This window comes from Vigna radiata, chromosome 1 (assembly GCF_000741045.1).
Source record: "Vigna radiata var. radiata cultivar VC1973A chromosome 1, Vradiata_ver6, whole genome shotgun sequence".
Lineage (NCBI taxonomy): Eukaryota > Viridiplantae > Streptophyta > Magnoliopsida > Fabales > Fabaceae > Vigna > Vigna radiata.
Genome location: NC_028351.1, coordinates 23033919 through 23097301, shown reverse-complemented (window position 1 = coordinate 23097301; position 63383 = coordinate 23033919). Strand labels below are relative to the sequence as shown.

Genomic DNA, 63383 nt, shown 5'->3' with positions numbered 1-63383 from the left:
TCTCTTGATTCCTCAAAGAAAATGCAAGAACTACCTATAGACCAGCAATTTGAGATAGAGAACATGTTTTAGGACCTTAATGAAGCTAGAATTTCGGAAGAAAAGTAAGATGAATCACATGCAGCAAAATTGTTGCATGATCACAGTTTTAGAAACGCTAAGAGAAAAGGGGAAACGCTTACCAAACAAAAACACCAATTTGATTGGTGGAATCGAAGCGTACAACACCAGGATTACCTAATGTTCTCCTGATTTTGAAACAGATGACTCAATGAAGAAGAAATTTAGAGAGAAGACAGAGAGAGTTTGAAGAACAGGACTTTAGAGAAATATAACATTTATGCTTAATGAACCAAAATACTCTGAAAAAAGTTTTTTTAGTTTTAAACTGAAACTCTGGTTTATTAATACAATACACACTTATCAGCCCCTATTTAATCTTATTTATTTATTTTTTTCAGGTTATTACAAAATTGTATAAATTTTATACGAATTCACGAACACTCACTAGCATGAAATGATATGATTTTAATTATATATACCATGGATTGATATAAAACCTTCGACTGAGGCAGTTTAAATAGCTCACGGTATTATTAAAACAACTGTCATTAATTAGTGACAGTAAGTAAAATTATTAAAATTGACATGTACAATCTTAAGATTTGTCCAAAATATAATTAAGCTTATATATGCAACGAGTTACTTTTTTTCAGAGGCTTGAGTTACTTGATATTACAATGGTGAACCAGTTGACAACGATAAACCAATCACGACAAAAATTATATATATTTTTTAAATTGTTTTAAAACAAAAACCAATGTGCTATTAGGTTGTTTAGCCCGTGAATTTGGTTTCCAATCGATTAAATTAATGATACCATTACTAGATATATAATGTTTCCAATTAATTATTTTTCTTCTATAAAAAAATATATGTGACCATTTTGGAAGTTTAAACCAAAAATGAGTGAGAATCTTACACACGATATAGATAGTTAATATAGTGGGCAAAAATTGAAAAAAAAAAACATTTTCAAAGAAAATTATAAAATTATAATATGGAAACTATCAAAAAAATATGCATATTATGGCACGTATATATTGGCCAAATATAAAAAACAAAAAAGTACTCAAAAACATGTAGATGGTCTCCAAATATTTATTTATCTATTTATCAATATATACAGAATAAATAGACTTATTATTATAACGTTGCTTTGACAGCTCAAAAGAGACCCATGCATGGCACTGAAGAAATCCTAATAGAAAACCAACACTCTAATTAAATTTGTGAACTTTAGTTATGAATAGGTGGATCTTTTCTTGGTGCTGCATAATCCACCGAAACCAGATCTTCTTCGTCGTTTTTAAGTTTCTGTTCTTTCTCAAGATTTTCATGACCAAGATGAGTAGCATGAACTCCAAAAGGGTTTGTTCTTAGACCTTTTGCATGCACTATATGAAGATAAACAAGATTAGGTTAGAGAAGCCTTGATCATATATATAATAGAGAAGTAAATAAGAGAAAAAAATAAATTATATATACCTCCATTAGATGATGATGAAAAGTAGAATATAAGCATGAATGCTATTAGAAGGAAAAGTTTTGATGATAAAGGTTTCATGTTTGTCTTGAAATAGCTTCTCTAACTCAAAACTTAATTATATATAGAGTATATAGATTTATGCTTTGGATAAGCTTTGGTACATCTTGCATATATGACAGACACCAATATATTACAAAGTTCTCAATCCAAGAAATTAATAGTGTTGTCTTTATAGGGTTGGGAACTGGCCACTCTATTATTATATGCCACCAAAAACTGTGTACGTATTACTTGCAACAATTTATAACACGTGTTATTAAATGATATCTCAGTCCCAAAAGCCAGAAATAAATGAATTTTACTATTAAAGAAAAGTTTTAACTATGATAGAATAAAACACTATATATATTGTGTTTGTAAACTGTTTTAAAATGCACATATCAATAAAGTTAATTTTTAGTATATAAATAAAAATAATCTTTTTATTGTTTATTCTGTCAATTACAATTCCGATGATATCAACTACAATAAAGACGGTTAACCATCAAGTCGATGATAAATAGCAAGATCGAATGATCAATCAAATGTTCCGACTATAAGTTCTTAAAGCTCGAACGATAATCTAATAGACAGACAACAACTCATCAAACTGAGCAGGACAACAAGACAACTTGAGTCAATATATCTGATATTAGGACTAGTAAAGTAGAAATTTAGGTTGGTCGTTAGTGTAAAAGAAAGTATTGATGATCGGCCTTCTTAATCCTGACGTTGAAGTATCTAGTTTTAAAAGCTTTGTACGAGGTCACCTATAAAGAAAACAACCACTTCATGTACTCAGATATCAAAGATACTCGTCTTTTTTTAATGTTTGGATTCTCACGCACTTCGTGGGATGTCCAGTTGTAGCTAGGAATGACCGAGAGATTTAACTCGTCCTCGTCATTTGAAACATCGACTCTATTTCGACAACCAAATCCTTCTTAACACCTTAAGAAAGATTGGCTTTATTCTTTGTACACTAGTAGGCATGTTGTCAATCGAGTCTAAGCTCCACTTGATTAATCTTTGAATAGGTGAAGACACCAACAACGACATCGATGATGAAGATGCATCATCCGTGTATGCCATGCCATCCCCTCCAGAAGACTGCTCAAATAGATGAAGAAAGATGAACAATAGACATTATTACCTCTAATTCAAAAACGATTGGTTTAGCTGATAGCATATTGGAAAAACGGTGAAAATGACGAACCAAGCTCACCCTTATTTGTAGCAACGTACACCTTAACCATTCTTTACTCGTAGCCATTAGATCTGTTCATATTCAATGGTTTAGAGGGGCCCAACATTTCGTATTTTGGTAGACACGAATATCAAGACGCTATGTTTCCTCCCAATGGACTTAATTTGGGACGAACGACTACAAGGATAGGTAGTACAACACCAAACAAACACTTAAACCCCTTCCAAAAAACAAAGAATATATATATATATATATATATATATATATATATATATATATATATATATATATATATATCAAATATTCTTTGGGCCATATGTACTATATGATCATCCGATCAAACACAACCTGGACAATCAACCATCAAGTCAGTGTCAAATCCAAGCTTGGATCATCAACCAAATGCTTGACTACAAGTTGCTAAGCCCAGACGATAATCTATAAGATTGAATGGTGCAAGCAGGATGACAAGACAATTTAGGTGGATATAGGACAAACCGAGCGACAATTCATCAAACCAAACGATCTGAACAGTACCAAATTAGATTAACCCCAAAACCAATTAACTAAGGTTGATCTTAATAGAAAATCTATAAATAAAGGATTAAGGTAAAAAGGTAGGTTATACATTAATTACAACATTCATTGTTATTTGTCTAAGTTAATTTAACTTTGACATGAAAAAACCTTCTATAGGTATCATCCGAGTAGTTTGGATGCACAAATGACTCCTCACTAATAGAACTTAGATTTGAATCACATATCGAAGACTAGATAGTTAATACCCCATACTCAAAACAATCTTCTCTTTATATTTTTTCCTAAAATAAGTTAAAATTTTACTTCCTATTAATAAAGTTGAAACCTATAACAAAATTTATTGACCTTATTGTAACATTTGTTATCTTTAATAAAAAGGATTTATATAAAAGCACTTCTTAATTGACAGCGTGGTAAAAAAAAAAGTCTTTTTGAAGCCCTTTGGAAGTGAATCTGTTGTAAAACCTAGTTTTTGAGATGTGAGATGCATTCACAATGGGATTATTCAATTTGAATGAATTATGGGTTACCATGATCCAAGCATGGACAATGAGTACGAGACTTATAAAATTGTTTAAAATACATATTTATTGATTTAAGATTATGTATGGAAATTAAAAGGTGGTGACATTTATCATAATATTAGGTTCATGTCCTATAACTTGATTATTTTCTGTTCAATGCATTGCAAACTTTTAAAAGTTTGGTAAATAAAAATCGTAAAATATTTTTGAACATGAATAATCAGAAAATACAATTAGATAAAATGTTCTTCTCAAAAAATTGGGGATTTTAAAACCTACTTATGCAACCTACAAAGAACAATTTCAGATTAAATCCAAATGGAAAACAACAACTTTATTCAATATAAATGCATTCTTTGGAAGTGAAATCGGATTCATTTTATGTATCATTGCACAACATCAACCGAAATTCGTCTTCTTTGGAAGTTTTCGATATTTAATTTTTTAATATTTTATTTATTTAAAATTTGTGTGTAAATTTTTTATGTGATACATGTTTATATTTACCTACAAATTTATATATCATTATATACAGAAAAATCCCTCCATTACATACCAAAATATCAGTATATAATTTTATTTTACATATGAATATTGATTCATAGATAATATCTGTATGTAAATTTTAGTTTATCTATGGATTTAATTATATATTATATATTGTCAGTAATTATCAATTTTTTATAATGAATTGTTTAGTAAGTGAAAAAAATAATCACTTGAACTAAACAATGACTAGTTTGGATGAATTTAAAAGGTTTAAGAGTATTCAAAATAAATTTGAAGTTTTTAAAAATAAAATATGCAATTTAAAATTTAAAATTTGTGAACAAATTTAATTTCAATGTATAGATATTAATAACATAATATTAGTTTCAATTTTTAAAATTGGTTGATTCATAAATTCTATTGTCAACTTAACCGTTGCATATTAAATATGATCTATTTTGATTGTTATTTTTTAATATAGTTTAATATAGCTTATTAGTCCATCTAATTTTATCAGCTCATGTTTTAATTTGGTATTTTAACTTTTTCTAAATATTTCAATTATATAGTATTAATCTGGAAGAGGAAACGGGAAGCGCCCATGGCCTAATGGATAAGGCGCCTGACTTCTAATCAGGCGATTGTGGGTTCGAGTCCCACTGGGCGTGTTTTTTTTAATTTTGAACTTTTCAATTTTACGTTTCCCTTTTTTTAATTTCTGTATTTTATGATTTTTGAAATGAAACATTAGTCTAATTATTAATTTCATATAATTTTTTTTTGGTTTAATTAAACTTTATAACTAATATTTTTATTTAAGTTATCATAAAAAATATTAATTAAGTAAATTATAAAAAATAAAATATTTAAAACTAAATATTAAAGGAAAATTACATACATTTTAAATAAGAGAAAAAAAAAACTAGATAGAAATAGATATTTGATGTAAAATATCTAAGATATTTTAAAGTTTAATCTAAAACATCTTAGAGTTCACAACATCTTCACAAGATCCTTTTGTAATTAAAAAAGAAACTTTACACTAAAGAAAAATTCTCCACATATTAAATATTTAAATTATTTAACATGTACAATAAAATTTTTAAGATTATCTTTCTTTTTGTCCAAACATTTAACTTATCAAATATACATAAACACAATGTGATATGCACTCCCTTGCTGCACAAATGGACACTTATATGTTATGATCGTATAAAAACATTTTTATACTTTGATGTAAGCACTTAATCAAAACCATTTAGTATCTTTTTGAAATTTACTCTAAGAATATTTACTAATAAAATTAATTTTTTATTACAACATAATTTCAAAACAATATATAATAATAATATATTTAATTACCTTATTTTCATATAATAAAAAGATAACATGAATAAAAATAGTAATATATATATATATATATATATATATATATATATATATATATATATATAATTGTAAGACAGAATAAAAAAGAATGCAATGATATGAAATTGATTAAAATCATTTTAAAATGAATTTAAAATTGATTAAAATCACTTAAATTTCAAATGTTTTAGTTGGTTTTGTTTTAAACGATTAAAACATCATTAAAATCATTTAAAGGTTAAACTTTAACATATTATGTTAGTGTAATATCTAATCATTTGATGTTACAGTGGTTATTCTAACAAAGTACAAAATATAAAGAAGTTGTGTCCAATACATGTTGTATAATACATGTATAGAAATAGTATATTGTGTAAGTATTTCTCCTAATAGACGATAAAATACTAAACATTTTTTTTTTCAATTTGGTTTGATAAGAGTTGAAGCTAATGTAAACATAACAAAAAATATTATAGAAGCTTAATTTTGTGTTACAGAGAATGTCTTCATAATTTGTTGTGAAGAATATTTGTGTCAAAGACAATTGCATTAAAAAATCTCTTTAAAAACGAGTTAAAATTGTTTTGTATGCCAACTATCCTAACATAAGCATATTTCAATAATGTTATAGCTATGTGCCCAGTAAAGTGCGCATATTTAGAGTAAAAGGTTATGCAACTTAGGAAGACAAGTACATTAGCTATTAAGGATGTTGTGTGAAGATCAAAAGTGCAATTAATGTTGCATAAAGTAATTTAATGTTTTTTAACTATCAAGCTCAACAAACATACAAGAAAAAGATATTTAAAATTAATAGAAAGATACTTTAAAAAAAGATCGCAATTGTAAGAATAGTTAGGTCTTATTTCTCCAACCAAAGAGAGGGAGTTGAATTGGTTCTTATTGAAAATATATTCTTTTATTAATATTTGGAAAATCTATAATACATTCTTGAACACACAAGAGAATAGAGAATATATTGCAGCAAAAGAGTCCAGGGATAAAAAACAAACACAAATATTTTTATACTAGTTCGGCCTAATGCCTACATCCAGTCTCTTTCAATTAACCTGAGATTGAAAGTCCTTTCACTATAAAGATTGAGTTATACATCAAAACTTACAAAGACCCTTTATCAATGTAATCTCCTCTCCAACTCCAAATCTAATATAGGAACAAATACAATACAGAAAGAATAATCATCTTTCTACATAACCCCTTTGAGACCCATATCAAAGATAAAAGAACCACATGTTATCTTCTTGGCTATACGCAACAGCGAAACCATAATCTATGGATTGTAAAAACAATATTGATCTAGAAAGAAAATACCTCAGAGTTATCAACCAATGAAAGTACAAAGCAATCCTTCAAGAATCCTTCAAATCTGCCAAACTTTCGTTTCTTGATTCTTGGAGAAACAACACACCTGCAAAATCTTATCTCGACTCTCTTATGTCAGATATTAAAGATCAAATGCCCAAAGTTTTCAATGCAGAGTGTTATGCTCGAACATATAGATTTTCTCAAGTTTGACACATTTTAATCGGTTACAAAATTAATGTATTAGTTAAGCTTTTGACAGTGCTATATCAGAATTACATCAAAACAGAAAATATAACCATTATGGCAGTTAAGACTTAACATAAAAACAATTTTCAATGTGTACCAGATTTAACCGATTAAGGAAATTGTGTAATCAGTTAAGTATTACACTTCAGCCATTTTTGAAAACTTTTTCTTCTAAAAACACATTACTGCACTCAGCAAACAGGTATTAACAAAGGCACGAGTTTTAATCGATTATGCATATAATATAATCGATTAAAACTTGTAGTTTGTCACAGTTAAGCATTAGCTGATATATGATAAATCTAATTGATTGCATAAAACATTTCAGTTGTTGTGCAAAAAACATATAGAAACATTTCTGTTGTTGTCCTCATAAAAAACAAAACACACAAGGGATTGAGTTTAGATTTTACATTGCTCCCCTATCAACGACAATAATGACTACTTTATTCAAATGTCTACTTAAATACATACTTCAAAGAAGAACACTTTGTCAAGATATTTATATGGACGGAAAAAAAAAAGCTTGGTAAGAATACAATTTGTGTTCAACCTCTAACAAACTAGTAAAGAGTGTTTAACCTTGTAAACATTGAAAGACACAACTCCCATCTGACGAGACAAATAATTGGTTTACTGATCACAAAGAAATTTTATTTACCTTGAATTGAAAGTGACTTGTTGTTTGCAAAATATTCATGTTATATCAGAAGTGTATTTTTTTATTGAAATAATACTTAGAGTTTTTAGTTATAAATGATTAAGTGTGAAATCATACTTATGATTTAACTAGTAGTAATTACGTTCAAAAACAATACTTGTAGGATGTTAGCCAAAATTTGTTACGAGTAATATTTCTTCTCTTAATATATTATGTTACATTATATTTTGTTTGTATTATCCAAAAGAGGAAACCATCCATGAAAGATAATTTTGAAAACTCATTAATAGAAGGTTTAATCATTCAGGAAGTCCCTATTTTCGCATGGAATCTCAATTTAGTCCCGTTCTTTTTGGATTTCTCAATTGGGTCCAAATATTCTAAAAATTGCAACAATTGGGTCCTTTCCGTTAAATTGAGGCTGACGACGTTAAGTATGTGTGTGTGACGTGGAGGCTGCAGTTAGTTTCTTATATCTATGTGGCTAACTGAAGTAGAAACATTTTAATTAACGTGGATAAATCAATTTTTTAAATAAAAAAGGAAAGTTTTAAACCAAAATTGGGATTGAGATTCTTATTTTATCGAATTAGGGATTCACATTGGAAGCTGAGTTATTCTAGGGTTCATTCAAATTTCAATCCATTTCATAAATTGGAGAATCATTTTGGGATTTAGGGTTTAATCCATTGACCTTGACAGAGTGTGCAGTTGTCGTCGTCGGAGTTGATGTTTTCATCTTATTCTTCTTAATCTGAACCTGTACGACACCATGTTGGTGATTCGAATGTCAATTTCACGGCAATGCGAGAGTATGAAACTTCGCCTGAGAGGGTTCCCGGTAACGAGCAGAAGAAGAGTATGTATATCTTAAATGATAATTCTATTCCATTTCAAAAATTAAAAAACAAAATAAACATTAGAAAAAAAAAAAGATGTAGATATTTCGCAAGCATTGTTTGCGCTGTGCAGCCATACCCACTTCTCTAGAGTCTCAAAGCTTCGCACCCTTGACAGACCCAAAGTAGACCAAAGTTATCCTTCCCAAGAAGAAGCCCATGAAATGGTCCACTGGGATGGCTCCTGGGGAGTACGGGTCGTCCTCCCACCACCACCAAGCTTTGCAAGTACTGGGGTGGCGATGATGAAGACCCTTTGGCCTCTGATGACTATATGTGGAACAAAGAGTTTATGGGTCGCTTCAAAAAGTTTATTCAAGATCCTCATGCTCTACCCCCTCCTGCAAAGGTCTGAACTTTGGGTCAATTTGCGCTCTCACTCACCCAGTGTCCATCTAGGTTGCTGGTATTTTAAATTCTGATGTGTATTGATGTTTGTTTTTGTTGGAAACTTTGATTGATGTTGGACAGTTGTTTGTGGGAGCACTGTCCTTGTGGTTATGGTGATTGCTTTTTCTTTTGGCCTGAGAGGTTTTCGGCAACGAGCAGAAGAAGATAGTAACTGGAGGTTTAGATGGGAATACTCAAGTTCCTTTTTTTTTTAAAGAAGATTGAGCAGAAGGGAGTTGAAGGGAGTTGAAGGGTGTGATTTAACAAAAGGGTATTAGGTTTTTGATGAAAGTTTTGATTGTCTCAGCCACGTCAAACTGACTCCAGTGCCACCTCAAACACACACTGACGTCGTTAGATCTAATTTAACGGAAAGGATCAAATTGCTTGAATTTTTAGAAAATTGGGACCAATTGAGAAATCTAAAAAAAACGGGACTAAATTGAGATTCCACACAAAAATAGGGACTTACTGAATGATTAAACCTTAATAGAATATGTCATGCAAACTATTGTTTGACTACGTAGTATTAGATAATTTGCTATGAAAAAAATTTAAAAAAGATTTTTAAACACATTTTGTATTTCTCTTGTTTTGTAAACATTAAAATTATGATTGCTTGATTTTTAAAATATCATATCTTACTCTATTGTTTGTGAAGAGAGATACAATAGAGTAACTTAGTTCACTAATTGAGAAAATTTCTTTTACATTTCTTTTACTATTGAGAAATTTTCTTACTTCTTTCTTGGGATTCAAATATTTGGTTCACTAATTTTATTATATAATCATATTTATTTGAATTTATGGCAAGTATTTTCTTGTATGGTTTGTTTTTTTTCTTGGTTGGAAGCTTTATTAAGGTTATCAAGTCAATTTTTCACAAAATGTTGATATAAGGTCTTGTAAGAGTCAATATATTAGTTATATGGCATTTTTTTTCTTGTTTTCTATGTGCTTGTAAAAACTAGAAAGATTAGTGAGTTTATTTTATCGTAGTGATTGACCAATTGGATATAATTATTTTTTTAAGAGTAAACTAGTATAAATTTTATGCTTATTTGTCTTTGTCTTCATCTCTTACTTGTCATATAATTTATCACTGCATATTACATGTATTTTGTCTATCGAAAAACATTTGAATTGCTTTTTAGGAGTGCATATGTTGGTCTAGAGCATTCCTAATCAGTTAATTCATAAAAGATCGCCTTCAAATATTAATAATAGTTCGATTTACTCCTTTTTTTTCTAGAAAATAATATACTATTTTAAAGAGACACCTAGGCACAAACAAAATATGTATTTTCATTTAACGTATATAAAATTAATTACTACATATTTTAATTCACTTTTAATGTCAACAAAATGATAAAGACTATTAATTTATTTCATACCAACAAGTATTATAAAAATCAGGAAATTAAAATACCCGGTTATCTTAAATTTAACCAGGAGATACGAAATCAAATTCTAACTTTGTAACACAATCTATTAAAACTCGTGATACACTATAATAAGCTCTTATTATTTTAATTAAATCATTTATGTTTTCTGGTACAAATGTATATAATAACATACCATATATTATTATTGGATGAAAAAACAAATTTCGTAATTAAAAAAAACTGAAATGACAATATTCATTGGAACTAAAAAAAAACAATGGAAACTGAAAATAAGTAATTTAAATAAAAAAAAAAAAAACTGAAATAAAAATGTTCAAGAAATTTAAAATTATATAAAGTTTCACTATTGATCATCGAATCAGCGCCTATGGCCTAATGGATAAGGCGCCTGACTTCTAATCAGGCGATTGTGGGTTCGAGTCCCACTGGGCGTGTTGCTTGAAATTTTTTCTCTCTTATCTGATTTTCTTTATGTATTTTTTCCAATTATAATCACATTTCTTCTTTATTTTCATTTATAATCTTATTATTTTTCTTTATGTATAGCTCCTTAAAAACAATGCATTAGCATGCAGGAGTTTAACACTAAACATTACACTGGATTGATATGCAAACCCGAAAAATAACATCAATATTTTTTCACTGCTTTTGTATTCATTTTGAGTGATTGGTCAATCCCTATATTAATATTGTGTTTCTATTAAATAGGATATGTGTGACTGGGATCAGCTGTTTTGCATCCAAGCTTCATACCAAACATCCTAAACAATCTTAAAAACTTAAAATATATATACAATATTTTCCTTCTAATTTTTTTTTAGAAAATTTAAGTTTACCAGCTAGGTCAAAGTTAATAAATTTTATTTTCTGATCTTTAAAATAAAATACATATAATAATTTTGATATAACAGTGAAGGAACTCAATTACTTTACAGATATGATTGCAGTGTGCATAAGAGGAATTACTTTATCTGCATGCTCTGGTAAAGGGGAGGAATACATGAAAAGTCAGTTTTGGGAGAACTAATTACGTTAGTCAAGTTTTGAAAATGTAAAATCGATTATGAGAAAAGTGATTAGGAAAGTAAGTTTGCAAAAGAGGTTGTTAAAATGCTATAGATGAAATTACTTTACTCAAATGATATTCTAAATTAGTTAAATAAATTAAAAAAAGAACTTCTCTAGCACACTCACAATCAACAATGTTACGTATTTACTATACTTAAGTATAAATCTAAAACCTGTTTTTGTGATTTCATGAGTTTTATAAATTCATCATATTTAATGAACTAAATAAACGTAACTATTGTGTAAATTCATTAAATAAAGTTTTAAAATATATATATATATATATATATATATATATATATATATATATATATATATATATATATATATATATATATATTCAAATAATTAGGTTCAAATCTTTACTATTGCTAAAACATTTTTTATAAACCTTCATATCAATTAACATTTTATAATTAATTTTAAGGATACTCATAATTAATAAAAAAATCGCGAAAAATAGTGTTTTTGTTGTCGAGATGATATTTGTAAAATCATTGTGTAGTATTTTGTTCCAGATGAATTTTAAAAATTTATCTTGTTATGTGTGTTGTCAAATATAACATTACCCAATTAAAAATTAATATAATTAAAATTCACAATTCTTTTTTTTATTTTGGATGAAGGACTCAAGATTAAGCACGAACTGAACTGTCTTGACAAAATATTCCGAATAGTATCACTTTTATGCCTAATCGGGTGCGACCTGTAAGTTAGCACTCCGACATTCAAATAAGCAAAGTTACAACAATATCAAGCTAAGAATGAATAGATTAAGATCCCTTTACCTGGTTGCTTATTCCTATATTTATAGGCATTGAACATGAGTCAAGGACCATAACTACTTGTAACCACTGGCCCATAATCTCGCAAGATTCGTCCACTAAGCGTAACCGTTGTTAACGTGTCCATGTAACTCGTTGGAACTTTCGGACTTCACTTACCTTTACTTCTTCCATTTTAATCCGAACAGGACGCACCCGATCATGATACCGTTCTACCCGATCGAGTTTTATTACCATGTATCCATTATTTGCTTAACTCCTTCTTTCCTTGATTAACAAGATTTCTACCTCCAATGTAAGTTAACCGACCTTTATACTGTACATAAGCCCCCCAAGCCCCAAGCGTTGGATTAAGTGAAGGGGTTTAACCTTTTCACCGTGAAAGGCAATAATTGGAAGATCATGCGTTCCTGATCTCACGATTAACTTGACATCAACGGCTCAAATTAATTGACCTAACATTTAAAATAGAATATGAAAAGACATTAATTTAAAACCTTCAGATCTTGTTGTGTTAAACGGTTACAATGGATCCTCGAAACCACTTTATGTGGCTATAAATAGCTGTAGGGTCCCTCTTCATTTGCGACAACTGCTAATCTTCTGCAACTTCTAATCCGAACTCCTTCGCCTGCGACCCGATCAATCATTTCAAGGTAATGTCTCTCTCTTCCCACTCATCCAATATGTCTAGAGACGAGGGTCGAGGCTATGATGACGATGGGGGTGGGCACATCGTCATCGTCCGGTTCCTCCTCCGCAACCTCATCCCGTTCGTCCGGTACCGAGGTGGCTTTTAACTATGACAACTCCCGAATGTGGACTTCTATACTTCCTCCTCCTATAGTACAAGGGTACGATTGGGCTCCTCATGAGGTTAAGAACTATCTCCCGTACTTTATATCTACCGCGTCTGTTAGAGAAAGTTGATATCTTAGCTACCCTTAGGGATATAGATGATTATACATTTGTGGTTTGCCAAACGAATGAGCGGGCGTGCCATGGTCGAGAGGGTTATGTTGCTGATTTCTTTTATGTGTATATAACTTTGTTTCGAGATTTAGGAGTTAGACTTCCATTTTTTGAGTTTCAAATGGGTGTTCTGAGAGAATTGAACATCTGCCCTGCCCAGCTACACCCGAACGGGTGGGCTTTCATGCAAGCTTTTAGCGTGCTTTGTACAGGGTTAGTACTGACCCCCACCCCTGCTTCCTTGCTCTACTTCTTTCGCGTCTTACCCAATCGCAACTGGTCTTGGGTATCTCTAATTCCTGTAAAAGACAAATAGTTATTCACCTCCTTCAATTCCTCCTACAAAGATTTTAAGTCAAACTTCTGTAAGATAGCCATCCAAGAGTCTGGGCGACCAAAATATTTTTTCGATGACGGTCGGCCTAAGTTTCCGCTTTACTGGACTGAGAATCACAACCGCATAGACTCCTGGTGAAAGACAGAAATGATCGAGGCCGAGTTGGATGTTATAAGTCAAATTGATCTGTTGCTTAGAAAGACCTCGTCCTGTAAGCTTATAGACCTGCTTGGGACTGACACTTTACGCGCCAGAGTGTTCGGTAAGGTTTTTTCCTTTTTTCATTAACCGACCGGTAAGCATTAACTTGTCTAAATTGTCTTCTGTGTTGCAGACTTCTTTGGAGGCATGGAACAACACGAATCTTTTGCCCGTTTGATGGCCCGCAAAAAGAAGTTGGCTAAGGCCGTAGAGGGCACCTCAGCTTCCGCTCCAGCAATAGGGTCCGCCTCTCTCACCCCACTAACTAATATTCTTGAAGCTGCAACAGATGTGAAACTGCACAATCCGGAAATTATAAAAGCTAAACCAAAAAGAAAAGCTTCAAAAAAAACTCCTTCTCCTCCGAAGAGACAAAAAACTAGTGGTCCCCTTCTGACCGGTCCACTAGATCCTCATGTGCATGTAGCCGATCGTCTACAGTTCAATCTGACTCCCGACGAAGGACACCTTTTAAAGGCATGACACCTAGTGAGTCCTTGAACATGGCTTACGAGCTGATCGCTCGAGCAAGTGTATGTTTGAATTACACTGCCGGAACTACCAAGCCGTTACTGGTAGCCGAACTAGAAGCTGTTACCCAGAGTTTAAATGAAATGAAAAAGGAAAATACCACTCTCACCAATCGCATAGAAGAACTGACCAAAGCTGCTGAAGACGATTGGGTTAAGGCTGAAAATGTGTTGACCAAATCCCAAAAAGAGGTAGCTTCGTTGCATTTGTCAATCGACACTCTGCAGCTGGATCTTCAAAAAGCCGCGTCCCAGAATGAAGAACTTCTGAAGGATAAAAATGTCGTACTTAACAAACGGGATAACTTGCTGAAGGAAAAATTTGCTTTGGTAGATCAAGTGTGCCAAGAACGTGAGCTTGGATTCAACCAAGGGATTGGGTAGTGTCATTATTTTTTCAAAACTCCCTTAGAACATCATGAGTTTGATATCATGAACATTTACATGAACGATGCTCTTGTAGAACTTTGCGATCAAGTCGCCCTTGCTACTGAAGAATCTCCTATCATTCCGCCGAGCACCACTGAGGCAGCTACTAACGTCTCCACCGACCCCACCAGGGAGCTTCGATTTCAACTTTTGTGGTTGCTTACGTTTTGTACTATGAACTTCTTTTAAGTCTACTATCGTAAGGTTGTATACGATGTTTGAACATTTATTTGCTTTTACCGTCCGTTCATAATTGCGCTTTCTGCTTCCAACTTTACATATGCAATACTTCGATCTTTAGCAGTAGCATCAATCTGCATTTAACAACATAATTTTGTTCAACGCATTACCCCATTAGGAGTCAATTATCTGACTTTTTGAATTTAGTGAAGTTACTTATCTAACTTTAACACGTTTTTTCTCCCTTCTTCATACCCGATCAGGAGTCAATTATTTGACTTCCTGTATTTGGCGACGTTAATTATCTAACTTCAACGCATATATCCTCCCTTCGTCATACCCGATCAGGAGTCAATTATCTGACTTACTGTATTTGGTGAAGTTAATTATCTAACTTCAACGCGTTCTTCCTCCTTCCATCCTACCCGATCAGGAGTCAATTATCTGACTTCCACGCATATATCCTCCCTTCGTCATACTCGATCAGAAGTCAATTATCTGACTTCCGGTATTTGGTGAAGTTAATTATCTAACTTCAACGCATATATCCTCCCTTCGTCATACCCGATCAAGAGTCAATTATCTGACAACCTGTATTTGGTGAAGTTAATTATCCAACTTCAACGCATTCTTCCTCCTTCCGTCCTACCCGATCAGGAGTTAATTATCTGACTTCCTGTATTTAGCTTGCTGTACTTTGAACAGTTATCAAATCATTAAACGGATAACAAAAATGCTTTTTATTTTGCAATGCCAGAAAAAATTATACAATGTTCAACTAAAATAAAATTTCAAGTGAGAAATGTTCCATGTGTTTGGGATGACCTTTCCATCTAAGGATTCTAACCGATACGCCCCATTATTCAAGCTCTCCTTTATCTTGAACGGGGCCTTCCCAATTGGCCGAAAGTTTCCCATGTGCGGAATCCCTTCGAGCTTCTGCTGTTTTTCGCCATACCAAGTCGCCTTCCACGAATTGTCTTAGTTTAACCTTAGTATTATACCGTCGGGCTATTAGCCTTTTTTGAGCCTCCACTCGAACGACAACCGTCGTTGTGTCTACTACATATTCCACCATGCAACTCTCTCATAACATACTCTGATTCCTCCTTTGACAAAGATTTTAACATTGGTGTGACATACCCTCGTCGGTAGAGTTCCTCCCCCACAATAACGTATCTTGCAATCTGCTTAGCCTCCTTAGGACGAAGGGCAATGCCTTCCCCTTGCTTCTTAATAAGCAACATAATTGCTCTCCTCCAGTCATCCTGTTCGGCTATACAACTTACTTGCATACAATCAATTGTGCGCCTGAACACAATTTGGCAGACCAGGGAGGATAACTGGCCTTTTTCTTTCCCGGTCGTCAATTTAGAGAGTTTATCCGCCCTCCGATTTTCTTCCCTCGGTATATATTTTAAGTCTACGGACTTGAACTGGGTGATCAGTTGCTTAACTTTGTGGAAATATTGTAATAACTGGTCATCCTTGATCTGGAATGTTCCGTTCATATGCCCTTCTACCAACTGTGAATCCGTTTTGCATTGAAGACATTCTACCCCCAAGTCTCGCGCTAACTCCAGACCTGCTATTAAAGCTTCGTATTCTGCCTGATTATTATTGACTTTGAATCAGAAAACCTGGCTTGCTCCACCACAATATCGTCTGGTCCTTCTAAGACTATTCCTGCACCTCCACCCTGATGACCGGATGATCCATCCACGAAAAGTACCCAAGGATGACTGGTCTGATCCTCCATGGGCAATTCTGCCACAAAATCTGCTAAGTGCTGCCCTTTGATGGATCCTCTCAGCTCATACTTTAGACCGAACTCGGAGAGTTCCACCGACCATCCAATCATTCCCCTGCCAGATCAGGTTTTCGCAGGATCTTAGCAATAGGGTAATTCGTACGGACTACAACCTGATTTCCTTGTAAGTAAGGTCTGAGCCTTCGCGTAGCATTCAGTAAGGCTAAAACTACCTTTTTCCAGCCGCTGATATCTGGTTTCAACTTCCTTCAATGTTCTACTAACAAAGTATATTGGCCTAAACTCTGGAGTTTCTTGCACCAGCGCTGCACTAATCGCTTCTTTGCTGACCGCCAAAAATAACTGCAACTCGCAGCCATAATCCGGTAGTCTCATTACGGGAGGATTAGTGAGAATTTGCTTCACCTCTTCAAATGCTGCTTCACACTGTTCGTTCCACTCCCCCTCGGTATGTTTCTTCATTATTCTTAAGATAGGTTTAATACGTTCGGCTAATTTGGGTATGAATCTGGATAACGATGTTAGCCGTCCCACTAATCTCTGTACCTCCTTCAAGTTTCTTGGGCTTCTCATTTCCAGAACGGCTCGACATTTGTCTGGGTTGGCCGTTATACCCCGCAAAGTCAGCATAAACCCCAAGAATTTACCTGTTGATACCCCAAACGTACACTTAAGAGGATTGAGCCTCATTCCAAATTTCCTCACTTGACCGAGAACCTCCTCTAAATCCCGTAGATGATCTTCAACCGATCGGCTCCGCACAACCATATCGTCAACATAAACTTCCATGCACTTTCCTATTTGGTTTTGGAAGACCTTATCCATCAGTCGTTGACAAGTCGCTCCTGCACTTTTCAAACCGAACGACATGACGTCGTAACAGTAGTTGGACTGCTCCGTTATAAAGTCCGTTTTCTCTTGGTCTGGTTGGTACATGGGAATCTGGTTGTACCCAGAGTATGCATCCAAGAAGCTTAATATCTTATACCCAGAGACTCCATCAACTAATCCATCTATGCTCGGGAGAGGATATGTGTCCTTTGGGCATGCTTTGTTAAGGTAAGTGAAATCGGTACACATCCTCCATTTCTCGTTCGGTTCTTTCACCATAACGACGTTAGACAACCAAGTACTGTACTTCACTTCCTTAATAAAGCCCACTTCTAACAGCTTTTTCACTTATTCATCCACCGCTCTTCTCTTCTCCTCGCCCAACCTCCACTTTTTCTGTGCTACCGGTCGGGCCTCCTTAAACAATGACAACTTATGAGATATCACGTCGGGATGGATACCTGGCATATCCGAAGCTGTCCACGCAAATAGATCTCTATTCTTCAGCAGAATACTCTCAATTGCTTCAGCCTGATCCGGTGTTAGGTTACGCCCTATAGTGGTGGATTGTTCTTCTTTTTCCCCTATAGCCAGCGGACGTACCTCTCCCAACGGCTCTACCCGTTCTTCCATATGTGTTCTGGGATCTAATTCCATCATAGCGACCTCCGACTTTTTGTGTGAGAATTCAGATGCTCTCGGCTTCAGCTTCAAACCGCGACGTAACATTCACGAGCCATTTTTTGATTGGCTCGGACAGTGTGCACTACCCCATCATCCGTGGGATATTTTAGAGTTAGGTGTGGAGTTGAGATAATGGCCCCAAATGCGTTCAGGCATGGTCTTCCCATTATATGAAGTATCGGCTTCTACCAACAAAAATCGAACCTTCATTTCCCTGACACTCTTATCCGGCCCCAAACTAGTTCTCAGATCGACATACCTTGTATCCACCCTTTCTCCTACGAACCCTACTATTTGTTCATTGAAGGGCATAATGGCATCCTCCGAAATTTCCATTTGCCTAAATGTTTTCCAATACAGTATATTAGCCGAACTCCCCTGATCCACCAAAACCTTTCCGACCTGGTATCGAGCGATCATAACTGTTATGACCATCGGATCATCTTGTTCCAGATCGGGAGCGTGAAAATCTTGATCTGAGAAGGTGATGGCGGACATAGATCTCTTTTGTATTCTCGTTCGACTAACGCTATGCAAATTTCTTAAGTGTCTTTTTCTGGCAGCCGATGTTGAACCACCTCCCGCAAATCCTCCAGAGATCGTATTGATTACACCTCTGACCGTGCGGTCTCAACTTCTACTTCTACTTCGATCGTTCCTTTGTTGGTTTATTCTCTTGGGAGGATCTTGTCGTGTAAAGGACCGCCCGGTCCCACTCGAAGGTCCTCCCCTTTGGCTTTGAACAAACCTCTACAAATGTCCCGCTTGGACTAAAGTTTCCAATTTATCTTTTAATGTGACACAGTCCTCCGTTGTGTGCCCTTTGTTCTGATGGTACCGACAATACTTACTCTCGTCAGCCCCTAAGGGTGTGGGCATCTGAACTACGGTCATTAGGTCAGCTCCTAGAGCTTCTTCCAATACCTTTGCTCGGGGTGCATTTAATGGGGTATGATGGATGTATTGTTGAACTCTAGTTTGATCCCTACTTCGATGACCACCACTTCTATCGTTTCTCCCGAATGACTGTCCAGCGCCTCTATATCTGCCCGTTCGGGCCATCGAATCGATTTCCTCTCTCCCTCGTTGATGAGCTCTTCCCTCCTCTATTCGAATAAAACTTGCCAACTTGTTCTGCAACTCATCCATACTCTGAGGTTCTTCTGCATGCAAGTAATCACAAAATGGGCCCGGCCTTAACGCTGTTGTTAGCGCACTCACAATTAATCTTTGATCTGCATTCCTTACTTGCCGAGCAGTACGATTAAATCTGTCCATGAACATTTTGAGGGACTCATCCCGTCCTTGTCTCATTCTTACTAAAGCTGTGTATGTTACTCCGGGAGTCTTGCTTGAGGCGTACTGTTGGGTAAATAGTTGCCTTAGTATGGCAAAACTTTCAATCGTGCCCGGTGGGAGGGAATGAAACCAATTTAATGCCTCTTCCTTCAGTGAAGGGAGAAAACTCTACACCACATCAGCTCGTCCAATGAATACACAGCCATGGCGTCCACAAAAGACTGCAAATGTTTGACTGGGTCAGATGAACCTCCATATTTCTCCATTTAAGGGAGCATTTTGTTTTCTGGTATGATTGCTCTCATTACCCTATGCGTGAAAGGATGGAGCCCTTCGGCCTGATCATCCGGTATAAGATTTCGCTCCCCTGCTCCGTTCCGCCGTTCTCTGTTATTGTCATCGAATTTGTCGAAATTTTCGTGTCCTCCGTGTCCACCTCTACCTCTTCCTCTTCCTCCACTTCCTCCCTCGACGTTCACGAATTGAGCAGACGGTCCCCCCCCCCTCCATTGGCCCGTTCTGCCCTCATTGCCGCCATTTCCACCCTCATCTCCTGCATCTGTCGCTGTAAATCTTGTAACAGCTGCAAGGGAAACTCTCCTGCCATCGTGATCGTACTCGGGTTGAAATAAGAATCTCGGGCCCCATGGTGGGCGCCAAAATGTTTCGGATGAAGGACCCAAGATTAAGCGCGAACCGAACTGTCATGACGAAATATTCTGAATAGTATCACTCTTACGCCTGATCAGGTGCGACCTGCAAGTTAGCACTCCGACGCTCAAGTCAGCAAAGTTACAACAATATCAAGGTAAGAATGAATAGATTTAGATCCCTTTACCTGGTTTCTTATTCCTATATTTATAGGCATTGAACATGAGTCAAGGGCCATAACTACTTGTAACCACTGGCCCATAATCTCGCAAGATTCGCCCACTAAGCGCAATCGTTGTTAACGTGTCCATGTAACTCGCCGGAACTTTCGGACGCCTTCACTTACCTTTACTTCTTCCATTTTAATCCGAACAAGACGCCACCTAACCCGACCATGATGCCACTCTACCCGATCATGATACCGTTCTACCCGATCGGGTTTTATTATCCTGTATCCATTATTTGCTTAACTCCTTATTTCCTTGATTAACAAGATTTCTACCTCCAATGTAAGTTAACCGACCTCTATATTGTACATTTTTGATCTGGAACACTTGTTTACTTTTTTAGTCAACTAGATTTCAATTAAAACAAAATCCAAACCCAAAGCTAAAGATATTTTACAATAATATCGATTTTAACTACACAAAGAAGTCTTTCGAAGTTCCCAAGAAAATATTCAAATGTTATAGTTAATATAAAAATAAATCCAACAATGTAATAATTATCTTTTGATTGCTGTTTATTTTATATTATTCTTATTACTTTGTTGTAATGTTTAGAGATTAATCTATATCATTCTTGTACTAGGGACCACTGTTCGGTCGTGAGAAATAGAGTCGGACGGTCTACTGGTCAAGACATCTAAATGGAGGCAGTCAGTTGTCTCGCAAGACGACCGACCAGACTGAGTAAGAGAAGCCGGACGGTAAGATGCGGACGGTCTTCATGGTCAAGGTAAGGCTAAGGTAATTAGGATAACTACATGCTTAAAGTGATTGGGCTGTAATTGAGCCTTGATTAGGATAACCTTAATATCAGGCCTATATCCAACACTATAAATACATGTTAGAGGTACCAGGTAAGTAGGTTCATTTATTACGCATTTACTTCTGAATCCAGAGATCCGATCGGATAATCTAACTAACTTAAGCATCAGAGTACCTTTGGCAAGTACCCTCCGGACGCATCGAACACAGGAGAAAGGAGAAAGAGGACTGGTGGAGGACACATTCCGAGGATAGCGGACGGCCTGAAGAGAAGAAATTGTGTAGGTTTGGTGATTCGCCGTCACACCGAAACAATTCTTAATTTTAATTTAATAATTACGTAAACATAATAATTAATTTTAAATATTTGTTACCATCGGATTGATTACGTAATTATCATGAAACCATCTCGATATATAAATTTGTGTTGATCTAAATTATTTCGTTGTGCATTTATTTTTTTATTGAAGATTCAATGAACAAGAGGGGTCAAATTCTTTTGTGTGTGTCATATGCAGAATTATGATGTCTGGCTTTGGTGTGATAAAACAATGTATAAGGTTAAACTCCTTTCTCGAGCACCGACCAGCTTTTATGAAAAGCAAAACCAGGTTATTATATACTTGCATGCTCTTACTTTCTGCATGAAAAAAAAAAATTAAAGTTCACACTTTAGGACAAGTGGTCTTAGAATTATTTAATTGTTCCGATTTCAAATCTGACTTAATTGGTGCTATTATTATGATTTTAAATAATAAGTTATTATACATTCCTCCGTTTTAAAATCTTATCCATTATGATTTTGTCTTTAAAAGATATATTGAAGAATAGAAAGAAAAATAAATATTTAATTATTTTAGACCTTTGACTTTTAAACAGGTAAAATTATAAAGTGTGGTAGGAATAGTTGGACTGTTTTAAAATTAATTCACTATCATCTCCCTTCTTGAAGACATCTTTTACTAATTGTGATTTACACATTCACCATGATCTTCCTTCTTTCACTTTTTTAAAAAGATATGATATATCTTTTTTAATCAACAATTGTTATAAAGTTTATTAATTAGATATCTAATTAGTGAATGCTTTGATTACAGTAGAAAGAGATGAAAAGTACTTTATTTTATTTCAAAATAAATCATTCTTTTCCCTTTTCGGAGTAAATGTTTTTTTTTCCTCTCTCAACAAATGCATTATTGAAATGGATAATTTTTTATATTACGATTTAAAAAAATTGCTTTAAACTAATCACGTATTTAATTTTTGAAATTTTGTTTAATTTAATTACTAATTTAGTCTCAAACTTTAACATGCATCAATTACTTCATGTGTTCAGGACGAATCAAATTGTCATCAACTGAATTAATCATGACTGGGAAAATTAAAGATTACATTGTCCAATTATGTTAAAGACTAAATTTGCTAATGATACCGATTTTAATGAATTAAGTAATTGGAAAAATATGAGATTAAACTTTATTTTTATATATAATATTGTAAAATGAATTGACTAATACAAGTACGAAAATGTAGCATATTATTAAAAAATTAAATTAAATTAAATGTGATAAAAAGAATAAATTTTAAGTTTATTTTAATTCCATAAAATCTGCTTAAAAAAAGAATTTGTACTAATTTATATATTCTAAACTGATTTTAGTTTTAACCAATGTAAAATTTTTGAAAAAAAAAAACATTTTTTGATGTGGTTAATGATTTGTTCATATGTTTAAGGAAGAAGAAAACGAGGTTAAAAATCAACATTTATTTTTTTTATACAATTAATTAGGTTTACAACAGAATAATTATCTCTATTTTTTTTTATCTCAATTTTCATTTATTGAATCTAAATATATAGAACACATGTGTGAAAAACTGAAAGTGCGTTAGGTTTTGATAAAAGAAAAAGAAAAAGTTTGAAAAGTTAATAGAATGGAGTCCTTGGGAATAGCAATAAGAACTCGAAAACTTTTGTGACTATTGACTAACACGCGCACAGGAATAAGTAAAAGCAAAGTGTGAGTGTGATGATGCTTAGGTTCTTCAACACATCCATCAAGGTTATCAACAATCAACATTGTCACTTAGTTTCACAATCTTTTCTACCATAAATTCTTAAATTTTAGTTTTTTACTCTGAAAATAGAGAGTCGGACGTAGCTAAACCGGTAAGATTTAGTAGGAATTCTGGCGCGGACCATGAATGTCCGGTTTAAGTCTATAATAAGATTTTTTTACAAATAGTAAGGCAAGTAATAATTAGAAATATTAAACCAGATTAAGATTTTGTTAATGTTAAACTCATTACTGTATATTTATTACCAAGATTAAACTATTAAACAGATAATTTACTAACTTTATCACTGAAGCAGAAGACGAAGGACGTAGATGGAGTTTACTTCTTAAAAATTAAGTTTGGTTGTGTCCATGAAAATAGAAGGCCCACGTAGCACTGAGCCACACTAAGTCTGACATAAAGTGGAAAACGACTATGTTTTCCTTTTTCCTTTTCATATTGAAAAGTGAAAACTAAAGTCTAATTTTGCATCTAATAAAACATGCAAGTGGCAAACAACAACTAGATTATGTAAGATATATATATATATTCTTTTCATAATGGTAGGATGAAAAATATTTATATTTGACATATATAATAAAGATAAAATAACTATAAGAAAGATTAAACTTTTTTACTTTTAAGAGAAAAAAAAGTAAAAAATAATAAAAAATATCAAATAATGTAGAAAATTTATGTATTAAAGTATTTTTTTTTTTATATTTTATATTTTGACATATACAAACTTTTTACATTTATTTGATTTTTTTTTTCTTTTTAAAAATATTAAAATTAATATTTTTATTATCTTGTAAGTAAAATCAGAAAACATGCAGGGTCCCACAACACTAGCATGACCACCATGGACCCTGATGCTCCCCGCAAGCCTGAATAGGAGCTGTTGAACATCACACATTGCTGCCACCACTGTGCATGATGATGATGATGATGCACTTCTTCCTCTAAAAGCCTTCCTGTTTCATGCATTCTTTGAAACAGCATAGCGACTAAGACGATGGAGAAAAAGAAGTCAGTCCCTAAATACTCAGAATTCGGGTTGAGAGAAGAAGGATCAAAGTCGTACAAGTTCAACGGGCCACAGCAGAAGGGAACTGGGTTCTGTGCAGCAAATGATCCAGAGCTCAAGAGGAAGAAGAGAATCAAGTCCTACAACGTCTTCACTGTAGAGGGAAACCTTAAAACAACTGTCAGAAACGGGTTCAAGTGGATCAAGAACAAGTTTGGAGATATTCGTACTCGTGTCTGAACTCTTTTTTATATTTATATCAGTAATCATTATTTAAAATTAATATCTTCTTCTTCTTCTTCTTCTTCTTTACTCTACACTCAACTTCTTTTCTTTCTCATTTATCTTCTTCGTATTATCTAAAAGCTAAAAAGATTGAGGTGGTTAAATCCTATGAGGTTTTTCTACTAAATTAACTCGAATGTTAACAATAACTGATTAATTTCCTTATTTCATGTGGATAGTTGACACTTCTTTATTTAAGATTATCCTTAAGACAGTAATTACGTTCGGCATTAAGAAATTAAATCCATTTTTCTTAACAAGAGTTGGCTAATATTTAACTTGAAAGTTGTTTTCAGTTCCATGACAGGTCAAGTCAAAAGGAGAATAAATCTTTGAGATTAATCTTCATATTAGTTTAGATTGTTTTTACACTATTAAAAAGTCAGGCGACTACGTAAACTCATTGTGTTTGAAATATTAAAATAAAAATGTGAACTAGAACGATTTTCTTAATCGAAACCCCATTAAGGTACATATGTAGTATACATATGAAAACAATAAGAAAAGGAAAATGATATTTTAACATCATTTTTTGACATCATTTTGACACTGCACGCGTGTCAAAATGTGATTGGACGATTTTAAATTAAAAAAGTTGAGGCAGGGGTATATTTGGAAGAGAAAAACCAAAGTTTGTTTTTTTAATTTGAAATCGTCCAATCACATTTTGACACGTGTGCAGTGTCAAAAAATGGTGTTAAAATATCATTTTCCATAAGAAAAATAAGTTATTATAATTTGGTCAGAGAGATAGTTGTTTGGTTGGTAGGTTTTTGTAAGATTTGGTAGAAACGTGAAAAGCTAAAATGATGCGAAATCTTGAGAGTGAGGATGAATGTGGAAGGTAAACAATTTTGTGCATACTTCCCCATTGTTATTCCTATCTCCTTCTCATATCCAATCATCATAAATTACTTCTCTAATGGGAAAAGGATGTTGAGTCCAAAAAAGACACATCCATGTTTCCCAACTTAACAGACACACATTGTTGAAAGTTTATAGCAATGAGAATGATGTATAAACAACACGTACATACTACTGTATAGAAGGGCCTCCACAACATTTAAATCATATTCTGGTAGATTGGGTCACTTGTGCATCAATCTTGGTTTCATTCTTCTTATCCTAACATAATGTAAAATACTTATAATGTTATGAATTTTATTAAATTCATCTTAATGTTCTTCTTGGTTTTGATCTTCTTAATTGTGTTAAAATTTTATTTTCCTTGTTTAATAGAGTATGTCAACTTTATGTAAGACCATCCAATTGCATTTGTTTTCGTCAGTACATGGCATCTAGTGGTTCTAATCCACCTCCTCCACTCTAGGCACAATCTAGTAAGGAGAAGGAAAAAAGCAAATATGTTGTGAAGTTGTTATCATGGTGATGGAGTGCAACGACAAGATCAATCTCAAGATGAACAAAATCCTTAGTGATTATTAGGAAACTATAGACTTGTCATTCTATGTTGTAGAATTTATATTATTTGACATCTTAGGAATAGTACAATCTATTTATGAATATTAGACATCTTGTAAACTTATTTGATAATAATTTTTAAGTAATGTATATTTATTTTTAATGTGAAATGTTTGATATGGTGTTAAATAAAAGTTATTATGGTGGTTGGTTATATGTATATTACAAGTTTGCAATTAATGTATGTGCAGGTGTTGAATAAAACATTTTTTTTATAAACAATGTTACATACGGATTTTTCCGTATGTAAATTATATGCGAATTTTATATACGGATATTTCCGTATTTAATTACATACAGATTTTATATACGGATTTTTCCATATTTAATTACATACGGATTTTATATACGGATTTTTTCGTATTTAATTACATATGGATTTTATATACGGATTTTTTCGTATATAATTACATACGAAAAAATATGTATGTAATTATATATGGAAAATCTGCATATAATACTAGCTACGACCATTTTATATACGGATTTTTGTCCGTATATAATTGTTAAGTCCCTAGCAAGTGTATCAGATCATTATCAAGTAATATAAAATGGGTAAGTCCGAGTATCGTTTTCCAAAGGACTCTTAGGCCTTAACTTTCATGTAAACCAATCGCATAAGACTTGAGAAGAAATTAATTTTAGGGTTTTGAATGCAAAGAACAAAAGTAAACATGTAAAATGCAGTGAATCAATTGGTTAGAAAAGACTATGGATGAATGGAGTTGTCGGGGTTTACAATTTCATCTTATCCACCCTCTTATATCTACTCTTCTTATCTTCTTCGCTTATTTATCATATTGTCATGCAAACTTTCTTAGTCTACCCTAAAGCCAATCTCTTGGCGAAAAGAGTCTATTACCAATTACTAGCTTGTTATCTCTAGCCTCCCCTAGCTAGTAACTAATAATGCATGATAAACGGAAACAAAATACAATTGATCGTCCTACCCTATCTCTAGGTGGTATTAGCTTAATCAAGGAATTCCCCCTAGTTCATGACATTATTGTACGTCTCCGTATCAATAAAGACAAACAATATTTACCGAATGAGTTAAACGACAAAAGCATTAAGCAAAGGTAAGGAACCCAACAATTGATAAAGTAAGCATATGGAAGCATATATAAAGAAGATAAGAATTTTGATATAAGAGAGTTTCAAAAGATTACATTGTTCCCCAACAACCTAGGGTTTAGTTCACCACGGACATGGTGAATCTAGATGAAAAATAATAAGAATGGAAGAATAAACCCTAAATTTGGTAGATTGGAGCCTAAGCATCCAAGGAACCTCCTCCAAGGTGTGTAGAATAGCTCTGGATGTCTCTGTTGGCCAAAAGATTGCTTTAGAAATCACACTGGGTCTATTTATAGACCAAAAAAGTAACAAAATTTAAGCCCAAGCCCAAACAGATCATAAAAATAGCAAAAAACAGGTCCAGATCCGCGTTCCAAGCGCTCAATGCTTAATTTGACCGCTCAGTGGTTTGCCTCCAAGCCGCTGGACGCTCAGCGGTCAATTCTAGCACTCAGCGCCCAAAACTGCCGCTTAGCGGTTTGGTTAACATTCTGGTCAATTGGTTGACTTTTCTGGTTGACTGGTTGACTTTTCTTCATTGTGGTTGACTTTTCTACACTGCAATCATTTGATCTTCAACCTTTCTTTCAATTCATTCCCAAAACCTACAAAATCAAGGGAAACCAAGCATAAAACCAAGAAAACCAACTTTGACTCTTTTATTCTCTAACTTAATAAAAATGCATGATTTCAAGCTAATTCTAAGCCATAAAGGGTGTGATTTAATATCAAAGTTAAGTATGAAATAACAGTTTTTCAACCATTATCACAACCCCAAACTTAGAATTTTGCTTGTCCTCAAGCAAAACAAGATGTAACTAAGTTTTCAAACAATCAATACAATGGATTAATACTTTCCAAAACTCTTTCGTCCAAGACAAGTAATCACTCTCAGCTTATCATAAAAATATCAGTCAAGATGTATAGATGCATTACTTCCATTAAACTCAATACGGTGGTCACATAATCACAGTTTTTCCAACAGATGCTATTATCATGAATGACCAATTAACCAAGCACAGATGCAATCATGTATAACTAAAACTACTCCTCACCAAGAAAAGTGTTTCACTCAAGCACATAGGTGTATATTGAGGTGACTCATTCTCTCTATTATCACAATGTCACACAAATTAACTTTGCCTTTCATTTAACCACAATCAATCATACTCATAAGCAAGTTATCATCACAAGGACTTTTCATGGCTTATAATGAGGCTGGGCTAAGAAGAACATTGGTTTTTCTGGCTCACAAAATCCTTGAGTTAAAAGAGTTATTCACATTTAAAATTTAAGCACAAACTCTCTTTAATAACCAATCTCACTCATCCCCAACTTTACCTTTTCTTTGCATTGAGCTTTTCTTCTCATTCTATCTTTTCTATTTTTTCTGTCTTTTTCATCTTTTCATGTTTTGCTCAACACATTAGCTCAATGCTTATCTTTTCTTTTTTTCAACTTTCCCAAAAGCCCCAAACTTGAACCTTTATCAATACCACACAATAATTCTCAACATAACTCAAGGTAAAGATTTTCAAAAGGGTTTTCACATACTGTTTAAGGCTTAGGTTCAAAAACGGTAGAACACATTGTGATCTTTTTAATTGGGACGAAACTTTTTGCATTGGCTAAGAAAGGGCTAAATCAAAAATGGCCTTGATCATATGACAAATGCAAGCAAGTGATTTAATCATAGAAACCTGGGCAAAGTCATTCATGCTTTCAAAGTAATAACAATCATTCCATCAAAAACTCTGGAGTTCAAAACCTCACATATGCTAATTTAAAGTTCCAATACATAGATACACATCCTGCTCAATATCACAATCACAATCATGTTATCATGCATCTATTCACACATATTGTGAACCACCAACTGTATATAGCATCTCATATATCATCTCGACATCAATTAATATAAAAGCCTCATCAATCATACTCATCACAAATTATCATCAACCTATTGCATCAGATATAAGTTTTAAACCAAGTACGTCAACACCTATTCTAAAAACAGAAGCCTTAATGAAAAGTTCGACAAATTTTTGAAGAAGAACGATTCCAAGAGCTATGAAGTTACCTTCAGGAATTTGGAGACACAAATTGATAAGGTTGTTGATGAGGAAAAGATAGAGGAGAAAATAATGGAGAGAAAGGAGGAAAAGATAGAGGAGAACCCACGTCGAACAATCTTCAACGTGTAACCAGCACTCTTCACAGGACGCCAAGCCTATCACAGCACGCTTCACAGGTTCCCAAGACTATCACAGCAGACTTCATAGGTTGCCAAGCCTTCAATCAAATACAACAGTCTTCACAGGATGCCAAGCCTTCAAGATCAAACCAGAAACACCTTTTCTGTGCAGATGTTGATCAAACAGTGTGCGCAAAAGACTCCTCAATCTGAATCTCTCTCAAGAAAGATCACCACCCTTTTCTTGGAGAATTCTTGGAGCTTCCTAAACTGAGAAATTTCTCTAAAACAGGACAATGAAAATGTTAGATCACAAAAGTTTCAGAACAATTCGTGTTCTGTTCTATTTATAGTTTTCCTGTCATTCTCAGTCGAATTGCCTACTAATACAGTCGACTGTATTAAAACAGTTATAACAGACAGTCAACACAAAGGCTCCTCAGTCAACCAAATCGATACACATTTAAGACAGTTGACCCAGTCAGCCAATCTTAACTAACTTTTGAAAATATAGCCGTTGGAGCAAGTAGGCATAACATAATTCCAAATATAACAACAATACAGTTGAATGAGTGTTCCACACTGTCGACTGACACTTGAAAAAATACTTTGAAATTCTTTTCAACTCAAAATCTCATCAAGCACGTGTTCATAATATCTGTACAAAGATTTTAGCATAGTCGAATCCATTACCAGTGTATTCGACTGAACTAGACCTTTGTCACAACAAATATAAGTTCATAAAAGTGCTNNTGANCTTTTCTTCANAAATGTGNANNANTAATCAAAATCATTTTATCACACATTTCAATACAAGCATGTTCCATACATATAACACATAATCAATCATAGGAACACACATTGCAAATCAATCAAAACATGTTAAATCAAAAGCATTATCCAAATCAGTTTAGTATATCATCTGAACATGTAAACCTGGAACATATGTACTGTTATTAAGCAATGTGTTGTCATCATCAAAAACCAGTTTGATATAGAGTTTGTGTTGTCAACAATCTCAACAGTCTTCACGGATGCCAAGCCGGAAAATCATTTCAGCAGTCTTCAAGGATGCCAAGCCTGAAGTGATCAAACGCAGAACACCTTCTTTGTGCAGATGTTGATCAATCAATGTGTACACAGAAAATCTCCCTTAAGAATCTCTTTCAAGAAATATCACCACCGTCTTCTTGGAGAATTCTTGGAGCTCAAAGAATTCAATTTGAAATAGAAATGAAATTGTTAGATCATCAAAAGTCTTTGAAAAAATTGTGTTCAGCCTATTTATACATTTCTGTTAATTAGACACATTCTCAGTCGAATATGCTACTAATACATTCGACTGAATTATGACAGTTATAACAGAACAGTCAACCAGGTAGCATACAGTCAACCAAAAACAAAACACATTTAATACAGTTGACTAAGTCATCAATGCTTAACTAACTTTCAAAAGTATAGTCGTTAGAGTGAAAGAGCATAACATAATTTCAAATCAGACAACAAATACAGTTGAATGTGTGGCGCACATAGTCGACTATCAACATGTAAAACATTTTGAAATCCTTTTCTTATCAAAATATCACACAACACTGATTCTCAAAATTTGTACAAAGATTTTAGCATAGTCGAATCCACTAGTAATGTAGTCGACTTCACTATAACTTTGTCTCACAATAATAAGTTCATGAAAGTACTTGTGGTTTTCAGCTTTGAAACATGTGCAGTAAAACATTTGTAATGATGCATTTGCACATAGCACATAAAGCATATAAACATGTTCCAGATATATATCAATCAATCAATATAGGAACATTTAACATAGTTCATAAACATCATCAACAGATATCATAATCAATCAGCATAGGAACATGTAACACAGTTCATAAACATGTTCAACAGATATCACAATCAATCAGCATAAGAACATGTAATGTAGTAACAACATGTGCTTGTTATTAAGCAATGTGTTGTCATCATCAAAAACTAGATTGATATAGATTGTTTGTTGTAAACAATCTCAACAGTTTATAGTCGATTCAATGAAAAACAAAGTCGACTAGTTTTTCAAATATCTTATGAAAACCTGCTCTGGTGCCAATTGTTGGAAAACAGATAGGCTTCTTTTTACACCAAGAGGGCGGTGAATTGGTGAGTTTTCAAAATCAGAGTCTTTTCGCAATCTTTTATACAAAGTAGAAAACTTTACAAAACTTTCTTGAATTGCAAGTAATGAAAATTGTGTGTAGCGGAAAGTCATAGTTGACTACGCAGATAGTACAGTCGACTAAATATAAAAGAGCAGGGATAGAGAAATCAAACACTGGTTTTTATACTGCTTCGGCCTCAATGCCTACATCCAGTGTCCTTCCAATACCAAGAAGCAAATGCACTATAATGGTCAAGGTTTTTACAACAAGGCTTTTATAAAAGACCTCCACATCAAAAATATAAAACACCTCTCTAACCCCCTAACCAAAATATAGGCAAACCACACAACAAGTCTTGCTGCAAGATGTCCCCTCTCCTGCAATCTGCCAAACCACTTTGAACAATCCTCAAAGTGAACCAGACTCCATGAGTTTATCCCCTGTAGTCACAACAGGTACAAACAACAATCACCACGGATGCCAACAAGAACCTTGATCAACTTAGAAAACACCTTAATGTGCAGATATGTGATCAAGCAATGAGCGCGCAATCAATCTCCCTTTGAATCTCCTTCAAGCAAGATCACCATCGTCTTCTTGATGAGTTCTTGGAGCTCTATAATCTCAAAGAAATCAATTTGAAGCAGAATGTGAAAATTTTAGATCATCAAAAGTCCCTGAGTAAATTCAGGTTCAGTCTATTTATAGATTTCTATTAAAAAGAAGCACTCTTAGTCTAATATGCTACTAATACAGTCAACTATGTTATGACAGTTATAACAGCTTAGTCAAACCAGTAGCACCCAATCAAACAAATTGAATTCTTATTCAACACAATTGACCTACTATTCAATGCTTAACTAAATTTTAAAAATATAGTCGCTACTGTTCATGAGAATAACAGAATTTCAAACCAAACAACTAATACAGTCGAATGCGTGGCGCACACAATCGACTTCGACAGGTTGAAACATTTTGAAATTCTTTCCTTCACAAAATCTCACAAAGCACTAATTCTGAAAATCTGTACAAAGACTTTAGCATGGTGGATTCAATTAGTAATGGAGTCGACTTTATTGTAGCTTTGTCACACAGTTATAAGTTCACAAAAGTGTTTGTGCTTATCATCCTTCAAAAGATGTGGAATGCATCCTGAAATGATGTAACATGTACAAGCTCGATAAGTATGCATTCACATAGCAATATAACACATAAACATGTTCAACAAATATATTAAACAGTAAGCATAAGAACATGTAACACAACAACAACATATGTGTGTTATTAAAGATGTGTTGTCATCACAAAAAACCAGAGTGATATAGATATTGTGTTGTCAACAATCTCAACAGTATTTCATATTGATGTTCGCATACTACATCTCCCTTGAAGGGTATATGAGGAATGAAACGCCAACGTGAGTATCCCAGTGTCCTTTAAATCCTTTTAAATATTTATCGCTTTTAACTTTCCTGTGAATTCAAGCATGCACATACCAATGTTTCAAAAGAAAATGCCAAGCACTGTTTTGTATATCTGACTTCAGAATTTTTTTGACATCCATTGTTTTTTAAAAAAATGTAAAACATACATGAATTTGATTATTTCAAAGAAAACAAATCAACTCCGCAAAAATAAAATAACAATTCAAAACAAAACAAAAAAAAAACAATCAAAGGTGAGAGAATACAAAGTTTCAAAAAATTCAAAACACCTAGTTGCATAGTATTGCATCATGGACAAATTATCTGCATAAATAACTATCATGTATATCTTTGTCAATAAGATACTTTGTCTAGAACTTTTTTAATGAATGGTTATTAAATCTCTTTCACTCGAAAATACAAAAAGATCAACATACGTCTAGGTTTCCTATTTCAAGTTAGTCAAGTTTTCTCTCACATGTTAGGGTTTCTTCTCTATGATCCTTACACCAAGTTTTCAATATCTTGTTTCTCTCTCATTTTGGTTTTCGACACCTTGATCACTGCTAAAGTTTTGACAACTTGTCTCACTTCTCCTTAAATTAAGATCTTCTCATTTGGGATGAAAACTGATTTCTTTTTCAAATATTCAAGATTTCTATTACAAAGAAATTTTAGAAAGCTACAAATTTAGAAATTCGAAACCGAACAACCCGACTAGCTTGGCCACCTGTAAACCTAATTTATATGGCACCCTACATAGCCAGATCTTTCTATATCGGTCTTCTACCAAGTAATGGTTGATGCGAGGTCTTTCATTATAGGTCCATACATTCATGCATTCAAAATCATGCATGCATCATTATAGGGGTCCAGAGAAGAAAGGCATAACACATCATGCATCGCCAACGTCCAACAGAAATTCATGATTTCGATGAGAAAATTCAGACTTTTCGAAAAAAAAAAGGTGAACAAGGGTCTCACACGAATTCCCACCCATACATCGGTACATCAACAAAATTCAAAGAGGAAAGTCCAGAGCTATAAGAGGATCAATTAAAAAAATATCTTTTTTCAAAACATTATTCTGAGTCCAACTTGTCAAAGCCCAGTTTCTACACTGACCCCAAAAGCCCAGTTTTCACACTGGCACCTAAGCCCAGTTTTCACACTAGCCCCTAAAGCCTAGTTTTCACATTAGCATCCAAGCCCAGTTTTCACACTGGCACCAAAGCCCAGTTCTCACACTGGCCCCAAAGCCTAGTTCTCACACTAGCCCCAATCCTAGTTTCAACATTGGCCCCCAAGCCTAGTTTTCCCACTAGGCCTAAAGCCCAGTTTCCATGCTAGCCCACAAAGCCGAGTTTCCACTCCGGCCCACAAAACCCAATTTTCACATTGGCCCTTGAGTTCTTATCTAGCCTCCTAAACTCATTTTTCTTCAAAAGGGTTCAATTCATGAGGTTCATATACCTCTCCACAGAAATTCACGAGGTTCATACATCTCTCCAACGAAATCAAAGGTGATACACCAGTCACGAAGTTCACACGACTCTTCAACAAAATCAACAAGGTTGCTACACTCTCTACCAGGTACTCTACGAGGTAATCTTTTTCCTTCTTTAGACAGGAACAAAATTAATTTCTTTATCTTTATTTGGCTTTTACTATAATAGCACAAAAACTCTAAGGTTCATGTTATCTAGCAAAATCTAAATAGAGAGGGACATCTGTCAACACCCAATTTCTTCTGAGTAAGTAAATAAAAAAATAAAAATTAAAAGTAAAGGTAAAATTAAAAATAAAAGGATAAATATTAATGGTGGGTAAACAGATAACATAAATTTTCTTAAAAAACATCACTAGAAAATATTTTTGAAATATTGGATTCTAGATAAAGGAATGTTTTAATATGAGAGTAATTTGAATCAACCTTATGTCAATAATTATAATCAATGTCTTGAATATTATTTGATTTATTTTTCTTGCAACCAAGACCATTTCTTTCATTATTTTGTTTATTGTCAATTAATTCACAATTAAGGTCATATTACCATAATATTACATTGTGTGTATATAAATATGCACCCTGTCATAGAAAAAGGGGGACGGAAAAAATAGAGAGAGATACTCAGAAATAATAGATAGAAAGAGTGAGAGAAAGTAGAGGAAAATAAGTTCTCACGCTAGAGGGACTCTACCGATAGAAATTATCAAAGAAGAACTAGGGGAGTACTAAAATCTGAAAAGGTATGTCACTTCTGCACCCTTCTTTTTCTCTTTTTTATTGTACTTTGAAAGTTTTTTCTAAAGGTATCATTTTACTACACACAAATAACGTTTTTTTTTAAATCATAAATTTTGGAGTATAAGTACGCGTCGGCCTATGGCCGATTTCTTTCCTTTTTCCACCATTCTTGAAATAAAAAAAATACAAAAAACTTTAAACCAAAAAATGTCAATTTTTTTAAACCAATCTTTTTTTTAAAACAGAACTACGTGATCCCTGATTTTTCATCATGAATGGAGATGCATAGGAGCAAGGTCAATTCTTGTCGGGTTCACTTTTCAAAAATCTAAAATCAGGCATAATAATTTTAAACAAATTTACAAACTTTTTCTAGATAAAGAACTACGCGATCACTTATTGTCTATCATAAATGGGTATACGTAGGAGCAAGTCAATCTTTGTCGGGTTCATAAAACAAAAAAAAATTATTTTTGTTTTTTATTATTTTCTTTTTATAATTATTTTTAGGGAAAATTAAATATTTTGAAAAACCACATCAACTTTATACATTTAACTAAAGACTGCTTTTGGACAGACGTAGTAGGATGCTAATACATTCCTTACGCATAACCGATTCTCGAACCTAAAATCTAGTTTTCGTAGACCACGCTTTTATTTTATGGTCTTCCATAGGTTTTCTAAAATAAATTATGGTGACGACTTCTAAAATCTTTTTTTAAACCTGTTTATTTTTTGTTTGCTAACCTGTCGCGATCAGGATTGCGACAATAACCTAACATTTTCAACAATTATATCAATGCACAAAACAACAAAAATATTCTCATTAATATCTAATGATTTTATTGGACAAAAAACATTAGAATGTACCAACTAAAAAGTAATGTATCAACACAAAAATAGAAACAAAGTTTTTTATTCTTTGAGGTACACCTTCATTCTTGTTTTTTTTTAAAGTAGACACTAAATCTCTCTTAAAATATTTCATTTGCTCTTGCATTTACGTAACTATTTGCATTTCTATTTGGACTTTCATTTGTGCTTTCTCGTCTTTGCTTGTGATTCAATCTATATTTTCATTTTAGTTTGTGCCAACAATTATGTCTTCACTTGCTTTTGCAAATTAGATATTTATAGTGATTTTTTTGTTGTTGGATTTGGATTTTGGGAAAAGAGTACTTCAATGGATGAAGATGAAATTTAATGTCAAGATCCAATGACCAATTGATAGAAATTCTACTTTCCTATTTTCACCACCTATTTTTATTTTAACATTAGAGTCAATTATAGGATGTTTTTACGTGTCTTTCCCATGTTTTTCAGTCATGGGATTTTCATATGATTCATCATCAAATCAATATGTTAGTAATACTATAAATAAATAGTTTAATATTTATAATAAACAAAATACTTACTATGAATTTTTTTTCTTTGTTACACATGTAAATATTTTGTTATGAACTTTGTTATATAATAGACGTAAATTTAAGTTTATTATTTTAACAGGCTTCTATATTTATGTCCGATCTAAAACAAGTATAAACAAAATCTAAAATATTATATGTAAAAACATGGTTAAAATAATTAGAAAATTAAAATTATAATTAAGAAAGTTATTTATGTATTTCTATATTAGGCCTAGACTATATAACATAGGTCCATATAAAACAAGGTCCATATGATAGATATAAAAGGATATACACTATATTTACTATATGTGACACTGATTAACTTGGACGTGAAATGCATTTAGAAAGGAAAAAGATTATCTCGATCAAGCAAAAAATATGAAGGAGGATCTTATAAAGGAGATTGACTCCTTATAAGAATACTTATAAGAATAGGAGGTATCATGTTCGTGCTCTCTCATTTTTAATCAGTGTTTGGAAATCTTAAAAGAGTGTTATTTTGGAACCAGGAAAATAAATGTTGTCCTTCTTTTGCAAACTCAAGTAATCATCGAGCTCTTTATTCTCATTACACCAGTCATACATTAAACACAAAAACAACAATCCCCAAAACAGGACATCCATTAAACAGTACTTAAAAAGTTAAGAAAAACAACATCACAAAAGAAGAACTACATGCACAGGTCACAAACTACAGTTTCACTCAAAACTGATAAACAAATTGCACTACCTCTTCCAACACAGATTTCTTGCTATTCACCACATTGCATTTGGCACGAATCTCACCCTGGTTTCCAGTCAACACATCCAACTGACTCAGCCTCACAACAGCATCCACAAACTTCTCAAAGAACAGTGTTTGGTTAACAGCGAAAGCATTCACCAACCCTTTTGTCCTCTTATCACTGAACAGGTCCTGGTCAGAGGTGAACACTCCCTGACGGTTCATCAAATCAAGGTAGTATTTGTTATCAAACACCGTGGGCGTTCTGATGTCCAAGTTGGCTGTGTTGCCGGAGTCTGCATTTGGGCACGTGGATTGGAGTTGCTTCGCTAGGGTTTTGTCCATGTTGGGGTCCAGAGGGGAAAGCCTGTTGAAGAAGGTGCTGCAGTGTGCACGGCCATAGGTGTGTGCGCCTGATAAGGCCACCACGTCTGTGGCATCAAAGCTTTTGGCGGCGAAAGCGTCGAGGGTGGCGCCGGTGGTGTTGAAGGGTTTGGGAAGGTCACGTGTTCCTGATGTGCTGAAGCTCACACCGTCTCGTCTTCCCAGTGGCACTGCAAAATCAGGGCCTCCTGTCTGTTCAAAGTCAAAACAAATTAACCTAAGTCATCCCTTCAAAAAGGAAAATTTGATCCTATCATATATATATATATATATATATATATATATATATATATATATATATATATATATATATATATATATATATATATATATATATATANTATATATATATATATATATATATATATATATATATATATATATATATATATATATATATATATATATATATATATATATATATGTGTGTGTGTGTATATATATATATATATATATATATATATGTGTGTGTGTGTGTGTTTTCTGGTTTACATACTGATAGATTAGCACTATACCATTTTGAAAGGCAATGATGACAACCTCATCATTATCTTAATTTCTTAAAGCCGTGTTGGATTGTTAGACATAATTACTTCTAAATAAAAGTGTAAATTGAACTAAAGAACTAAAGACATAATTACTTGCACTTTTGAGTAAAATAATATTGCTTTATTGGTAAAGCTGGAGAGGGAAAATTTCTTTAGACCGAGTATGGATAAGTGGAAGTAGGTAAGATGAGAATGGAAAAGAGGGAAATGATGAAAGGATAAAAATATATAAAAAAACAATATTGCTTTATTGTTAAAGATGGAGAGGGAAAATAATATTTATTTAGAGGAATCTTTCTCAACTAATCACCTTTTGGGAATTTAACTGATCATTACACTAAAATATCTCCATATGTTTCTTTAACAACAGAATTCGAGTCTAAGTTTTACATAATTAAGTTTATATATGCTTTAAACAATAATAAATATGTATGTATAAAGAGAGATTGAGAGAGAAAAAAATAGAATAGATGTAAGAGGGTTGTAGAGATTAATTACAAGAGAAACAGCATCACGTGCTGCCAAGACAGTGATATCTGCGCAAGAAACGATTCTTCCACACTCCTTATGAACAAGAGCTCTGAGGTCATCAATGGTTTCCAAAGCCTCACTTCTTATTCCTCCGTTTGCAGGTTGGTCTCTTTCACCTGGACTCCCATCTAGCAGCACCGACCCATCACATCCCTACTCATGCAAAATCCATTGCAAATATTTATGATATGCATTTCGCAAAACTTTTGTTTTATTAAACCAACCTGGATGGTTTTGGTTCATGAAAGAGTAATAATAAAGTCACACATTTTTATATTTATTTAATACATAGTATAATAGTAAAATATCATAAAGAAGTAAGTTTTTGTATTTTTTCAAAAGAAAAAAGAATAAAAAGAAATAAAAAATAATATCAAATAAATATAAAATTTTTGTGTGTTAAAGTATTATTATTGTTCCTATGGTTAAGATGATCTTTTTAGAGTGTTATTAAACCCTTTTTCATAAAAATAGAGTTGAATTCTAAACGTTCATAATAGAATGATTTTTTGTATTTTAAAAAAAATAAAGTAAAAAGTATGAAAGACGAATGTGAAATAAATATAAAAGGTTTGTGTGTTAAAGTATCATTTTATACTTACTAAGATAGCTAGAGTTAAACAAGGTCTCTACACAATACTTTTATAAACATGAACTCAAGTTCTTGTAATATAATTTGTTCTTAATTATCAAAATTAATCTAATCATATTTGTTAAAAATCATTCGTGGATTAGATATAAAACAAATTTATTGTGTAAAACCAGTTTTGTAAAATTAAATTATCAATCATTTAAAATCTATCTTATTGATAATTATTGTTTTTAAATTTATCATATTATCGTTATAGGATCAATTATTAGACCATCTATTAACGTATTAACCTGTATGTCAGTTTTATAAAATTAAGTTATTCTTGAAACCGAACTCTTTATAATTCTGGTTGTTTTCTTCAATACGGCTGCTGACATTTGTTACTTGTATATATATGTACGAACTATTTCAAACATATATATTCTTTGTTCTTATGAAAAAAAAAAGGTTGTTTTTAGTCGAAAAATGGTTCATTGGTATGGAATTGTATATAAATAATAGCAATTTGTGGAAATTTATTGGGTTATTGCAGCTAATTACCTGAACAAAGCAATCATGGAAGAAAATGCGGAGTAAGGCAGGAGCTTGGCCATTGTCGTTCTTGAAGACCTTCTTGAGATGGTTTCTGACAATGGTTTCAAGTTTGGGACAGGTTTTAGAATAGAAAGAATATGAGAGTCCCTTTACTAGTGGTGCTTTGCCTTCTGTTTGGGAGGCATGCATCTGTGCAGTGAACAAAATGGAAGAAAACAAGAACAAACAGTGCAGAGGATAAGCACAAGACCTAGCCATCTCTGTTAGTGTGATTTCAGAGTTCCAACCAATAACTCATTTATAGAAGGAGGGTGGCCATGGAGGTACAAAAATTTTACGAAAATATTCTATTTAATCTGAATAAGAACATATAATGTACCCTCAAAAGATCATAATACTTACTAAAACTACTATATTAAGAGATATTAAAAGTAAGAATCACTGCTATTCTTTTCATATTTTATTGAATTTCTTTCATAAAAATTTGTAAAAAAAATGAATCTGTGAAGTCTTATAAAATATAACATTAGTGTAGAATAATTTACTAATTTGTTTTTTTTTTATAAGAAAGAGGGGCATAAAGTTTACTAGTCATAATTAGTATTTTAAATTTGTCTTCTTGAATTGATAACCATGTAAGATTAAAATAAAAAAACTTTATGTATAATAGTTGTGTTAAATGAAGTGGTCCAGCTGTTCTCATAATCTCCATAGCTTTTTGCCAAAAGCTCCTCTCATGGTTGGTGGAAGATGGCTCCTCTCTACAACTTAGAAATGCATTTTTTTTTTGTTAAATCATGATAAACTTTCATGTATTTCGGGAATATATACTTTTTTTTTTCTATTCTCATTTTCTTGTTTAAGGAGACTAAACTACGTAAATAGACAAGATTAAAATAGTAATTAATTTGGTAAATGAAATCTATCTTCCTTAAAAACTGTAAATTTATAACTTTTTTAACTTATATTTATAATTACTACTTTTATTTTCCTAAATTTTTGTCAGTGTAATTGTTCGTTGGTTAAATTACAGATTTAGTCCAAAAATACTTATTACAAGATGCATTAAGGATATTAAATCTTATACCATAAAGAACCACCAAATATCGTATTACTTTTATAAAAAAGAATGAAGAGAATATTAAAATAATCACCATTATTTAGTATTTTATAGTTTTAAATTGAAGAGCAGTTATTTTTATATTTCTTTACCTTAAGGATTTCAATAAAATGAATTAATGCATACCATTGATAACATTTATATTATTGTTCACCGTCCGGTCTCTCTTAGAGTGACTCGTCCGGTTCTTTTTCCTTTTTATCTTTTTCGTTCGGTTTCCTTTTGTTTAACCGTCCGGATAGCTCGGTTCCTTTTTTTCTTCGTTCTTTTGTTTCTTCCTTTGTATTGCCCTTCCTATATATATCTTTCCTTACTTGTATTTTTGTAATTGATCAATGAATACAACAGTTTCTCTTTTTCTCTTCACTTTCTCTCTTTTACCACGCTATAATTCTATGATGGTATCAGAAGAATTTCATGCTGCTGCTCATTGATTTCTGTCTTCCTGTTCTTGGTTTTCTTTTCCTCTTCTTCTATCATGGCTATGACCAATTCATCTTCATCCACCCAAGATAACACTCCTTCATACCTTTATCTACACCCCAATGAGAACCCTGCCATAGCCCTGGTCTCACCTGTTCTAAATGCCACAAATTATCATTCATGGAACAGATCTTTCATCACGGCTCTTTTTGCCAAAGACAAGGTAGAATTTGTTCTTGGATCCGCTTCTCAACCTTCCAAGACTGATGCCTCCTTCCCTGCTTGGTTCCGTTGCAACAGTATGGTTGTTTCATGGCTTATACATTNTGTTTCTCCTTCAATTCGCGAAAGCATTATCTGGATGGATCTTGCTATCGACATTTGGACTGATCTGAAACACCGCTTTGCCCAAGGCGATCTTGCAAGAATTTCCGCCCTTCAAATGGAAGCCACTACTCTATCACAAGGTGAGCTCTCTGTCACTGAATTTTTTACAAAGCTCCGGGTTATTTGGGATGAGCTCGATTGCTTCCGTCCGGACCCTGTTTGTACCTGTTAGACGAAATGCTCATGCACCGTCTCTGCTGTTCTTTCTCAACGTAAAAATGAAGACCGTGCCATGCAACTTCTACGAGGTTTGAATGATCACTATACCAACATACAATCTCATATACTCCTTCTTGATCCTATTCCTCCTATTTCCAAAATTTTTTCCCTTGTTATTCAACAAGAACGTCAACTAATGAATGACCATATCACTGCCTCTGTCACCACTACCCCTTTTCCTAGTCCCACACCTACCTCTGTTATTTGCACTTATTGCAATAGAGGTTGCCACCAAGAAAATACATGTTTCAAAAAACATGGTTTCCCCAACCAAGAACACAAGACTGTCAAAACCACCAACAATAATTCTCGCAAGATCTGCACTTACTGCCACAAAAATGGCCATACCATAGACGTTTGTTTCAAGAAACACGGTTATCCACCAGGCCACAAATTTTCCACCAAATCTGGTCAAGTTCACAATGTTATTTCGTCTACTAATGCCGATAATCAATTGAAAAGCTTAGATATTGAACTCTCTTCTCTTGAAACAATTCAACTTACTCCTTAACAATATCAAATCCTAGCTGAGTTGTTTAAACAACCAACGACCAACACTTCCAATGTGCATATCAACCAAGTTGGCACTGTTTCTACCAACACTTCTCCAGGTAATATTGTTTCGATCTCTCAGATGCATTCTAGCAATATCTGGCTTTTTGACTCTGGTGCTACTGATCACGTTTGTATATCTTTAGAATCTTTTACTTCTTATCAAAAGATTAACCCAATTCCTATATGTTTACCTAATGGTAAAATTATACATGCAAATTACAAGGGTACAGTTAGATTCAATACCAAACTTTCTCTCTCTAATGTGCTATATGTCCCTGATTTTTCATTCAACCTTGTTTCTGTTTCTCAACTTATAGCTCAACACAAATGTCAATTAATTTTTTCTCCTTCTGGCTGCATTGTGCAGGACATACACAGTCAAGAGAAGATTGGTTTGATTAGACACCACAATGGCTTATATCTACTTGATCCCTCTATCTGTAAAATTAACATTAATTGTACCCCTGTTATCTGTTCTGTTAAGCACACAAATTTATGGCATGCTCGTCTTGGACATCTATCACATGCTAGGCTATTTTTACAACACAAACATGTTTACATAAACACTGATGACAGCAATAAATTTTGTGATGCGTGCCATCGGGCCAAACAAAAGAAACTGCCTTACACTGCTAGCACTTCTACTTCTCTATCTTCTTTTGAATTATTGCATATTGATATATGGGGTCCTACTACTGCTTCCATGAATGGCTACAAATACTTGCTAACCATTGTTGACGATTACTCTCGTTATACTTGGATTATTCCTATGATAGATAAGTCTTCTGTCAAAAATCAGATTCTCACCTTCCTCTGCTATGTAGAAAATCAATTTCAAAAAAAAGTTAAAACTATCCGCACAGATAATGGTGTTGAATTTATTCTACAAAACATATTTTTAAGTAAAGGAATTATCCATCAAACTATTTGTGTGGAAACCCCTGAACAAAATGGAGTGGTTGAACGTAAACATCAACACATTTTAAATACCACTCGTGCTTTGCTTTTCCATTCACATCTACCACTTGTTTTCTGGTGTTATGCAGCTAAACATGCTGTCTTCTTGATAAATCAAATGCCTACACCTGTCTTACAGAATGAAACACCTCATGAACGGCTACATGTATCTCCTTGTGATCTCTCTATGTTACGTGTCTTTGGCTGTCTTTGCTATGCCAACACCATAACTTCTCACAGAAAAAAGTTTGATGATCGTGCTATTCCTGGTATCTTCTTAGGCTTTAAAAAGCACACAAAAGGTTATCTCTTTCTAAACCTAAAAAATCACAAAATTGAAATATCTCGTAATGTTGTTTTTCATGAAAATACTTTTCCATATCATAATACTTCCAAAACTGACAACTCTTTATCTCTACCTATACCACATCATTACACAAACAATTATGATGATCTATTACCATCCGGTTATGATGATCTATTACCGTCCGATTTCCCACACACTGATCCCCCCCCTTGATACTTGCACTAATGGCACTATTCACAACACATCCACAGATGTTGTTCAAATAAATGACATTGAAAGTGACACTTCCACTAGCACAAGAAAGTCTTCTAGAACGCGTAGGATTCCTGCTTACTTAAAAGATTTTCAGACTAACGATGTTATAAGATATCCCATTACGAATTACATTAATTACAACAGGCTTTCCCATACTTTCAAGCATACCATATTATCTATCTCATCTAATGCAGAACCAACATGCTACTCTATTGCTTCAAAACAACCCCAATGGGTCACTGCCATGCATGCCGAGCTCGATGCCCTGCAAGCTAATAACACTTGGGAACTCACCACCCTACCTCCCAACAAAACTGCCATTGGCTGTCGGTGGATTTACAAAATCAAATATAATTCTGATGGCTCGATTGAACGATATAAAGCACGCCTCGTTGCCAAAGGATATAATCAGATTGAAGGGCTAGATTATTTAGATACTTTTGCCCCTGTTGCCAAAATCACTACCGTTCGGCTTCTTCTTGCCATAGCTGCTTCTAAGTGTTGGTCACTCAAACAATTGGATGTTAATAATGCATTCTTACATGGTGATCTTCATGAAGAGGTTTATATGAAAATTCCTCCTGGCCTTACCACCGCCAACAAAAATCAGGTTTGTAAACTCCAACACTCTTTATATGGCCTTAAACAGGCTGGCCGACAATGGTATGCCAAATTACATCAATTTTTACTATCAAATAATTATCATTGTTCTATCTCTGACAACTCTCTTTTTCTGAAACATGATGGCAACCATACTACGGCGTTACTCATTTATGTTGATGATATCCTCATCACTGGCAACGACAATGGAGAAATTCAACACATAACTGACCTCCTTCATTCTACCTTCCGCATAAAGAACCTTGGTGATCTAACATACTTTCTCGGTCTGGAGGTTGCTCGCAACTCCAAAGGAATACATCTTAGCCAACGCAAGTATATCTTGGATCTCCTTGCTGAAACCGGCCTTCTCGANAGTTCGCNCNTCCCTACTCCCATGGTTCCTAAACAATCTTCTACAAATACCGTCCGGTCACTTGATGATACTGATGCTGCCTCTTATCGTCGTCTCATTGGTAAACTCATATATCTGACCACGACTCGTCCTGACATTACCTTTGCCGTCAACCACCTCAGTCAGTTCATGTCTGCCCCTACNACTGCTCATCAACAAGCTACCAGTCGCATCCTCCGTTATCTCAAAGGCACTCCTGGTGCTGGTATTTTTCTTCCTAGCACCTCTCCCATTCAACTGAAAGCTTTTTGTGACTCCGATTGGGCCACCTATCCTGATACTCGCCGTTCGGTAACTGGGTTCACCGTCTACCTTGGCAACTCTCTCATCTCGTGGCGCTCCAAGAAACAACCGACCGTCTCCCGTAGCTCTTCTGAAGTTGAGTATCGTTCACTTGCCAGCACGGTGTGTGAAATACAGTGGCTCACATATTTGCTTAATGATCTCCACGTTGCTTACACGTCCCCTGTTCTCATCTATTGCGATAACCAATCTGCCATACAAATTGCTTCTAATCAAGTTTTTCATGAACGTACAAAGCACATTGACATTGACTGTCACATTGTTCGTGAAAAAGTTCTCGCGGGTCTAATCAAGCTTCTCCCCATCTCCATAACAATGCAATCAGCCGACATCTTAACCAAACTGTTACCTCCTCCTACCTTTCAACTTCTTCGTTCCAAGCTGGGACTCCAAAATATTTACGCCCAGCTTGAGGGAGGCTGATAACATTTATATTATTGTTCACCGTCCGGTCTCTCTTAGAGTGACCCGTCCGGTTCTTTTTCCTTTTTATCTTTTCTGTTCGGTTTCCTTTTGTTTAACCGTCCGGATAGCTCGGTTCCTTTTTTTCTTCATTCTTTTGTTTCTTCCTTTGTATTGCCCTTCCTATATATATCTTTCCTTACTTGTATTTTTGTAATTGATAATGAATACAACAGTTTCTCTTTTTCTCTTCACTTTCTCTCTTTTACCACGCTATAATTCTATGAACCATTCCTGATAAATTTAAAACTTTCTAACAACTTTTGGTGTTCTTGATGTTTTTTCTTCCTAAACACTATAAACACTATGAATTATGATTTGATTTGAATTTATTCATAAAACTCTTTTCAATAATGGATAAGCTAGTTCGAATAATAATATTTTGACATAGTTATTTTCTTTAATCTGTAAATTTGAATAATAACTTTATTTAGTCAATCACATTATATTATTTTACAAATTAATGATATGACACCATGTCAATTGTACTAGTTTACAAATTAATGATATGACACCATGTCAAATGAATATACTTGACACATAAACATATTATACCATTAGTATTCGTTAGTATCTTTCTTGAAGATTTTCTTTGTAAATATTTATGAGAGAAAAATAAACAAACTAAAATTATTTTTATTTTCCTAAATTTTTGTCAGTGTAATCGTTCGTTGGTTAATTTATAGATTTAGTCCAAAAATGCTTATTACAATATGCATTATGGATATTAAATCTTATACAATAAAGAACCACCAAATATCGTATTACTTTTATAAAAATGAATGAAGAAAATATTAAAATAATCATCATTATTTAGTATTTTAAAGTTTTAAATTAAAGAGCAGTTATTTTTATATTTCTTTACTTTAAGGATTTCAATAAAATGAAATGAATTAATGCATACTGTACGATAGTATATTTTTGATGTTCGGTCTATTAAACCGAGCGGCTAAGTTTACTAATTAAATAGGCCGAATTATCAGACTGATCCAGTTTTATTGGGCTCGAGGCCCATCATCTCGCAAATACGAATAAATGAACAATATCATATATCACGTACCAAATAATATCTCAATAGAGATATATCAGGTAAGTTTGTTTATATTTTATTCTATTTATATTTTATTCTGTTCTATTGATCTCATATCAATCCAAAGCCTATAAATAAAGAACTAAGGGCTCCAAACAAGGTACGCACATTTTAGCATACTTCTTGCTATACTCACGCTCACATTCTCTCACACTCATACTCTCACACCTAACTAAGTATTATCATAGCCCTCTCTCTATTCTAAGCATCAACTTGCTGAGGATCAAGGGTCTTTTATCACCGATATCTAACTTGATCGTCGGAGTGCCTTTACAGGTACCCCCCCCTCTTGGGTGGAGATCGGAATTGGACGAACGGTTCGAAGAACGGACGGCGAAGACATTTGGAGATTCAAAGCCAAAAAACATTTTGGTGCCCACCGTGGGGCCGAAAGCGAAGACTCCCTATGGTGACCACCAGAAGCATGGACGGTGTTGATCACACAGAGCTCATAAGGCAGCTCCAAACCCAATTGGAGGAACAAACCCAGATGATTCGCCAGCAACAGGAGGCACACGGGAAACTAGCTGAAGAGATTGCCCAACTCAAAGAAAAACGCCCGGAGATGACAGAAGACAACAGCCGTATTGGCGGCCACAACGAGGGCCACAGGAACAGTCACAATGATGGCCACAACAGCGGCCGTAACGACGGTCGCCATGATGACAGCGGTCGCCCTCCGCAATCACCTGAGTTGCTACCTTTCACTGAGGTCATTATGCAGGCTCCAATGCCCGATCGGCCTACCCTATAAATTGAAAAATTCGACGGAACGACAGACTCCGAACACCATCTCCGGAATTTCATCGACTCCATAGCCTTCTACTCCAAAAGTGATCTAGACAAGTGCAGGGCTTTCTCCCTATCCCTAAAAGACAAAGCTCTAGAATGGTATTACACTTTTCCTCCCAATTCTATTGTCAGTTTTCATACTGTCACCACTCTATTCAAAAGACAGTTTTCGGCCAATCGGAGGTTGAAGATGTCAGCTACCGAACTCGTCAATCTCAAACAAGGGAGAGACGAACCGTTGAGAACATTCATGCGCAGATATTCTGAGGCGGCAAGAAGAGTAAAAGGTGTCACCCATGAGTTCATCATAAGCAACCTACCCAACTGTCTCAAACCGGGACATGTTTCAGAAAGCTTGTATGCTAAATTACCAAAGACGATGGAGGAATTACAGGAAAAGATGGCCAAGTTCATCAAAATGGAAGATCAGATACACTACCACAAGAAGCTTGATGCCCCCATAAATGAAGCTAAGTGCGAGGACCAACGACCGCATGACAAGGGTCGTAATCGAAAACCTCCACGAGGAGGCCCTCCAGTTCCGCTCGGTCCTTGCTACGATCACTACGCACATCTCACTGTCCCGAGGGAGAAAGTGTTTAAGAAAGCCCTTCCGACCAACCTGATCACCATTCGCAGACGGCACTCGCCCAGAGTTGCTGACGAATCCAAAACCTGTCGGTTTCATGACAACCGAGGACACTCTACAGAAGGCTGTCAAAGCCTTAAAGATGAAATCGAAAGATTAATCCGTGCCGGATATCTTCGGGAGTTTGTCAAGGCAGAGACGAGTCAACGAGGGCGTTCGCCCAAAAAGACCCGGAGAAGCCCTGGGCGTCCACACCAAAAGACCGAACGCTCCAGGGAACGCTCGAGAAACAGATCCAGAAGACGAGATACGACCCCGAGAGGCCGGATTGATACTATCTCTGGAGGTTTTGCCGAGAGCGGAGTCATCCTCGGCCCGCAAAAGACACTTGCGGAATTTGCGAAACGTCCACACAATAACTTAAAATCCCTTATCAATGCCGGATATCACATTTACCGATAGGGATTTTCACGCTCCGGACACGGAACAGGATGATCCTATGGTTATTACCGCCCGCATAGCACAGTATGATGTGAGCAAAGTCCTGATAGACCAAGGGAGTTCGGTCAACATCCTATACTGGACAACTTTCCAGAAGATGGAGCTGACGGAGGATGCGATAACACCCTTTCATGAGCAGATCGTCGGATTCGCAGGTGAGCGTGTAGACACCCGGGGATACCTCGACCTGAGGACCCGATTGGGCACCAGCGACAAGGCCAAAGAACTCTGTGTGCGCTTCCTACTGGTAGAAGCGAACACTTCATATAATGCTCTTTTAGGGCGTCCCTGCCTGAACGCTTTCGGGGCAATCGTGTCAACTCCTCATTTGGCGATGAAGTTCCCATCCGAAAGCGGGGTAATATGCACTGTTCGAGCATATCAGAAAACCGCTTGACAATGTTATACCGCTTCCTTGAAGGCCACAACTTATAAAAAAGAGAAACGGCCCAAAGCTATCCTGGTCGACTTGGACCCCAGGACCAACACAGACGATCGAATTCTAGACGCATATTCCGGATACAACCAGATTCCGATGTATGCTCCAGACCAAGACAACACGGCTTTCATAACTGAACAAGCCAATTACTGCTACGAGGTAATGTCGTTTGGCCTGAAAAACGCAGGTGCAACTTACCAGCGCCTCATGAATAAAATCTTCCACAATCAAATTGGGCAGTGCATGGAGGTTTACGTAGATGACATGGTGGTAAGAAGTTGTTCCCATCAACAACACTTGAAGGATCTAGCCGAAGTCTTCCACCAACTCAAACAGTACGGTTTGCGCCTGAATCCGTCCAAATGCACGTTCGGGGTGTCGGCTGGTAAATTCCTAGGTTTTATGTTGACAAATCGAGGAATTGAGGCCAACCCGGAGATGAGAAGTCCAACCAAGTTGAAAGAGGTCCAATGCTTAGTCGGACGCTCACCGCTTTATCACGGTTTATACCGAAACTCTCCGACCATATCAAACCGATACTCAAAAACATGAAGAAAAATGTGCCTCGACATTGGGATGATCACTGTGAGGCGGCCTTCTCTGCAGTAAAAAACATACTGACCAATCCGCCCATCATGAGCCGTCCAACAGAAGGGTTTGACTTACACTTATATCTGTCTGCATCCAGCCATTTGGTAAGTGTCGCCCTTATTCAAGAGGCACCAATCTTCAAGCTTATATATTTTGTTAGCAGAACCTTGTAGGGGGTCGAGGAACGATATTCTCAAGTGGAGAAAGTAGCATTGGCTCTACTAATAGCGGTGAGACGACTCCGACCATACTTTCAGAGCCACCAAGTTATTATCCGAACGAACCATCCGATCACCAGGATCCTCAGGAAACCGGATTTAGCAAAAAGGATGGTCTCCTGGTCCATCGAATTATCCGAATTTGGATTGCGTTTTGAACCACAGGGTTCCATCAAGGGCCAACACTTGGCCGACTTCGTAGCAGAACCATCCGTGTGGCATTTAAATGTAGATGGATCCTCAGACAAAAAAGGAGGAGGAGCCGGTATTGTACTAGAAGGACTGAACGGTCTACTTGTTGAGCAAGCAATCTCCTTCATGTTTCAACTCAGTAATAATCAGGCAGAATACGAAGTCCTAATCAGCGGACTACTCTTGGCCGCCGAGTTGGACATTGAACACCTAGAATGCCGAATGGATTCCCAATTGGTCGTCGGGCACATTAATGGAACCTTCCAGGTCAAGGACAATCACTTACTACGGTACTATCATAAAGTCAGTGATCTTATCAAATCGTTTACCACTTTCAAAATTACTCATGTTCCCAGGGCACAAAATTCCCGAGCGGATTTGCTTTCCAAATTGACACATGCCCGAGGAAACTTCCAACTCACTTCAGTAATCAAAACCACACTAGAAAAGCCTCTGTTAGAAACATGCTCCACCAGTGTCATCCCTTCAAAGGCTGACTGGCGGCAAGACATAATACAATTGATGATTCAGCAAGAACAGGGTGCACAGGTAAACGTGGCTGATTCCAAACGAATCGCTCGCTTTACATTTATTGGAGATGACCTCTACCGACGAGGATACACTACTCCTCTGTTGAAGTGTTTGTCCAGTGAAGAAGCCAAATATGTTATGCAGGAACTACATCACGGCATCTGTGGTTCTCACTCAGGTAAAAGAACGCTCAGAGCCAAGATACTACGAGCGGGTTTCTATTGGCCCACAATTGAACAAGATTGCAAGGAGTTCGTTCAAAAGTGCATCTTTTGCCTGTCCCATGGACACGACACTCGGATTCCTCGTCCGAACTGATAGGCATCATATCTCCATGGCCCTTTGTCCAATGGGGAATGGATATTGCCGGACCCCTACCGCTCGCAAAAGGACAATGCAAATATTTACTTGTGGCAATCGACTACTTCACCAAGTGGATCGAGGTAGAAGCTCTCGCCACAATCAACGCTCGAAAGGTCCAAAGCTTCATCTGGCACTTGATATGTCGATTCGGCATACTGCAAAGAATCATTACCGATAACGGTCGGCAATTCATAGACCGTACGCTGGAAGACTTTCTCAAGGGGCTGGACATCAAACATGTTACAAGTTCAGTGGAGCACCCCCAAACTAACGGACAGGCTGAAACTGCGAACAAAGCCATAATCTCCGAGTTAAAAAAAGCCTAGGGCAAGCCAAAGGCTTGTGGGTCGAAGAATTGTCTGAAGTACTTTGGGCTTACAGATGCACACCGCACAGATCTATAGGTGAGACCCCCTTCAATCTCACGTATGGCACTGATGCCATGTTACCAGTCGAAGTGGGGGAACCATCCCTTCGACGGCGCATACAAGATATGACTCTCAACGACGAACAACTAAGGATGAACCTTGACACCCTACCTGAAAGGCGCGAAATTGCCCTGATAAAGAATGAAGCTCAAAAACAACTGATAACCAGGCGCTATAACACCAAAGTTAAGCCCCGCAATTTCACCGAAGGAGACCTTGTTTGGCGCAAGCGGGGTGATGCACGTAACAATAAAGCACATGGCATGTTGGCTGACAACTGGGAAGGACCTTTCCGAATCAGTGAAGATTTAAAGAACGAAGCATATCGACTGGAATACCTGAACGGAAAAGTTGTTCCTAACACTTGGAACGTCACCCATCTCAAATTCTATTATAGTTAAAGTTTTGTTATATTTTCATTCATTGTCCTTCCATGAACAATTTTCTCTTTCAGAATTATTTCAATGAAGTATTCCAGCTCCATAACTTGTGTAATATTTGTCAAACACATACAAAGGCCAGGACCAAACGCGTCCTGACGCCTTATGGACAAACACGTCCATCAACACAAAACACTAGACCGAACGCGTCTAGACACCTCAAGGCCAGGACCGAACGCGTCCTGACGCCTTATGGACAAAAACGTCCATCAACACAAAACACTAGACCGAACGCGTCTAGACACCTCAAGGCCAGGACCGAACACGTCCTGACGCCTTATGGACTATAACGTCCATCTATATACAGGCCTAGACCGAACGTGTCTAGACGCCTTAAGGCCAGAACTGAACGTGTTCTGACGCCTTATGGACTATAACGTCCATCTATACGCGGGCCTAGACCGAACGTGTCTAGATGCCTTAAGGCCATAATCGAACACGTTCTGACGCCTTATGGACAATACCGTCCATCTATACACGGGCCTAGACCGAACGTGTCTAAACGCCCCAAGGCCAAGACCAAACGGGTCCTTCCGCCTTATAGATAAATCATCTAAGAGATTTAACACCGACGATTTAAAGATTTCTAACAATTTTGATAATCTTGATGTTTTTTTTTTCCCTAAACACTATGAATTATGATTCGATTTGAATTTATTCATAAAACTCTTTTCAATAATGGATAAGCTAGTCTTTCAATAATAATATTTTGACACAGTTATACTCTTAGATATTAAAATGACATGTTGTACATTTATTGAGTAAATACGATACCATGTCAAATAAATGTACTTGACATAGGCATGTTATACCATTACACTTGTCTGGAAGATTTTCTTTATAAATATTTATGAGAGAAAAATGAACAAACTAAAATTATTTTTTTATACATAAAGTATAAGTTTAATGCATCGAAACTTTCAAATACAATTTAACTAATTTTTCATTACATTCATATACATTAATAAGAAACATTCATAATAAGCAAACAACAACACTAATATATAACACACTATGGAACGAACATAAAATCAATTGGGTAATTGTACAATCTCATCCACAATAGACTTCACTGTAGAACTCTCATCATTTATGAGATTACATTTGGCACGAATTTCACCTTGATTTCGAGTCAACACATCCAATTGGCTCATCTTTATAAAAGCATGAATGAATTTGTGGAAGAAGAAGGTTTGATTAAGTGCAAAGGCTTCTACCAACCCTTTTGTCCTCTTGTCTTTGAACAAGTCTTGGTCGGAAGTGAACAAACCTTGGTGATTCATCAAGTTAATGTAGTATTTGTTATCGAAGGTTTTGGGGGTTCTGAAGTCCAAAGGAAAAGTGTTACGTGAGTATGTGGTAGGGCAAGTAGAATTAAGGATTTTAGCTAAGGTTTTGTCCATGGTGGGATCTTGAGGAGAAAGCCTGTTGTAGAATGTATGACAATGGGCACGACCAATGGTGTGTACACCTGATAAGGCAACCACATCTATAACATCCAAGTTTTTGGATTCAAATGTTTTCAGTGTGACATCGGTGATGTTGTAGGGTAATGGAAGATTGTTTGTTTCTTCAATGTTAAAGTTTAGACTGTCTCGTCTTCCAAGTGGCACATTGAAATAGGGACCTCCAGACTGTAAAACGTTCAAACATGTTTGGATGAATTCTTCTGTAACAGCTCTAAAAATAAAATAAAAAATAAAAAAATATTTCTTTTTATAAATAAGTTATAAAATAATTAATATATAAATGAATGCAAAAGTTATTTTACAAGTTGATGTTATAAGATTAAATTTTACTTTTTATAAATAACTTATATTGAAAACTTAAATATAAATTATTAAAATCTTAAATACAAAAGTTAAATTTTTTTCGTTAAGTAAAAATGGGAAAGTTGAATAATATATTAAAAAAAAATACTTATAAACATTAGATTTTTATACTTTTTTAATTGAAGGTGGTATCGTATTATATTTTAAGTGATGTAGATATCTTCTATGTTGTATATTTGTAAGAGAATCAAGCAACTTATCCAAACTACTTTATCCACAAAATAGTTTTAATTTATAAAGAAAGTTAATTTTTTTCTTATTTTTCTCTTAAAAAATTATTATTAAAGATACTAAAAATAGAATGGGAAAGTAGACTGTGTTCATATTGGTAGGAAGTCTTAAAGATATAATAATGTAAAAAAAGTCCAAAAACCAATTGAAAATTATTAAGAAAATATGAATATAGATTGAAACCAATCTAGAACTTATATTATTTGAGGCAATTAAAATTTAGGGTAATTCTAAATATATCATAAGGTGGCATTTTTTTTTTATCATGGAAAAGAAAAAGGGTATAAAAAAGTAGCAAATTAATAGGGATGATGAACTTACAAGAAAAATAACATCACGAGCTGCCAAGACAGTGATATCTGCACATGAAACTATCCTTCCACAGTGGTTGTGAACAACTTCTCTTAGTTCATCAATGGTCTGCAGAGCCTTAGAGCTTATGCCTCTATTCAGTGGATGATCCCTTTCACCTGGATTACCATCCAGTAGCAAAGATCCATCACATCCCTACAAATACAATCAAATTTTAATCACTTTCAATATAAAAAACGTTTGAAAACAAAATATTAATTTTAGTTCCAACGTTAATTCTAATTTAATCTGACAAAACTAACATTTTAAGTTAGGATTTATATTTACTAAATTAATTTTATCTATACTTAATATAAACTATTGTTTGATAACAGATGAAAAAAAAATTAAAAAATTAAAAAAAAAAAAAACTCAATAAATAATAAATTTAGCTACAATAAATTTTGATTATAACTCTAATATTATATAAAAATAAAAAGTAAGATTTGTGTCTAACTCAATCCTATTGTAAAAGATGAGAATTAATGTGATAACCTGAAAAATATTAATCAAGAATTAATAGATTAAAATTAGACTTCTTATAATTTAAACATGTTGACCTTAAAAAGTGTCTCTTTCATAACATCTGATTCATTTCTTAACTCTTCCATTCTAGATATCTACAAGAGTTAGAATTCATGTCTAACTCTTATAATGGTATAAAAATGTCTAATATAAAACCTGGAAAAGTAGATACTACAACATGATTATAAAGTCTCTCAAAATATATAGATATCTAAGGACACTAATCAAAAACTAAGTAAATACAAATAAACTAAAAAGTTCCTTTGTATGTAAAGTTTTAAGTTTACAACTCATTTTGGATGACTGTACTGATTATGATCTCTAAGTACATCTTCATACTGCTCTGTCATATTATAATGATAATATCCTGTTATATTATATTGTACCATATAATTTATGGGATGTCACAATTACACTAAGTTCTTTTATCTTACAGAACATGACAGATTCCTTAAAATGATGAAATGAAATGAAATGATGCGTTTTAGAAGGTTAAACAGAAATCACCTGAACAAAACAATCATGGAAGAAAATGACGAGTAAGGCTGGAGCTTGCCAATGAGTTTGGTTGAACACCTTTCTGAGATGGTTTGTCACAATGGTTTCAAGGTTGGGACAGCTTTCGGAATAGAAGGAATATGATAATCCATTCACTACTGCGGGATTGCCTTCTGCTTCACAGCAAATCATGTAGGAACTAAATAGAATCGAACAAATCAAGAACAGAGAATTTAAACAACTGCAACAACTGGACTTAGCCATTGTTTTTTCTTTGCCTTTAGAGATTAAATCATCTAAACTATTTATAAACACACGTCACTTAATAATTATAAATAAATTCATAATAAAAAATAAAACAATAATCAATCGTTTTATCGGTTAAATACACATATATATAAACCTTTGGAATATTTCAACTCATATAATAATCATCCCATTAGATAATTTGTGGAAATACAAATGTAATGGAATTTTATTCTATAATTTTAATATCAAAATATCTTTTCCAACAATAATAAGTATATTTACAAAAGCAATAGTTAAGTTAATAAGAAAAATATTTTGATAATAATTATTATTTGATAAATCTACTATAATAATAAAATTTATATTTATATGTGGTCATTCATCTAATTGAATGTTTATATATAAAACTTAATTTCTCATGAAAAATAATTATGGATATCACTTTTTTTTAATGATTATTAAGAATAAAGTATCTTGAAAATCTGTTTTAGTTGTTTATATCATACAGTTTATTCGAAAATTGATATGCTTCTGTGTTATGTTTTTATTGGAAGTGGTTTTGACAGTGATTGGAATGCCTTCTATCATTTCCTTTTCTTGAAGAATAAAAAATGTGTTCAATAGGGTCCCTAAAGATCACGAGAAGCCTAAGTGAGTTTGCATAACACAAATGGCCAAATTTTCTTGTAAGCAAATCGGAAGTATTGGGAAGAAAATAAAAATATTCTTTAATTAAGAGCAAAAGAAATATAGAAAGGAGGAAACTAATGAAAAGGAAATTCGAGGTCTTTTTAGTTTTATTTTATATAAAAAAAAAACAATTTCATTAATGAACTAACATATAAAAAATTCATTTCTTTTATCGTATAATTTGAGAATAATTTTACGTGTAGAAAGAAATCATTCTCAGAGATAAAATATATTCTTAAAAAGAAGTTAGTCTGTGGGTAGATATAAAAATAATCCAAGTAACGTGACAAACAAAATATCATAATTCAACTTCTGACTACATAATATTTTTATCTATTACGTCATTTTAATGTTAACTATATAGTTATTATAGATATTATTATGTTATATTTTGTGTGTATTAAACTTTTATTATACAATATGATATAAAATATTGTTTAACATGTATTGCTAACTATTTTTTGTGTAGTTAACTATAAAATAATATCTAAATTTTCATACAGATATATTATTATAATTACAAAATTAAATATAATTTAGTTAAATTTATAAATTAAAGCTCTTTACATGTCACTACAAGAATGTTAATTAGTTATTGATTATTCTGTCATACATTCCTTAGAAATTCCTTATAAGATGGATTAGCAAAATATCTATGAAAGAATCATCTCTAATTGAATTCAAGAATGAAGAAAAAAATCTTATTTGTTAAAAAAAAGTACAAAAAAGATTAAAAGAAAACTACAATAATTTTGTTAACGTCTTTTATATAAATATCATGCAAATGACCAAATTAAATCAATTTAACATAAAATAGAACTTAATTAGAAATAAATAAACAAACTAAATAAAAACAACAAATACACGGACTACATTATTATGTAAATGTCCATATTTTTATCACATATGTTGTGTTTAATGTGATAATCATCTTCAGAATCATATATAAAATAAATTAGTTTTATAGGAATTTATCTTACATTCTTGGAGGAGATACAGAGGTAGGGTGGATATTTTGGCCACATGTAAATAAAGCAAGGGGGTTGTTATATTGGAAGAAAATGGTGTTTGGTTGCACATCATTGTAGAAATAGTGGCTACATGGAAAGGTTGCAAACACCTATGGTAATTGTAAATCAATACTACTCATGTTATATTCAAAGAAAAAACAATCTGGGAGGAATTGTACTGTCAAGAAGAGGATGTATCAATGGAAAATGGTGTTTGGTAAAGGATATCAATGTTGTTAGTAAAAAGGGGAGGAAATACAGGGAAAGGAAAGGGGTTAGTGGAACTGATAAATTTACCTTTGATAGGCAGAAAGGAAAAGAGTATGTAGGATCTATAGGTTCCTAATATCATTTTAGTGCTTATAACATATACATTTCAATTCATATTTTAAACATTATATATGATTATTATTATTGCCTACAGATACCCATGAATAATTTAACAGTACACAGCTTCCAATAGGAACTAGCTCTAAGGTCTAATTCATTGATATAAAATCCTTTAACATTCTTATAAAAGTGCCGACATCCACTAAAAAGGGGACAACTATTCAAAGAACAAAAAAAAGGGAGAGCAAATATCTCAATGCTCATAGCTTAAATGTCAGAATCATAACATGTTTCAAACTTCAACTAGGAATGGATATCTTCATATGCCTTCAAAAAAAGTAGCAAGACTCACTCTCCATGCAATCTATTCAGTTAAACATCCACTGAAATCTGAACTGAGAAACTACCCATCCTAATGTCTCTCCCTTTAAACTTTCATAACAGCTACAAAGTGTCCAGCCTAATTTGTCTCCTCCGTGACAGCATTGGTTTCTTCCACGCTGCTCTCCCGTGTGGTTACAGCATTCGCAACTACATCTTGATTAGGGCTATTTATTTCCATTGAAGCACCCATTTCTGACACGTTCTCCCCATTGTCAGTATAACCATCAGTAGGGCCACTACCTCCCACTTTTTCAACAACATTCTCAGCAGCTGGTGAAGCATTTGCTAATTTAACATCACTGTCATGTATTGTATGCATGTTATCAGAATCCACATTCATGTCATGGCTAGGGCTAGAAGTAGACTGGTCTTGCACAATCTCAACTTGCTGTTCAGAAGTTCCATCATGTGATGACTCGACTGTTATTGCTTGAGCATTTCCATCCTCTGCTGAGTGAGGTACAACACTCCCTGTATCCTGCACATCAGTTTCATTGACCTTGGTCTCATTGGTCTCAGCATGAGCATTGTTTGCTTCAATTTCTTTTTGCTGCTCTGCCTTTAATCTGCATTGGTTCATGATATTTTGCATCTTCTCCAGCTCTTCAATTAGACTCCCGTACCTGTTTTGCAAAGTTTTTTCAAGTTCCTTTTGCTTCTGTACTTCACTCCACAAATTGTTTATCCTGTGNGATGCTGCTAACTGCTCCTGATTTTGCAAAGCTTTAAAGCATTCTAACTCGGTTGCAGCTATATCCATCTGCTTGAAAGTGGCCTCAATTTGCGGCCAGATACTTTTCTTTGCTCTCATCTGAAAATGCAATAGCCAAATTAAAATATATACAAGACTGAATATGCAAACACTCAGGTAACGTGTATCTAGAATTACATAAAAAAACATTAATTTTGTCCAATAGCAAAACCAAAGCACAGAATCCTTCTTTCTTCGTGTTCTCTCTCAATTCCCACCATTGTGAAACGTAGGAGTATTCCACTAACGAGTTGATTTCCCAATATCGCTATGAAACAACACTTTTCAGTTTGGCTTATTTATGGGCAAAACACAAATGAGAAATTTAAAAACAAACTTTCCAGAGGGCAATAAAAGCAATAAGATTCTAAAAAATTAGTGATACAATTTATACAAGCTTTGAAAGCAAAACACGAGACTACATGTTTAATGTAGCAGCTCACCAAGAAACAGATATGTAGCATCACATACCTCGTAGCCTTGAGTGATAACAGTCACCTTCTTCTCAAGCCGTACCATCTTCTCCTTATCATCATCCAATTTCTTTCTCACATTCTCAAATTCATTTTGCAAAGCAGCTAGTTTTTCCATGTTCCCAGCAACACTGGAGAGACCATATGCATTACGAGTAGGAAAGTACATAAGATCATTGAGGCAGGTTCGATGTGCTTCAATAAATTCATCAAGGGGCTCATTTTCATGTCCCATTGCGGCACAAAGATATTGGACTTCTTCCTTTATCAACTTATCAGCCTACCATAAATAAATAGAAAGCAAAATAAATACTTTCTCCAATGATATCATAATCATAATTATATAGGAGCAGGAAAATTCACAGCTCATTAGACATAGCCAATGCTTTATCAAAATAAACACAATATGCATTACATAATAAATTAATTGCAGTGCCAATTGTGGAAAAATGCAAGGGCAGAACTTGGACAATTACATATGAATCTGATCTGACAATATCTGAAAACATGAACAAAAATTCAGATAAAAATGCACTAAATCCAACTTAATTAAAGGAAGGATTGTAACAAAAATGTGAGCATTTAAGATCCAATTCAAAAGCTCTTTTCTTATATAATGACATTACAGAATAAAAAAATAATACATTTACACAGTTTTGTGAATATAATATATACAACAATCGTGAGGAATTGTTTGTTTCAAAATCCTCATAGTATTACGTTTTCAAATACTATACCTTCCTCTAAATCATTATCAACTCAGTAATAACTATCATAATAAGAAGAATTAAGACATGAATTGATCAAAATGGAAAATTAAAAAAGTGATGGAACATTGACAGATCTAAATTATTTCTATTTCATTAGTCAGTGGAATATTTTGGGAGGTTTATGATGGAATGGAAACATAATTAAAAAAATGAGTAATAAAAATATAAAGTCATCATAGTCACTGAATCTTAATCAAAAAGGAGGTAATTTCCAACACAGAAGTCAAGTCTTGTGCGTAATAAAGAGTGTGAGTTGACCAAGTTGCTTCCTATCAACAGAAGAAAATGAGATGTCATCAAAAAGGGAAAGGAAAAAGAAACAAGTCAGGACATACATCTTTCATTTCATCTTCCTCAAAATCTTCTATCACAGGGACAGCAGACAAATCTGTAGATCGCTTGACTCCTTTCTTTTTCTCCTTATTCACTTTATCATCAAGCGGATACTTGGCATTGTCATGCTCCAATAAAGTTAGAAGCTCCTTTCTAATCATTTCATCAGCCTGCTCAATAGACGTTGGTGGAACAAAGGAACTCTTGTCCCCATCAGATCTAATTAAGGAATTTCTTATAAGCTCCAATGAAGCAGCAGGGGGCCTAGGAAGTTCTCGTTGAAGGACCTTTGATCGTTTTCTAAGTAATGCCTGCTGTCTTGCCTCCTCTTCTGCTTTTTCTCTAGCTATCCTGTCAGACATATCCTCTTCAATCTTCTCCTCAGGCTCTTCGGCATCTTCTGTGACTGGTTCCATCACTATTTGGTACTCATTCTTGGGCTGAGGAAGGCTTCCTAAACCAGAACGCAGACTTCTTCTNATATCAGCCTGTCTCTGCAGCTCACGTTTAGTGCTNTCATGCATATTCATGTCCTCATTAATACGTAGTTCATCCCTCAAAGGAGTCCCCTTTGGTGTCATGCTAAAAGAAAAACCATCTCTTGTTGGTGTCATACCAACTCTTGGAGTGAGGCCTGCACCTCCAGGAGTAGCAGATGGGGTCAGCATTGGATTTGGAGTCTGAATGTCTTTTTTCTTTGGAGTGACACCAGAAAAATCTGAAGGATGCAACTCTGGATTCTCTCCTCCCAACAATGGTGTTTGAGACTCCCTCAACCTGGCAAGATTTTCAGCTTCCATCATAATAGCATCTCCTTTACCAGATGGTGTTCTCTGAGGGGTTCGCAAAGGAGTCACTCCTTGACCGGGTGTCTGTGCATAATTAGCCAGAAGAGCACGTGTTGCACCACTACCTTCAGTAAGTTCTTGACTCCCTGCAAGGTCACTAGCATAACCCAACTTAGCAATTTCATCCAATTCTTGATCAGATATCTGGGGTGGTGGAAGCATCAATTTTGACCTCTTTCTTACTGTTTCTGGATCATTCAATTTGTTGGCATGTAATATGGCAGATGGGGCATCTTGCCTTTGTGCAATTTTATTTTTTGCAATGTCCTGCTTTCTTAATTGTGCCTCAATATCAACCCTCCTTTTCCCCTCAAGTTCTTCAATTGTAGTAGGGAACTTGGGCTGTTCCACTGGTCTATCTTCATCTGCAACATCGAAAAACCCTGGAGGAGGCCTTTTCTCAAATGGAATTTCTGCATTGTAGTCTATTCCTTTCCTTTTTCTCTTCCGCTGCCTGATATCAATTCCAGCCGCCTTCAATTCCCTCTTCTTTTGTAGGGAAGCAAGCCTCCTCGCTTCCTCAAGCTGTTTCTCCCTAGCTTTCCTTTTTGCTTTCTTTCCCTTTGTGTTGGCTAATCGGGCTCGTGCTTCAGAAAGCATCTCCTTTTCATCCTCATCCATATCAACAGGATCAGGCCGTGCAGGTTTTGACTCGGGGTTTGGATCAATCTCCCCAGGACGCAATTTTCGAGGATCATCACCAGGCTCATANTTCTCATCTTTTACACAGGCTGCATCAAGGAGCTTCTCATACCGCTCAAGACACTGAGAAGGTGTACGACCTACAATTGGAGCAATTGTTCTCCACTGAGTGGGCATGAGCTTAGCAAGATGAAGTAACTTCTCATCCTCTTCCCTAGTCCACTCAGTCTACACACAAAGCATCAAATTGAAAAAATCACTCCTTATTAGCAAAAAGCAGGATAGTAAAAACTAAAAAGTGGAAGACAAAAACTATAGATGGAAAAAATCAATTAAAAATAGGTGGTAACTAACATAATGGAAAATTAGTAGGATGTAGGTTTCACATCATATAAGAAAGCTTAAAGGTGTAAGAGTAATACCACTGAGAAAAATATTACTACCACTACCCATTTTTTACAGAGTAACAAAAAAGGATAAACTTGAATTAAACTTCTCCCTAAACTTTGGATATAATATACAAAAAGAAGTATGAAATTCAGATGAGAGGTACCTTCTTTATGGAGGGATCAAGCCACTCGTACCAGCGAGCTTTGCATTGCTTGGCAGATTTGCGAACAAGGAGCGAAGAGATTCGAGCCCACTGGTTCTTACCATATTTCATAACAGCCGCTTTCAGGATTTCATCTTCGGTGTTTTTCCAAACACCACCCTTTATCATAATCCTCATCTTTGCTTCAACTACGGACAATATAACCTATGAGTATAATATGTCCTCAACAGGTTATGCAATCTAGAACCTGTAACGTTCATAAACACAGCACATAATCCTTTTAGTGTACATACTGTTTTGCTATTTACAATCACACACTATAAATTTTTTCATTTTTTTCCATTTTCTATTCAGCACTCTCTCTCTCTCTCTTCCAATATATGCTATCATGATGGATGATAGCCATGCACACCAAACAAAGTTTTTATTCATCATGTGTCAGAGAACAAAAACACTTAGATATGCTCAAACAAGCCACAGTAATGGTAGCTAGTAGCAGAACTTATTAAAAGCACATATTATACTTCATAAATGGATCAAATTCTTCCAAAGGAGAAAAGGAAAAAACTACATTCAATTATTGGTGCTTTGCTTTTATCCTAATCTATGTTTGACTAAGTCTTGAAGCTTCCCTTTATTATATACCCCGCAGCATAACTTCAAACACATCACACGAAAAATGTAAAAATTGAGTTACAATA

At 34.5% G+C, this 63383-nt stretch overlaps 4 protein-coding genes and 2 non-coding genes across 7 annotated transcripts in view; 3 read left to right on the top strand and 3 right to left on the bottom strand.

The window, feature by feature from the left end:
* Positions 1-4943: 4943 nt before the first annotated feature.
* TRNAR-UCU lies at positions 4944-5016 on the top strand. The gene has a single exon. It is a non-coding gene; the product is annotated as a tRNA-Arg (tRNA).
* A 5989-nt stretch (positions 5017-11005) lies between these two features.
* Positions 11006-11078, top strand: TRNAR-UCU. Its single transcript has one exon. It is a non-coding gene; the product is annotated as a tRNA-Arg (tRNA).
* A 13297-nt stretch (positions 11079-24375) lies between these two features.
* LOC111241301 lies at positions 24376-24758 on the top strand. The gene has a single exon (XM_022778818.1). The coding sequence runs from the start codon at positions 24442-24444 to the stop codon at positions 24691-24693; it is 252 nt and encodes an 83-aa protein (XP_022634539.1). The 5' UTR covers positions 24376-24441; the 3' UTR covers positions 24694-24758.
* Positions 24759-37219: 12461 nt separating this feature from the next.
* On the bottom strand, positions 37220-40321 carry LOC106765507 (peroxidase 12). The gene is made up of 3 exons (XM_014650159.2): positions 40042-40321; positions 38877-39062; positions 37220-38022 (listed from the first exon to the last, which is right to left on the bottom strand). Exons 1-3 carry the CDS (start codon positions 40291-40293, stop codon positions 37426-37428), a joined length of 1035 nt encoding a protein of 344 aa, XP_014505645.1. The 5' UTR covers positions 40294-40321; the 3' UTR covers positions 37220-37425.
* Positions 40322-53243: 12922 nt separating this feature from the next.
* On the bottom strand, positions 53244-55913 carry LOC106759677 (peroxidase 12-like). Its single transcript, XM_014642973.1, has 3 exons — positions 55659-55913; positions 54597-54782; positions 53244-53846 (listed from the first exon to the last, which is right to left on the bottom strand). Exons 1-3 carry the CDS (start codon positions 55911-55913, stop codon positions 53244-53246), a joined length of 1044 nt encoding a protein of 347 aa, XP_014498459.1.
* A 2139-nt stretch (positions 55914-58052) lies between these two features.
* The window catches only part of LOC106771224 (cell division cycle 5-like protein), a 6069-nt gene continuing 738 nt past the window's right edge, over positions 58053-63383 (bottom strand). The window contains exons 3-6 of one of the 2 annotated variants that reach the window (XM_014657165.2): positions 62683-62929; positions 60642-62357; positions 59535-59816; positions 58053-59123 (exon numbers count right to left, since the gene is read on the bottom strand). In XM_014657165.2, the coding sequence (XP_014512651.1) occupies positions 58389-59123; positions 59535-59816; positions 60642-62357; positions 62683-62859 (2910 nt within the window). In that variant the 5' untranslated portion in view covers positions 62860-62929 and the 3' untranslated portion in view covers positions 58053-58388. The remainder of the gene's footprint in view (positions 59124-59534; positions 59817-60641; positions 62358-62682; positions 62930-63383) is intronic. The other variant, XM_022786556.1, reaches the window with a different exon arrangement.

Bases quoted from the DNA above. Each gene is read 5' to 3' on its own strand.
- LOC106759677 (XM_014642973.1), bottom strand. From the start codon at position 55,913: ATGGCTAAGTCCAGTTGTTGCAGTTGTTTAAATTCTCTGTTCTTGATT. The intron at 54,783-55,658 runs GTGATTTCTGTT...TTGTATTTGTAG, and splicing joins TCCATGATTGTTTTGTTCAG to GGATGTGATGGATCTTTGCT. The intron at 53,847-54,596 runs GTAAGTTCATCA...AACGTTTTACAG, and splicing joins CTCGTGATGTTATTTTTCTT to TCTGGAGGTCCCTATTTCAA.
- LOC111241301 (XM_022778818.1), top strand. From the start codon at position 24,442: ATGGAGAAAAAGAAGTCAGTCCCTAAATACTCAGAATTCGGGTTGAGA.
- LOC106765507 (XM_014650159.2), bottom strand. From the start codon at position 40,293: ATGGCTAGGTCTTGTGCTTATCCTCTGCACTGTTTGTTCTTGTTTTCT. The intron at 39,063-40,041 runs GTAATTAGCTGC...TTGCATGAGTAG, and splicing joins TCCATGATTGCTTTGTTCAG to GGATGTGATGGGTCGGTGCT. The intron at 38,023-38,876 runs GTAATTAATCTC...GACTTTGAACAG, and splicing joins CACGTGATGCTGTTTCTCTT to ACAGGAGGCCCTGATTTTGC.